Below are 72,089 nucleotides of genomic sequence, written 5' to 3'. Positions count from 1 at the left end.
GGTCACTGACCCCTGGGAGTGGCACCACACAAGATGGACTCCAGGGAACAAAAGAATTTGGGGAACCTCTATACTGTTTGGGGAGTCCATGGGCAGGGAAAGATGACTGACATCACTATAGCTACAAGGAAAATGGGAGTGTTCACACTACACTGACAGGACACAGTCAAGCTTGGGAAAGGAACCATAGCTAGAGGTGAGGGTGTAAGAGAAGGGGCTGCTTACAACAGATACTAAAGGATGGTTCCTGCCCAGGTGTGGATCTTCTTGGGAAAGGGTCTGATACAATAGGGGAGACAACCTAAAACAATGAGGGTCCTTATCATCTGCTCATCTCATGCAGCTAGGATTGTCATTCCCCTGAGGGTCCTTCACTCAGTCCAAACTGCCAGCCTGAGATTCCCTTCAGGGTAGATTCTCATGGGAACAGGGAACAAGGACAAGCTTTGGGGTCTCCAACCTATAAACTAGTCCTGAATCTTGGGGTTCATTAGATCCCACTAGGCCACAAGTTTGGGATTCCTAGATTCCATGTTGACAATACTAAAAGAAGTGGGAAAAGAAACAAAAGGGGGTACATTTATATGTCACAAAGAAGCTCATGGCAGGAGGGGAGGGGAGAACATCAATACACTGGAAGGGTAAAGAGGTTGGAGATAGGAAATACTCAACTCTTACATGCATTGAAATTGACCCAAAGAGGGAAGAACAACCAAATACATTGGGGCAGAGAATTGATTTGCAACATATAGGGAAGTAGAAGGGTAACAAATGGACTGGTGGGGAGGGAAGCAGTAAAAGGGAGAGAGAAGGTGGGGGGTAGTTTAAAAAGACTGTAAAAAAAACAAGAGGGGAATAGGAAGGGAGGGGGTAGAAAGGGAAGTAAAATAAGGGTAGGGATTAGGGGAACTGATTAAAAAAACATTGGTGTAGAAGGAAATAGTGAAAGAAGAAAAGGCAGGACTAGGAGTAGAAACCAAAATGCTGGGAAATACACAGCTAGTAATCATAACTCTGAATGTGAATGGAATGAACACACCCATAAAACGCAAGCAAATAGCAGAGTGGATTAGAAACCCAAACCCTACCATATGCTGTCTATAAGAAACACACATGAGAAAGGTAGACACACATAGGGTAAAAGTAAGAGGATGGAGCCAAATCTATTGGGCATCAACTGATAAACAGAAGGCAGGAGTCGCAATCATGATATCTGACAAAGCTAAAGTAAAAATAGATCTAGTCAAAAGAGATTGGGAAGGTAATTACATCCTGATAAAAGGCAGTATAGACAATGAAGAAATATCAGTACTCAACATGTATGCATAAAATGGCATAGCATCCAAATTTCTAAAGGAGAAACTAGTGGAGCTTAAGGATGAAATAGATAGAAAAACTATACTAGTGGGAGACCTGAACCTTCCTCTATCAGAACTAGATAAATCAAACCAAAAAATAAATAAGAGGTAAGAGAAGTGAATGTAATCTTAGAAAAAGTAGAGTTAGATATGTGGAGAAAAATAAATAGGGACAAACAGGAATACACCTTTTCAGTAGCACATTGTACATTCACAAAGATTGACCATTTATTAGGGCATAAAAACATTGCAAACAAGTGCAAAAGAGCAGAAATAGTAAATGCAACCTTCTCAGATCACAGTGTAATGAAAATGATAATTAGTGAGGGTACATGGAGAGGCAAATCAAAACTTAATTGGAAATTAAATAATATGATTTTCCAAAATTGGTTAGTTAAAGAACAAATCATAGAAAGAATTAATCACTTCATTGAAGAAAATGACAATGATGAGTCAAATTTTCAAAATCTATGGGATGCAGCCAAAGCAGTACTTAGGGGGAAATTCAGTTAGAGAGGGCAGAGGTCAATGAATTGGGCATGCAAATTAAAAAACTTGAAAGTCAACAAATTAAAAATCCTCAGATGAAAACTAAATTAGAGACCCTAAAAATCAAAGGAGAAATTAATAAAATTGAAAGTCAAAGAACTATTGATTTAATAAATAAGACTAGAAGCTGGTACTTTGAAAAAACAAATAAAATAGACAACTGGTCAATCTAATTAAAAAAAGGAAAGAAGAAAACCAAATTGACAGTATCCAAGATGAAAAGGGAGACCTCACCTCCAATGAAGAGGAAATTAAGGCAATCATTTAAAATTATTATGCCCAATTATATGGCAATAAATATGGCAATCTAGGTGATATGGATGAATATTTACAAAAATATAAATTGCCTAGACTAACAGAGGAGAGATTAGTTTCTGGAGGAGGCTGTGTGGTTATTCACCCCCTTCCCTGAGGGCTATAGCCCAGCCTGAATTGAACCAAGAGTCAGAGCAAACATTTAGGGTGATAAGCTAGACTGCTTATTCTGCCTTGTTTTACACTTCTCTACTTTACTCTTTCCCTCTATTTTGTAAATAAACTGATCAAAAGTCATTTTGGTGATCACATCCCCTTATATTTAGTCAAACCCCATAAATTGTAACCCCTGCGTTGCCTAGTAAGATTTGATGGACCCCATCTTTTAGGGTTAGCTTTGTTAACTGGGGAAAAACACAGAACTATTAAATAGCTAGAAAATAGTCCACTCTTTAATCAGGGAAAGGGCTTCAGTGCTCCTCTAGGCCTCCCCACACATAGCTGTGCTACACTCTGGTTGCTCTGGTCACTGACCCCTGGCAGAGCCAACCTTGCTAGATTGACAGCTCTGGGGAACAGAAGAATTTGGGGGACCTATATGCCATTTGGGGGATCCAGGGGCAGGGAAAGATGATTGACATTCCCATGGGTACAAGGAAATGGGATTACTGAAACTATCCTGACAGGATACACTCAAGCCTAGGAAAGGAATGGTAGCCATAGGCTGGGGTGCAAGGGAAGGGGCTGCTTACAATGGATACCAAAAGGGTTGTCCCAGCCCAGGTGTGGGTTGATTGTCTACTAGTCTGAGAAGGGGAGGGAAAGAACATGAATCTTGTAACTAAGGAAAATTTTCTAAATTAATTAAATAAACTTAAATAATTATGATCCTTGAAGATAAGACTCTCTTGTATTTATATCCCCAATACTCTTATTAAGGGTTTAATAAATGTATTTTTTGTTCCCTTATTTAGTCATTTAGTTACTCAACGCATGTGAAGGAGATTAATGGAAAATAAAACTGGCCCAACTTGGACTTTGGGAAGATACATTTTGGAATTTTAAGGGCAATGGCTTGGGGGAGGGGAGAGACTTGAAGCCATATATCTAAATGAGATGTTGTTGCAATAGTCCAGGTAAGAGGTGATAAGGGCCTGAAAGAGAGTGATGAGCATGTGATTAGAGATGACTATAAAGTCAAAATGAAGGACACCAAAAACTATTGGTTACAGGGGTTGAGAGATGAAGGAAGAGTCATGGATGTGTCTCTGAGTTTATACATAATAAATAATCCTACTGGTAGTTTGAATCTTGGTCATTTGAGATCCTTATGAGAAACAGAGGAGGAAATGTCCAAAAGATTGGTGAAAGGGTCCTGGAGTTTAGCAGAGAGGGATGAGATCTGTATAGTCAACCAAGGGACCCACTCCATCTCCCTGCTCTGAACATTTTGATCCTTGTGTCTGGAATATTCTCTCCTCATCTCTACCTACCTTCCTCAATTTCTCAATCCTTCTTCATTCTAATGACTTTCCTCTTAATTTTTTTCCCTGTGGAAAGCTTATTTTTACATCTTTCTTTGCACCCCCATGCGATTGTGAGCTCCTTGAGGGCAGGAACTGTCGTTTGTCTCTTTTTGTATCCTAGGTGATTAACACAGTTCCTGGCACATAGTAGGCTTTTAATAAATGTTTATTGACTGACCATGGGAACTGATAAAATTACCCAAGGGATAAGGAGAGAGAGAGTGCAGGACATTCAGTTGAGGTCTTTCTCATGCCCAAGATAGTCAGAGATTGAGAAGAGGTGAGGTTAGAGAGGTAGAAGGAGAAACAGGAGAGAGTAAGATGAGAACCTGGGACAAGGAAAGGCAAATAGAATTGAGGGAGGGTTGGTTGGTTAACTGCTCTATGGGTAGAAGACAGAGACATCCCAACGTACAAGGCATACAGTGAGGACATAGAAGAGTTGGGAGGATTGCCCAGGGGGATCATTTAGTGCAAGGATTGTCATCATTGTACAAGTAAGGGAACAGGAGGCTAGGAGAAATCACATTGCTTGCCCATGATCCCTCAGGTAGTGGAGCTGGATCTTGGACCCTTTTGACTCCATGCCCACTCTGCATGATTTCTTCTGCCTCACTCTGTTCTCTAAGTCCAGAGACAGCAACGCAATCTTGAACCAGTTCATCCTCTGCATTTTGACAAATTGTTTACTACAGAGAGATCAAGATACAACTGTAATGTTGAGCCTAGCTCCCAGAATCTCACCAGACTAACAACTTCTACCGAGTTTTGTGACCTAACATTCTGTAATCCAGGGTCCAGGTTCTCAGTCACCCCTGGAGTCCAGTAGAGCAGTTTCATGTCTCTCATGGATCTCTTGGGCTACGTGCCTTTTCTTTGAATTCCTATACTGTAGTAATCTCTGCAGACTTAAGCAAATAATTGCAGATTTTCTGATTCACTGATTCTGACTGGAATTTAAGCCTTATTCCAGGAAAAGGCTGGAGACTGCATTCAAGGAATGGGAAGATGATCCTGAGAGATAAGCCTAATCCCCTTAGTGTCTGCTACAGTGTTGCCTTGAAACATTCTTCTCCCCACCTTTTAGCCTTGTAAAGAAAGAGGAACACATATAACCCATAAAACCTATTATGTGCATTTGAAAATCCAGAGGATGTGGAAATACAGAAGACTGGAGAGATTCTGGATTATGTGGGCACCCACACCTGGGAATGAGACATACAAACCATTCTCACAGACTAGATAAAACCTTTTCATTTTTTGGAATTATAATGATTGTGACCATGTCCAAAATGGTGGAAAGATAGAGTATGAGAGAGGCAATGGTAGGAGAGAATGGTCATTATTATGGACAATTTGGGGGAAGACCTGATTCCCCTCCCTACTGAAGGACCCCAGAGACGTTTTTCCCCATCCTCGGCAAAAGCTAGAAGAAAAAGTAGCGATACAAGGGCTCTAGAACTCATATGGACTTGGAACTCTTTCCCTCCATGTCTTTTCCCTCAGCTATTCTTACCTTTCAAATTTTGGGCTGGGGCTAAAACCAGTGTGCAAGGAAATGTTGGCCCCTTCTCCAAAGTGTCATCAAACATCATTATCATCATTAATGTCATCATCAACATTATGCAAAATATTATAATGATACTAATTTTCTTCTAATCATTTTTGATGGGTGTCAGACAGAAGTAGGTCTGGGGTGAGTTGCTACCCTGCTTTTATTCTTTAATATTTAATGTACTGTAGACTATTCTAACAATGGTTTAAATAATTGCTTTTGTAGAGCTCATCACTTCACTGCAAGCATCACTGGTGTAATTTTAGTCACATAAAGGACAACTGAAATGATGTTTAAGTCTTATTCTTCGTCCTTCCTTTCTATTTCTTCTCTTTTCTCCTTTTGTTTCCTTCTTATCTTCTTCCTCATCCCTCCCTATCTCTTTTCCCTCCTCTTTCTTTTCCTCCTATTCTCCATCCTTCTCTTTTTTTCTCTCATCTTCCCCTTCCTGCTTTCCTCCCTCTTATTCTTTCTTTTCCTCTTTTTCCTGTTTTATTTTATCATTTGTTTCCCCAGATATAATAATATTTCTTAAATTATACGAAAGACCTCTCCTCCTACCTCCAGTGGAGCCCTTCCTGACCGCTTCTGGACATTAGGAGATCTTCTCAATTATCATAAGCTTGCCATCTATAGCATTCTTCTGATATTACAGAGAGGCTATCTCGTCCAACATCCTTATTTTCACAGATAAGGAGAATGAAGGTCAGAGCTTTTATATCTTGCCCAAGGTCATACAAGTATTCTCATCAGCAATAAAAAGTAGTAAGCAATTATATAATATTTCAAGATTTGTAAATTATTTCATCTATATCTCATGTCATCCAGGTTGCTATATGTCCTTTGTTTTGGAGAGGATCAAGCACACCATAGAGAACAATATCTTGATTTATTCATAATTTGTATTTAAGTGAAGCAGTTACACAAAGTCATCAGCCTCACTCTCTCTTCCAGAGTCATCAAAGCCCAGTGGGAAGGCAAAAGTGAAGATGAATTGTGATAGCCCAGGATACAAGAGATGACCGTAGCATTTTCTATGTCTGACCAAATTCTAAGTGCTCTGCTTCAGCCACCTTCATGGCCACTGAACAAATTGTTCTCATCTAACCATTCTGCCAGGGAAAGTCTTAGTGTGCTTGAAGTAGACATTCCCCTGACTCACTCAAAGGTTTGATGCTGGTTGGTTACCCTCAACCTGGTGTAGCCTGTCTGCTGAAATGGTTTTGCCAGGATGTGGCTGGTGTACATGTCACAACTTCTTGGAGAAGAAATGGAATGATGTTTATGGGAATAAGCAAGTTGACCAGTTTGGTTTTTTAATTTTGTTTTTATAGTGTAGGGTCTGTGAGAAGAAATAGCCCAGAAAAGAAGGCTGGAACAAGATTGTAAAGGGTTCAAAATGCTAAATAGATATGTTTGTATTTTTTTCCTAAAAATGATGGGAATCAACTTGAAGAAAGGAAATAATTTGGTCAAACATGCTCTTGAAGAGTAGTATTAGTTGTGTAGAGACTTGGTTGGAGAGGGGAAAGATTCAAGGTAGGGAGGCCATATTGGGAATTATTGTAATAATTTTGATGAGAGGCAATGGGAGGCTGAACAGAAGGAGTCATGGTGTGAGCTCAGAGAAGGGTACGTATATGAGATACTGAACAAGTAGCTTTAGTAATCTTTGGCAACTAGAAGGTGAGTGAGAGAGAAGAGTCAAGAATGACATCATGGGTGTGAACTTGGAGGCCTGAAAGTGTAAGAACTGAAGTACTATTTCTACCCAGATGCATACTTTATAAAGTTTATTGGAGAGGGTAGACAATCATCTCCATAGGTAACCGGACCACGTGGTCCCCAGCCTGCACGTCTCTTCCTCCTTCCCTTCACCTGCCTGCTCTGTTCCCGACCTCTTCCTTCTTCCTTCTCTTCTTGACGCAAACCTGGCGCAACAGTGTTCTGTCCAGAATGTTTGATGGGTGGGTCAAGCTACTCAGGATGGGGAGGGGATGAGCTTCCTTGACACAAAAGGATAGAGGTTATAAGTGTACATAGAATGTGGATCAGGTCTACCAGCACACCTTATGGGGCATTCCCATTGGACCCCCCCGTAAGAAAGGGTTAGAGATATATGCTCTCACATGTGTCTCTCCCCTTTGGAGAAGGTCTGCAATCCATGAATATCTGTCATGGCGATGTTCTGGGCAGAAGTAGGGTAATTAGAAGGGTGGGTGCATGGTGAGGGTGAAAATATTGGAGATACTAGTTCTGTTTGGGAATGCAACGTTTGAGATGTCTGTAGGATGTCTGCATATAGACACCCAGCAAGAAATTGAAAAAGTGAAACTGGGGCTCAGGAGAGAAATTAGAGCTGGATATATTGACTTGGGGTTCATCTGCATAGAGATGGTTATTAAAACGAATGGAGCTGATGAGATCTCCAGTGAGAGAGCCCAGGGAGGAGAGAAGAGGATCTATGGAAGAGGTTTAGGGTGGGACAGGAAAAGTAACTTTCGACAAGTCATCTGTCTGAATCCCAAAGTCTCCGAATCAAAAGGGAACTCAAAAGAACATCTAATCCAACCTATGCAGGAACAAGAATTTGCTCCATAGTATCCCCACCAGGAAGTAACCTTAGTCTCTGCTTGAAAACCCTTGAAAGGAAACTCTTGCCTCCCAAGGCAGCTTTGCTATACTTCTGGAGAGCTCTTGTGGTGGTGGTTTTTCCAGACATCTGACCTAAATTTCCCTTTTTCCAAATTCCACCCACTTTTCCTGGTTCTTCCCTCTGGGCTCAAGCAGAACAGTTCAATACCTCCTCCACAAGTATTGATTCCAAGGAAGAAGAGCAGGAAGGGCTAGACAATTGAGGTGAAGTGACTCGTCCACAGTCACACAGGTAGGTTTGAACCATCTCCAGGCCTGGTTCTCCATCCACTGAGCCATCTTGCTTCCCTTCTCGGTTGTGCTAAGTAAATCCATCTTGCCATCTCTACGTACGGGTGAGGAAATAAGACCCAAAGGTTCTGTGAACTTGGGGTCGCCTAGCTGAGAGGCCTTTGAGTGAGGAGCGACCTGGATCCGGCCCCGCTCGGCCCTAAGCCTGGAGTCCGGTCTGTGATTCTCGGCTCCCTCTCGAGGCCCTGGTCCCCGAAGGACGAGGCCCTGAACAGGAAGAGCCGCTCTCTCTCCCAGCCTCAGCCCCAGAGACCAGGCCAGGAAGGGCCTCAGTGGCCCGTCCTTGGCTTTCTCACAACGGTGCATGGATGCAGCAGCGCCCATTTCAGTTTCCAGGCCTTGACTTGGCGCTAATGACAGCCAGTTAAGCCCCTCCATTCGGGGGCTTTCACGGGGCAGCTCTCTGCCCCAAAGGCCCCGATGTGCCCTCCGATGCCGTGGCTTGAGGTCAGAGGCTCTTCTGGCAGAGCAGCCCCTGCGCACAGGCTGCTTCCTTGCGTTCTGGGGCCCAAGCCGGGCCTGCTGCCGCCACCAGGGCTCACTCACACCTGCACAGAGGCCATAGTCCACCGACTGTCTCCCAGCTCCATGTCCCCATCTCCCCATTCAGGGCTCCCCGATACTTCACCCACCTCTCCAGGCTTCTGCCTTTCTCCCCGGCTGGGACACGGCCCGGCTCTTCCACGACCGAGAGCCGCCGTCTCTCAACTCCGGACTTTTCGCCGGCTGCTCCCGTGCCTGGAATTCTCTGCATCCTCATGTCTGCCGCTCAGGCCCAGCTCAGTTGCCGTCCTGTGCACACAAGGAGCCTTTCCTCGTCCTCTCTGAGCTTATCGCCAACGAACCGCACGCTTTTCTGCACACAACATGTTATACTATAAATGTATTCTCTAGACATGTTCTACTTACATAGATATTATATGTACACGTGTGTATGTTTACACACACGTGAGAAAGACTCCTCTGTCTGTATTCAGAACTAGCTGGGTGACCAAGTCACCTATCTTTATTTGCCTCAGTTTCCTCTTCTGTAAAATGATCTGTAGAAGGAAATGGCCAACCACTCTCATGTCTTTGCCAAGAAAACCCCCACCGGGGTCCCACGAACGGAACGACAACAAACGCACGCACGTGTGCGATACATCTTGTGCACAGAAGGTCACGCGTTTCCTGCTGGCTAGAAGCTTCTGCCCCTTCTTGGCATCCTCAGTTCCTGGCTCCTCGCAGGCAGCCAATAAATGCCGACTCTTCTGTCGGGCCACTGTATAGAGGCCAAGAGAGACCCAGAATGCCTGGAGGGGCTCCCGGCACGCAGAGTGTTGGGCATGGAAGGGATTGGCTTTCCCCCAGAAACAGCCAATCCGGCCTGTGCCTCGCAAGCATTCAGGCTGACGATATACTCGATCGGGGACCACGTTTATTTTCCATGAAAACAGGCTCGTGTTTGAGCCTCTCCACAGCCAGGAAAATCCCTTCCTGTCTGGAGCCATCGAGCTCCTCCCTGCTTTCCGTCCTGTCTTCCCTCTAACCTCACAGGACCAACAGAGGCCTGGAGGGAGGCTGTTTCCCGGCTCTCCCAGTGGTGGCGTTTTCAGCACGCGTGGAGGCTGCATCGTCCTTCGTGATGAGAACCGGCTTGTGTACAGCTTGCCCCCCTCCAAACTGAAATGGAGTCGGCACGACGCTGCTTGTTTGGGCCACGTGCCAAACTTTCTCTGGACTTCTTCGTTTTCCTGTTTCCTGGGAAGATACGCTTCCTAATTGTATGCCATCGCTTTCCATAAGACGTGTAGTTTGTGACAAATACAGGCTAATTTTAGAAATGGGCTGATGTTCTAAACCTCTCTGATACACGATTTCTATATCTTTAAAAACTCTCCCCGTCTGTCTTACAATTAAAACTAAGTATCAGTTCCAAGGCAGAAGCGTGGTAGGGTTAAGTGACTTGCCCAAGGTCACACAGCGAGGAAATGTCTGAGGCCAGATTTGAACTTGGGTCCTTCCAACTCCAGGCACGGCTCTCTATTCACTGTGCCTCCAGGCTGCCTCTTTCCATGTCTTTTTTTAAACCCTCACCTTCTGTCTTGGAGTCAATCCTGTGTGTTGGCTCCAAGGCAGAAGAGTGGTCAGGGCTGGGCAATGGGGGTCAAGTGACTTGCCCAGGGTCACACAGCTAGGACGTGTCTGAGGCCAGATTTGAACCCAGGACCTCCCACCTCTGGGCCTGGCTCTCAATCCACTGAGCTCCCCAGCTTCCCCCACTTTCCATGTCTTTTTGATTGTCATAGAGACTGAGTCCTGGCGAAAGGGGGTTTCTAGGTTTTTTTTTGTCTTTTCATTATAATAGTTGACAATAGCTAATATTTTGGAAAGATGGTCGTTTGTGTCAGTTCTTTTATTCTTTTTCCATTTTTTCAACATGAACATTTTTGGTTTCAAAAAGGTGCATTTATAGAAAGAACTATAAAATGTTCTTTGCCAAAGCAAAGATTCTTGAGTTCCTCATTCCTGGTTGGGTCATTCTGCTGTCACAAAAGGGTCCACAGCTGCCCATGTCACAGCTTTCGTGGCTTCCCAATCCAATGGCCACTGGGAGAAGGTCGATTGGAAGGAAGCGAAGGTTTAGCCTCTCCTGGGAAGTGCAGGGGTGGAGCTGACATCGGAACAGGAGCCGACAGAGGAAGTTTCCATCAAATATCGGCTCGCGTGTCCAAGAGAAGCCCGAGAGCCATTTCCGAACAGCCGACAGTGGCAATGCCGAGGACCGTGGTCTGTGCAGTGGCGCCCGTCCGTCCTCCCTTTGCTCCAGAGTGCAGAGCGAGCACCGAAGGGGGAACATCCAGAATGCAGACTGGACGAGCCCGTTGCAAACGCCCAGACAGCGCAGACTTGAGAAAGGGTTCTCGGCCTCCAGGGAGCCGTTCTTGACTAGGTAGACGTTAACAATACAGATACAAATGCCAGACAAGACAGGAATCATCTGAAGGGAACTTTGCCTTTATGGAGAGGCATTCGTGGCGCCCCACGGGACGGCGGGAGGAGAAGCATCACTGCCTGGGAGCGGAGCCCCCTTTCTTCGTATCGGAGGGCGGCTGCCCTTCCGGAGTTCTTTCTCTCCTTCTGGTCACACATCACCACCGAACCCTGCCTGAGCTTCGCCAGAAACCAATCTGGGGGTGTTTGGTTTTGTCTGGGTTTCAAGATCCCTCGAAAGCGGGACACGGGCTGCTCATTGAACACGTTTGCCATTCTGCCTGTGGACTTCCTCAGGGTGACGTCTTTGAACAGTGTCTGAACTTCCTCCCATTTTCTGGGTTAATGGGGGGGCCTCCTCCTCATCTGAAGATGCCCCCCCTTGCTGCTCCCTCAGAAGTTCCTGAAGCGTCTCTGCTGAGCTCTTCTTCATGCTCCTGAACCAACATGAGACCTTTGTTTCAGCTGAAGCCGCCGCGAGCTTCTCAAGATCTCCACAAGGAGTTCCACCAAGCAAGCTTCGGATACTGGGAGAACTTTTTCTTGTCCAAATGCTTTGGATACCACATTGGACGAGCTGTGTATTTTTCAAAGAAGGGAGGACAGTGGCCGCAGTTCTGACCTCCAGAGGAATAAGTGGGTCCAGCCATGGAGATTAGACGGGAGCCGTCAGCGACGGGAGGATCTCCTGAGGGAGATCATGTCCGTCCAAGTCACTCAGGAGGGAAGCATTCAGTGTGTTTGAGCTTTCTTTGTCTTCAATTAGACGTAGACATCTTTTTGGATCATTGTGTTCTGACATTTGGCAATTCAGCCTCTCTCCCTCCTTCTCCCCCTTCTCCAAGACGGCAAATAGTCAGATATCGGCTAGATCAGTGCCTTGGTACGTGTTGCCATTTACGGGTTAAGTACTAAGAACTTGAGGGTAACTAGGTAGCACAGTGGGTAGAGTAAAAAGCCCGAAGTCGAGAGGACATGGGTTCAGATCTGGTCTGTGTGACCCTGGGCAAGTCATAACCCCATTTGCCTGGCCCTTACCATTCTTCTGCCTCAGAATCAATGCTTGGTATTGATTCTGAGACAGAAAAAAAAGAACTTGGCAAATGCCAGGAACTGGAGCTAAGTGTTAGGGATGCAAAGAAAGACATTTTTCTCTTCAGCTTTTCATCTTAGCAAGCCAAGTGCTCAATAAGAACATTTTTATTTGATTATTCGGCTAAACAAGCATTTCTTAACCACTTAACCATTTCCTAGGCATGAACTTAAGACAGTTTCTGCCATCTGTTAGTTTACAATTTCCAGGAAATAAACAACAAGGAAGTCAGTGGCAGAAAAAAGGTAATGAAATATTTGTAGCAGCATTTTTTATGGTAGAAAACAAATAAAAACCCTGAAGAGAAAATGGGTGCCCATTCATTGGGAAATGGGTGGACAGATTTTGCTATCAATGTGATGGAATCTTAGCAGGCCTTCAGAAGTCAGTGGCACGTAGAATCCAAAGAAATAGGAGAAGAACTTCTTGAAATGATGCAGAGAGAAGGAATGGAACTAAAAAGATAGCACGCTCCATGGTTACAGTCATGCGCGGGAAGGCAGCTGAGCACTGGTGCCAGACAACACACGGTGAAATCCGCCTACTCTGGCTGCAGAGGATCGTATTTGCTGTCCCACACGGCGGTTCGGTCAGTTTCCTGCCCTTATTCATTTTTCTCCATTCCCGAGAAGGGCTCACTAGGAAGGAAAAATGACTGTGATTGGAGAAACAAGATTGACTTTAAAGAGGGGAAGTGGAGAAAAGGTTGTACCCGCACCAGTCGCCTGCCACATACTCCCCATCATATTATCCTACTATGGCACTGTTTGTTGTTTTCCTTCACTAAATCGATGGTCTAGCGCCATAGACAGCTCATTTAGAGGCTCCCCTATCCATAAATAGTTTTTTCTTCTTTTGAATGCTAAAATTGAACAGAGTCCTTCTTTTTGAGGGTTATTTAGTTGTCATCATGGTTACTCCTTCTCCCCAGCCCTTTTTCTGTGCAATACAGATTGTTCCTTAGAAAGCAACGAACGAAGCATCTCATCACCCACAGACTGACCCAGGAAACAAAGAAAAATGCAGAAACTCACTCAATTTCATGTGATCTCTTTCCAGTTTTGCATTGGTGTTAGCAGCAATAGTAGTAGTCTCTCAGTAACCGAGGATGACGATTGTCTTGGTGCTCTTTCACCTGTGATGTAGATGAGTGTGCACAAAGACACTTGTGTGTGAAGGAGATTTAGGTGGAAAAGTCGATGCACAGAGACAGTCCCCCTCTCTCGGCGTTGGAAGCCTGAGTCCATTGGCACGAAAAGTCGTTACACCTAGAGACTTCCTCAGCTGTATTGGGTGGCCGTGTTGTCCTTTGTGCTCCAACACGCCCTGAGCACTCCACAGTGCCTTGCTGCATCGCCCTCTCAGCTGTTGAACCTTCTTGTTGGTTTCTTCCACCTGTTCAGCCAAAACAGTCTTCACATGCTGGGTGAGCAAAGCCCTGGTTCACCAGGGGTCAATGACCCGATGGCTACCCTCACAAGGTTTAGCCGGCCTGTTGAAGCTGTTGCCCAGGGTGTGGCCGCTGCCGCATGCTAGCAGCTACTGGGAGCCCCAAGTGAGAGCTGGGTGTCAGGTGGGGGTCAGAGGCTGGAGAGCTGCCCTAGGAGGGCACGACAAGCCCTCCATGCCAGAGATGCTACCCCTCCCTGTGCACCCCATACACCCCTTGGTATTAGCAAAGTCCTGGAAAATAGGGCAGAGGATGCTGAGAGTCTCCCTGTTTTTAGACATTCACTTGGCTCTTGGAGCTCTAAAAGCAAGATCCTGCCCAGTGGCCAGAGAACAGACAGACTACCAGAGCTGCTGTATCAAGTCAATCTTGATGTTGGCATCAGGAAGGAAACCAGAAGAAGAAAGGATGTTGCAGCCAGAAGGAACGCTGACTTGGATTCTCCTTGGAGGGGAAAGTTAGAGTTGGCAGAATTAGCTTCCAAAGGCAAGAAGAAACACCAAGTCTTTGGACATTGGCTGATGCTAAGCATGTGAAGGAGATTACCATGAAGCAGAATGCAGCCGATCCATTAACATCTGTGGCCGAAGATGGGAAGAAAGAGAAATTCTATGAAGAACTCAAGGAAGACTTTAGTGTAAAGGTATCATGAGGAAGAACAGAGGAAGAGATGTGTTGGGGAAGAGGGTTCAGGAACAAGAAATAAGAGCACTTGAGCGTCCTCCGTGTTGTCTTGTCTGTGTGTGTGTGTGTGTGTGTGAGCCTGTCTCTCCTCTCTACACAATGGATATACACATTTGTATGTATCCATACATATATTCACATGCGTGCTCCATGTGTATCTAGATGAATATGTGGGTTTATTCTGCCTATATCTATTTGGAATACGTGGATATTCTTCCATTAGCAATCTGGGACGCCGGCATCCATGTCCCAACATGCTTGCTTCACAGTCCAGGAGAATAAAACAAATTTATTATAGAGTTGCAGGTCTTTTCCCTTTTTCTTCTACTTGCAGTGCTTTGATTTCCACGATGTGACTGGAGTCAGGGAGACCCGAGCCAAGTTCCTTATCGTTTTCTGTAGCCCTTTCCCTGTCATCTGGAAGAGGGAGGATACACTCTGCATGTGCTGGACAAGAAACGTCTGACTCGAACAGTTTGAAAAAATGATTGGATTGGACCAAGTCCGTGCAAGGCGACCCATGCTGGAACGGAGCCACTTAGGACATGCAGCATATATTTCTGCAATACATATATGTTAAATGAGTTGACCAAATATGAGTAGAATATAGACTAGCCATCTGTGCCAAATCAAGAATCTCCCCTCGAAATCTAGGATCCTCTGGTGGTATTCGTGACAGGGATTCAAAGGGATGGATCTAAATCTGAGAAGCTCCCTAAAGAGCTCTAATTCAAAGAGGTGTCTACGTTTTGGTCCGGAGGCACCGGGGAAGACAAGAGAGCCTCTTGAGCAAGGGAGGCATGGGAAGAACGAGGCTTTTGGAACGCCAGTTTTTGGAGCTGGATAGAGTGTAGTCAGGATTGTAGAGCTGGCCAGCATTCTGGATTTCATAGTTCAAAGGAGTAAGTCATAGAGAAGACATCTTATCTCTCAAATCTAAGAGTGATTTGATTTGTATGTTCCTGAACTCGTCTTTACTTTTTTTTATTAGAGAAATTTTTGAAAAAAATTTTAAATCTAATTTTTTGGAAAGGGAGTTTGAAATCTTTCCTTATGGATGATACTTGACAAGTCACTAAACCTCTTTATGCCTCAGTTTCCTCACTTCTAGGATAAAGGTTTAGACTTGATGTCCTCTAAGAAACACTAGAGCTCTAAATCTATGATCTTGTAATCTATAATCATTTTTGTCTTTGTTGCCCCAGTGCCTAGCACAGTGCCTGATACATAGTAGGTCTTAATATAAATTTGTTTTGAACAGATTCCCATATAGGCGTTTTACCATTCAAAGAGAATCTATTTCCCTGGATGGTGTGTGGGAGGATTGGAAAAATAACCCCATGAGCAGCCTCAACACCTTTGCAACAGACTCTATGCCATGTTTTTTTAATGCCTTCATCTTTCTTCTGTGTTCAAGGGAGTGCTATTTGCACACTGTCCCACCATGCCGGGGGAGGCCAGGCTAAACAAGGCTCTCCATCATTGTCTTCTGTTGGATTTCCCATGTTTATTGTAAATGTTAAAGAGGTCTCTAGAGGACAGTCAACGGGCCCTGGGCCACCTCACCTCAGCTTTTGAAGCCACTAAGCTGTCATCTTCCAATCAGCCTTCCCAGAGTACATTTTGGCCAAACTCTCTGCCTCATCCCAGTGGTCAATAACCAGGCACAATTCTACACGTTACCATCCAACTTCTCAGCTCATCCTTCAGCACTGGGGCCTTCGCCACTCACCATACCTGCTTCTAAGACAGGAATGCATGTTCCCACAAGGGGTTACTCCAAGAATATTGATGATCACCTCACGACTCCCTCAATTATTTCTCACTAGGGACATTTATGAGGTAACTGCTGACATCTGGAGATCTCCTACTAGCCAACAACTTGTTGAAGGGAAACATCATGAACCCTAAAAAAGACAAGAAAACAAACCCCAGGGAATGGAAGCTTAGGTTCTTTTCTTCCATAGAGAACTAACTGTTCAAGGTTAGGCAGGACAATACAAGGGAAAAGATAAAGATGGTGGGCCAAGTAGACTCTGTTTTTAGCTTGAGTTGGGACTTTAAGACATAGCCTTCTCCTCTCCTGGCCTCACTTTGTTCCTTTATAATTAACATGGCCAACCCAGACTGGCCTACTTGCAGTTCCTCAAACATGGTGCTCCATCTCCCATCTCCATGCCACTGCTCTAGTTGTACATTGTGATTGGAAAGATCTCCCTTTTCACTTCTTCCTTTTAATTTTCTTGGTTTTCTTCAATGCTCACCTCAATACCTTTTGTGGTCTGCCCAGTGGTTTACGGCTTTCTTCCCTCTTCAGATTTGTTAGGGGTAAAACTTACCGTTGGACTGAATATATTTTTAGTTGGTTGCCAGGGATTTAAATTCTAAATCTCAATGAAATACTCAAGTCAGAATGGAATTTTGTGGTGGTTAATTTTCAATAGAGTGAAGATATTAAGGAATAAAGAAAGAGAGGAAAATGAGGGAGATACCAGGCAGGAGTTCAGAGGCCCCAGCCAAGGGGGGTGGGGCAGAGGATTAAATTTAGCAGGACTTCCAGTCACAAAGCCTCCTCCAAGATGAGGGGCCTCCCCAGAGGCTTATACCTCCAGAAAAGCCAAGGAAAGGGAAGTATGCCTTGCACTCACCAGGTGCCACTCTAAGGAAAACAACCTGAAGTCTCACACTCAAGTTCTTTCACAGTCAACCTCTACTGCCCAGTCCCTCTCACAGGAAGTGATGAGAAATATAAAGGCAGTTGTTTATGTCACTTCCTGTGTCTCACATGTACCAATGGTGGCTTAAACTTGGCTTTGGATAGCCCAGGGGTCAGTCAGTTGTTTCTGATTTGTCACTTGCTGGCACACATGGGTCACAGACCATCCTCCCCCACTTAATCCTTAAATGGGAGTGTATACATTCCTGCTTGCTAGAATTCTAAAGACTAAGCAGGGTGGAGTAAATCTAAAATTCACACTCAGAGCCAGGGTCGTGCCTGGGATTCTGCTGCCTTTCATGGTGCTGGGAGCTCTGAAAGAAGTGGGGGTGGGGAAGCAGGAGCCCAGGGCTCTGGGTCCTAGGAGCAGGGAGACAGGACTCCTGGGTCCTTCCAGGGCATGTGAAAATTGCATCTCTGGCTCTCCTCAGTTAGACATTAACTGGCTCAGGTTACCCCTGCAACAAAGACGTGGGAAAGCCCCTTCCTAGTATCTGGACTCTGGCAGATGGTCCCAGCCTAGGTGTTGCTTAGTAGCCTGATCAAGGAGGGGAATTCCCCCAGCGGAGCCTGTCTGGAGCCCTCGAGGACATGCCAAGATTTCAGACTTCTGTCTGGGAAGGGATATGTGCCAGCTTCACGGGGCCAATGTGGGTCACACTGCCTCCTGGAGGGGGGATGAGTAATCACTCTAGATCTGCCCTACCTGCTTTGGGCAGGCTAAGTGGAGGAAGTAAATGAAGAAGATTTGAGGAAAGGGGAAGCCCACCCTGTCCTGCCCTGTCTCACCCTGTCCCACCCCAGAGCCCAGCTGGCCCTGACAGTCCTGGAAAGCCAGTTAGGGAAGGGGGAAAGACACAGACAGAGAGAGACAGAGACAGAGACAGAGACACACACAGAGAGACAGAGACACAGAGAGAGAGAGACAGCGACACAGAGAGATACAGAGAGACAAAGAGACAGACAGAGAGACAAAGAGAGACACAGAGGAAAGGAGAGGGGGAGGGAGAGAGAGAGAGAAAGAGACTCAGAGAGACACAGAGAGAGAGAGAGAGAAAGAGACTCAGAGAGACAGAGAGAGAGAGAGAGGGAGGAAGGGAGAGAGAGATGAAAATTTCCTGCTTAACCCTTTATATAATCTCCTGGCTCCCTCATCCCTGTCCTAGCCTTCACATTCACATTCAGGCCAACACCAGGTATGCAGTTAGTTCACAAGGGATGAAGTCACCCATGGGACCCCAGAAGGGAAAGGGAAATGGAATTATTTCCACTTCTGAGTTTTGAAGTACAGGTTCAGATAACTTACTCAGACTGTCATGTATCCAAAGGAGATTCAAGGGAACTCCATCTTGGGGTCCCTCCCATTGTAGCTTAGAGAGAAAAGCAAGATGGGATATGTAGTATTGATGTGGGATCTAGAAACTCCCAAACTTGTAGCTGTGAAGATAGGATGAACTCTCCCTTTGCCGACTTTGAAATTTAATCAACAGAAGCAAGTATACCCCTACTGAAGGCTAAAGTAGGGGAAGTCCACAAACTACTTACTACAGAGGTTTATACCTCTAGAAATGATTAACCACCCCCTGGGAAGTCCTAAGCAAATTTAGAGGCTTCAATTGATCCCCTAAAGTGGAGGAAGGAACAGGAAGTGATGTAAAGAAGGGTCTTTAAAAGTGGCTGAAACTTCCTGTCATGAGGTCTTCAAGCTTTTTCAAGGCTCTAGATGCTGGTGGAGGACCTTCTTCTGAGTGGACCTGGGACTCTAGCATTTTGTAAGACTGCTCTTGGAGCTTCCCCTTTGGACTACCATGTGGGTGAGTGAAAAGACTGACTCCTTTCCTGGCTTCTGGAGAGATTAGTTTCTGGAGGAGGCTGTATGGTTATTCACCCCACCCCTCTCTGGATGAGGGATAATTAGCCCAGCCTGGGTTAATAGTCGACAGTAGTTTGGAATTAAATGGTTTCCAATGGATGCAAATGGATGATTTGGAGATGCAACTTGCAGAATTTCAAGATAGCATCTGGGCTCAGGTGTTTGTGGACTTGAGGTTAAAGCTTGAGAATCTGGAAAGGTGCTACTTGGAGAAGAAAGAAGAGTGTCACTATGAACAGGAAATTTGGAGTGCTTGGAACCAATTACCAGACACTTAGCACCCTGAAAAATATAGCAATGGCTTTACTCACAATTTTTACCCCTATGTACTTTTGTGAGATCTTATTCTCAGAGTTAAATAATATCAAAACAAACAAAAGAAACAGATTGACAGATGAAGTTAGTAGTACTTGCTTGGTCTTGAAGTGTACAAAATACCAACCTTCAATTGAAGAATTAGCCAATGAAATTCAGCAAAAAAGTCACTAATAGGCAGTTTAGTTAAAGAATTCCCCCTCTCCCTAGCTTATCTTAGTTCATAGCACCCCACAGAAGTTAAATAATATCAAGAGCAACAAAAGAAACTGACAGATGAACAAAGAAGTCACTAAGGTAATTTAAATAATTAGTTTTTGGTTTATCACAATTATACATTTTTGTTATTTAAACTATAAATATCCCAAAATTATGGTTTTTCCCCTCAAAGTGACACACCACCTAAGCTATGCTCAGTTTTTTGGTGAAATTTGACGCACCAAGTTCAAAAGGTTGCCCATCACTGCTCTGGAGGCTAGTGGAGGACCTTCTTCAACATGAACCTGGGATTATAGTATTTGGTAAGGCTGCTCTTAGAGCTTCCCCTTTGGATTACAACATGGGTGAGTGAAAAGGCTGACTCCTTTCCTGGATTCTGGAGAGATTAGTTTCTGGAGGAGGCTGTGTGGTTATTGTTAACCAAGATGGAGAGCTCTGTCTGAATATCTTTCGACATTGCTTGCTTTCATAAGGTTTTTCATTTGTGTGGATTCTATGATGTATAGTGTTAGATTTGAATTAATATAAAAAACTCCAAGTATTATATTTTATAAAGTTTATTAATAACCAGTTAAAGTAGAAGAAATTAAAGAACAAAAGTAAAAGCCTGTGTAAAAGCCACATGAGTGAAATTCTCCTGCTTTGTACTCACCCCACCTCCACAAACTATGTTCCTGGGAAAAGAGCAAGAGGGCAGAGCACACAAAAATATATCCTCCCTACATTAGCACATAACTTAAGAACAAATATTGTGAAAAGTTGGGAAAGAGTTCTGGGGAGCAAATTTGAATTATATAATAGCAAGATTAGAGCTCCGACTGAATGTCTTTCTACATTGACTGTTTTTTACCATAAAATTTCTTACCAGTGTGAATCTGAAATTCCCTAACCCCCTTTTATGATTACAATAGTAATAGCTTTTATGATTATAACAAAGATAATATAGTTTGCTTCATATGAATTATAAACATTAGCCAAGAAAATAAAAAAGCTTTTTGACCTTAAGCCTGAAAACCCAAAGTTCCAAAGAAGCCCACAAAACCCTGTTGTAAGATCATCCCATCATTAATGGGAGTTTGGCCTCCTCTCAATAAACCTAATTATCTTGGAGGTTTTGTATTGGTGTGACAAATTTTTGCCACACCAGTGTGGATTCTTTGATGTGCAGTGAGTTAAAATCTCAGTCTGAATGTCTTTTCACCATGATTGCATTCATAATGTTTCTCCCCAGTGTGGATTCTTTGATGACAAGCAAGATGGGAGCTCTGACTGAATGTCTTTCCACACTGATTGCATTCATAAGGTTTCTCCCCACTGTGAATTCTCTGATGTGCAGAAAGACTGGAGCTATGACTGAATGTCTTTCTACACTGATTGCATTTATAAGGTTTCTCCCCAGTGTGGATTCTCTGATGTACAGCAAGACTGGAGCTATGACTGAATGTCTTTCCACACTGATTGCATTCATAAGGTTTCTCCCCAGTGTGGATTCTCTGATGTACAGCAAGATACGAGCCATCCCTGAATGTCTTTCCACACTGACTGCATTCATAAGGTTTCTCCCCAGTGTGGATTCGTTGATGTACAGCAAGATATGAGCTGTCCCTGAATGTCTTTTGACACTGATTGCATTCATAAGGTTTCTCCCCACTGTGGATTCTCTGATGTGCAGCAAGATGGGAGCTCCGACTGAATGCCTTTCCACACTGATTGCATTCATAAGGTTTCTCCCCACTGTGGATTCTCTGATGTTCAGCAAGATGGGAGCTCCGATTGAATGTCTTTCCACATTCCTTGCATTCATAAGGTTTATCCCCAGTGTGGATTCTCTGATGACAAGCAAGACTGTAACTTTCCCTGAATGTCTTTTCACACTGCTTGCATTCATAAGGTTTCTCCCCAGTGTGGATTCTCTGGTGTACAGCAAGATACGAGCTGTCCCTGAATGTCTTTCCACACTGATTGCATTCATAAGGTTTCTCTCCACTGTGGATTCTCTGATGATAAACAAGATGGGAGCTCTGATTGAATGTCTTTCCACACTGCTTGCATTCATAAGGTTTCTCTCCAGTGTGGATTCTCTGATGTACAGCAAGATACGAGCTGTCCCTGAAAGTCTTTCCACACTGCTTGCATTCATAAGGTTTCTCCCCAGTGTGGATTCGCTGATGTTTAATAAGACTGGAACTCCAACTGAATGTCTTTCCACACTGCTTGCATTCATAAGGTTTCTCCCCACTATGAATTCTCTGATGTACAGTAAGACAGGAGCTGTCCATGAATGTCTTTCCACACTGCTTGCATTCATAAAGTTTCTCCCCAGTGTGGATTCTTTGATGATAAACAAGACGGAAGCTCTGACTGAATGTCTTTCCACACTGCTTGCATTCATAAGGTTTCTCCCCACTGTGGATTCTCTGATGTAAAGAAAGATGGGAGCTCTGATTGAATGTCTTTCCACACTGCTTGCATTCATAAGGTTTCTCCCCACTGTGGATTCTCTGATGTTTAGTAAGACTGGAGTTCCACTTGAATGTCTTTCCACACTGCTTGCATTCATAAGGTTTCTCCCCAGTGTGGATTCTCTGATGTACAGCAAGACTGGAGCTCTGACTGAATGTCTTTCCACACTGCTTGCATTCATAAGGTTTCTCCCCACTGTGGATTCTCTGATGTTTAGTAAGACTGGAGTTCCAATTGAATGTCTTTCCACACTGCTTGCATTCATAAGGTTTCTCCCCATTGTAGATTCTCTGATATACAGTAAGACTGGCACTGTGCATAGTGTTTCCACACTGATTATGCTCACTAGATTTTTCCTCAGTGTGCATTCTTTGATGTTCAATAAGGGGTGAATTTTGAGATTGAACACCAAATTCTCTATAAGCTAAGCTATCTGGTCCACCACTCACGAATCTTTGTTGGCCCGTTTCTTCCACAGGGAGGTTCACTTCTGTTGGAGTTGCCTTCATTTTGGGTCTGATCTTCCCTTCTAAAAGAAACAAACAGTAAAACATATGCACAGAACCACATATACATCTCCTTTATTCCACTGTCAGAACAAAATTGCTTTATATCCCATTTCCTCAAGTAAGAAGAAAAGCCTTCCAACTTAAATTGGTACAATCCATCATTTGAACATGCATTTAATTCAAATCTAAAGAACAATTTAATTATCAAAGAGCCTCACATAGCATCACATTGGCTCTTTGTGATTTTGGTAAGGTTGTCATTATTCCTATCTCAGATCATGACATCAGAATGCATGGTTGAGTGACTTGATCCAAATCCTAGCAGCTAAGACCAAAGTTGAAACAGACAATTCTAACAACCCAGGCATTAGGGATACCAAATTATAACAAAGAGTTCTGTCTATATGTTCATGAAGCTCAGGGCATAGTTTCTGGTATTGTAGCACAATACCTAGGACTGAATTGGAGACCTGTAGCGTTTTACAGTACAATTCTAAATAAATAAGATAGCACAGGGAATGGTACATTGCTTGAGGAGTATAGCTGCAGCCTCCCTCATGGTGAAAAAAGCAAATGACATAGTACTGGGATGTGAGCTACATGTATATTCTGCTCACCAAATTGAAAAACTTAAGGTCACAGAGTAGGCATGCATTCACATCTGCTAGGCTATCTCAGTATGAAATCATTTTGCTAGGAAATTATAATCTGACCATTCACAGATGTGCACCTCTAAACCCAGCAACTCTGATTCCTGATTTGCCTTTAGGAGAAGAACCACTACATGACTGCTCTCAAGTAATAGAAATGATACACAAACCGAGGGATGACCTAAAAGATACACCTCTTAGTGATCCAGAAATTGAGTTATACGCAGATGCATTAAAAGCTCTCTTGGTGGCACTTTAATTAGCAAAAGGCAAAAGAACAAATGTGCATAAAGTTTCAAATTATGCTTTTACAACCGTGTGTGCTAATGCTTATACATGGAAAAACAGAGGTTTTGTAATATCAGCTGGGAAGTAAATTGCATATAAAGATCTCATATCCCACCTAATAGCATCACTAGACTTTCTAAGTGAAGTAGCTGTGATACATTGCAAAGCACACACTTCTGGCAAGGACAACATATCCCAGGAAGAGCTGACATAACAGTGAGATATGCAGCCAGAATTTGGACCTTACTGTGTTCTGAATCTTTCTCTGGTGAAAAAGCATGATATTACTAAAGTGTACTACAGAGATGAGATTCAGTCATGCAAAAAACATCTAGGAGCCAAATTAGTGAAAGAATTATGACTAGCAGAAGGAGGAAAGCCCATACTGCCCAGAAAACTTTATCAACATCTATGTAATGTGATTCACTCCAAAGGTCATTACAGAGTTCAATTCATTTTAGATGACATCAGGAGATTTTGGACAGCCCGGAGGATATCTACAAATACTATTAGAGTTTGTCAGGCATGTGATATATGTAGGAAATTCAATCAAAGTCATTTCAAGAACAAGGCATTGGGAGGCAGACCTTTTAAGTTATACACACCTTTCCAATGTTTGAGGATTGACTACATTAATATGCCCAGTGACAAGGGATACAAATATGCACTTGTAATCGTGGATCGTCTGACTAGGTGGATAGAGGCATATCCAGCTACAAATAACAATACAGCCATAGTAGTGAAAACACTACTGAAAGAACTGGGATCTTTGGGTTTATCATAGACTGTCTTGCTGAGGTCACTTACCCCCAGTCTATTCCACTGATCCTCCTTTCTGTCTCTTAGCCAATACCAAATTGTTTTGATGACCACTGCTTTATAGTACAGTTTGAGATCTGGGACTACAAGGCCACCTTCCTTTGCATTTTTTTTTCATTATTTCCCTGGATATCCTTGATCTTTTGTTCTTCCAAATGAACTTTGTTATGTTTTTTTCTAAATCAGTAAAGAAATTTTTTGGGAGTTCAATGGGTATGGCACTAAATAGATAAATAAGTTTGGGTAGGATGGCTGTTGCTTCTTTTTAAACCACCTCCACGTTGGGATCCTGGATGGTGAGCTGGTTTTGTCCTTCCTTCGTCTTCTCAAGAGTTATCCCTAGAACATATTTTATATTGAATCCATGTTTACTGACTGGGCCCAGGGCTTCTGAGAGGCCCAGGCTCTGTCAGCATCCTTGCATTCCGGTCTCTCTCCTGGAAGGCAAGTGCATGCTCTGGCCCCAGCCCTGCTTCTGGCTCTTTCTTCCTCTTATTTCTCGTGGGCAACTGAGTCATTCTGTTGGAACTAAGGCAGACCAATGCTGATCACAGATATTTCTTTCTAGGCTGCCGTCTCCCTAAACGGAGGGGACCTGGTCCCCCAGTTCTCCAGAACAAGACAAAGCCTGAGCCCAGAGATCAGGAAAGAGCCTGGGGCTGGTGATTTATGCAGTCTTCATTCCTACTCATGTGCTGTGGAAGGGAGAGAATGAACACCAGGAAACAGCTCCCGGGGTCCCCTCTAACTCTCAGCTGGGTCCCCACTTTGGCATCTCTCACTGATTCCCTTTGCCATTCACCCCACAGCATCTTTTCTAAATCTTTTCCTTGGTCTCCAACTCTCCTTTATGGCTTACTCCCACCCAGTGCTGACACCTGAGCTGAGAACTTGCTCACGTTTTCCACTGTTAAGAAGTTGGACATGGGTGAAGAGCTCCCTCATTCTCCAGATCTTACACAACTCAGATGCCTCCGTCTCCTCTTTGGCCTCGTATCAGAGAAAAAGGTCACTCTCCTCCTAGCTAAAGGAAATGCCTTTACATGGGCGCCCCCCATCCCACTCCCCCATCTAAACCCGGGCTATCCCTTCTTCCAGGACCTCTATTTCTCTTTCCTTTTCAGCATTTCCCACACGAATGAGACGACTCCTTTTCTATCAGAACCAATAAAGCCGCGTCTCTCGCCTTGGGAGACTGTCCAGTGTGTGTCCACGGTTTCAGGGCTAGAGTGCCAGAGATGGCCATTTGCAGTTCGCTTTGCCAAGGCATTTTCCTTGTTGAGCCCAATATCCTCACACTAGAGCTCTCCAAGCTGCAGGCCACCTTCCCAAGGAAGACTTCTCTGGCACGCCTTCCCTTGCGAGCCTTCCCTCTCTTCACCCGCTGCGATGGAGTGCGTATCTGGAGGGCGTGCCGCGGGCCCAGCAGAGGGTGAGCAGGGGTGCCCACGGCACGGCTTTCTGTCTGGTATAGCCGAGGCCAGGACCGGGCACGTAGCAAGCTCTCGCACACGGTTCTTGCTAACCCCCCGCTGCAGTGTCAGGCTCTTCGACCCTAAACGAGGACTTCTCATGAGGCCACAGACGGGTCCCAGCGCCTTCCCCTTACTGACAGGAAACTCAGGCTCAGGGATGCCGTGACGCGCCCAGGAAGCCACTGCTAACAGATCCGGAAAAGAGCCCCAAGGCAGGCCTTCGCGCCCTCAAGCCTCGCCCGTGCCTCCCTGCGGCATGCAGAGATCTGCTCAGCTCAGCTCTCACATAGCTCTGTTTCCCTCACTCACCTGGACAGCCGATTCCCAGGTCTTCTTGCTCCAGCATCCACGGGGCTTCCCTTTGCTCAAAATAAGAGATCACGTCTCCTCTGGAAACTGCAAGCCCTGGGCAGGGGAGGAGGGAGAGAAGCCTTCTTTAGGGAAAGGCGCGCGGATCCGGTTACTCCATTTAGAGCCTCCCTCCATGGGGCTGGCACATGAGTCTGCGGGGGGATCTGTAAGGAGCAACAGCCACTGCTCTGCCCACCCCCCACCCTGTGCGGTTCTATTCTGGCAGAAACTCCTGAGCACAAGCTGGGTAAAAGGGTCATTGTTCTGGATGGGAGCTCGAGGGATCAGCTCTTGTCCCATCGCCCCACGCTCTCCACTCCCTGAAACTCTTCTAAACCTTGTGAACTTCCCATTTGGGGAGTTTCTGCTTCTTCTGCTGGGCGACTCCACAAACCCTCATTGGTCCCAACTCTGTTTCTCAGCTCGTCTCTTACTGTAGACAATGACCGAGGACTATAAGCAGGATGCTTGCAAGGACTCCCGAGCCCGTTTCCACAGCATTTCTTTTGAAGCAGAGGAGGGGGCGAGAGGATCATGAAAACAACGTGGAATTAGACAACTTGCTTCTGGGGGCAGCTGGGTGGTTCAGTGGATTGAGAGTCCAGTCTAGAGACCAGAGGTTCTAGGTTCAAATACGGCTTCAGACACTTCCTAGCTCTGTGACCCTGGGCAAGTCCCTTAACCCCCATTGCCTAGCTCTTACCACTCTTGTGCCTTAGAACCAATACACAGTAATGATTCTAAGGCAGAAGGTAAGGGTTGTACAGTATTACAGAAAAATTTAAAAATTTGAAAAAAAAAGACAATTTGGTTCTGGTTCATTTCTTTTGTAGGACGATGGACTCATTCCAGTTTCCCATTATTACAAAATAGAAGTGCAGTGGGTAGAGACCTGAGGTTTGAGTCAAGAATTCAGTTTATAACTGACCACACACAGTGACTATGTGTGTGCCTCGGAACAACTCTTCATCTAATCTCTATTTCCTCAACTGTAAAATGGGAATAATTGTATGGAAGAAGTGAAATAATATAAAGAAAACCCCTGGCAGAGCACCTGGCCAAGACCAGGTCATTATAAATGCTTCCTTCCTTCCTTCTATTTCTCATCAGCTGTGCTGGAGGTTTAGGGCAAAAGGAAGGAAGATTAAGGCCAAATCTGCTCTACTAGGGACACTTAGAATCTATGAGCTAAAAGTTTATGCTTATTAAAGAGAAAAAATATTCCAAACACAACATCCATCCTAAAGATGAAGAAGTTATAAGGAAAACCTGCCTGTACAATTTTCAGAGATTTGTTTGGGAGGCAAAATGCAGATTCAGGTAAAGGTGAGACCAAATAATATATGATATTAGTTTCATGAAATTTTTGAACATGGATTTAATTTTTGATCTGAAGCTCCTTAGAGTTGATGACAGAAAATTTCAGGAGCATCAAAGGAAACCTCCAAGTTCCCATTACACAAATATACAAAAAGAACACAAAGTTTTTTCTTTCTAGGAAAACTAGGCACCAGAAGGTCCCTCTTTCTTAGACTCAGGAAATTAGCATTTTCCCCTTCCTCATAACTGATAAATGGTCCAAATGTTGCCTACTACTTAGGAAAATATTTTATTGAATTCCACACTCATTTTCAAAGGAGAATTGTCCTTACCCACAGAGAGCAGGTTCTGAGCATTCTCCAGCATCACCTCCTTGTACAGCTCCTTTTGGGGAGGGGTCAAGAGGCACCACTCCTCCTTCGTGAAGTCCACAGCCACATCCTTAAATGCCACCACCTCCTATCATCAAAATTCATAGCACAGAGACTTAAAGTACATGTCAGGATTAATAATCTGACTCTCATCAATTACAGGAGGAAACCAAAGCACAGAGAAGGTCTGGCCCCCAACCCTTTAAGAGTGTCCACACTTGAAACCATAGTCTTGAAGAGCCCAGTGGAATTTTGAGAAAACAGCTCTCATTGGAATGGCTGGTTGAATAGTGAATTGATCCAGCCATTCTGGATGGCAATTTGTAACTATGCCCAAAAGGTGTTAAAAGACTGCCTGCCCTTTTATCCTGCCATAGCACTGCTGGGTTTGTAAACCAAAGAGATAACAAAAAAGACTTGTACAAGAATATTCATAGCTGCAATCTTTGTGGTGGCAAAAAATTGGAAAATGTGAATCTTAAAACTACTCAGACTCTACTTTAGAAGATTTGATTAAGCTATTCCCCATTTTTAACAATGGAGGTACTTGATCAGGAATGTATTGAGAACTTTTAAAATTACTCCACCCTACTCAAACAGTGCCTTAGGGGAAGATAAAGTTGCAAACTCCTGATTGAGCAATGAAAAGTCCCCAACTCATACTTATAGTGAAGCTAGAACCTTAAGCTAGGTTTATTTTTAGATCTAATACAAAAGGGTGCTAAGGGGGCAGCTGGGTAGCTCAGTGGATTGAGAACCAAGCCTAGAGACGGGAGGTCTTAGGTTCAAATCTGACCTCAGCCACTTCCTAACTGTGTGACCCTGGGCAAGTCACTTGACCCCCATTGCCTATCCCTTCCCACTCTTCTGCCTTGGAGCCAATATACAGTATTGACTCCAAGATAGAAGGTAAGGGTTTTTAAAAAAAAGGGTGCTAAGTACCTATAAAGGTTAAATTAGTACCTAAAAGGTCAAGCAACTTAGAAAAGGCAAGCTTAACAAAAGAGATGTGAAGTACTCAGAGGATTTAATCTAACCAGAGAAGGTGAGAACCAAAGAAGATGAGAACTAAGAATGGGCAGTCCTGGGAAAAAGCATCTACTGTGATTGGTAGCCGTGAAAATTTAGGGGAGGTGACATAAGAGGAAATTTCTTTAAAAGGAAGGGGTAAGAGGAATTCAAGGGATTATTGAATTTGAGTTGTAAAAGTTAGTTGGAGTGAGTTGGAGTTCAGAGTTGAAGTAAGGGACATTTGAATGGAGTACACAATTGAATTGAGTTCACAATTGCCTTGAGATAGAGGCTGAACTCGGTTCAGGAGTTTTGAGTTCAGTGGAGAACTGGAATTCATCCTGGAGGATTCCCCCTCAGACAGCTTCTTGGAGATGATCTTGTGGTGAGTGATAAAGACTGACTCACTCTCCCTTAGGCTCAGGCCTAGACCATTTTGACCTAGGCCCTTTTCTACTGCTTGGCTATTCTCTCTCTCTCTCTCTCTCTCTCTCTCTCTCTCTCTCTCTCTCTCTCTCTCTCTCTCTCTCTCTCTCTCTCTCTCCCTCCTTCCCTTAATTCCTTCATTTATATTAATTAAAATCTCCATAAATCCCCAGCTGACTTGGGTATTTTTCATATTTGGGAATTTCCCATGGCAACCATTTATTTAGATTTTAAGTCAAAACACTAAAAATTATCTTTACCAGTTTGGCCAAAACCTTTACAGTTTTGGCATTACAGTTTTTACATTTACAGTTTTGGCTGACCACGTTGGTTGTAACGAAAACCCTCAAATTTCTGTGAAATCTCCTTCCTTTCTCTCTTAATTACTTGCTCAAATTAGTCAGTCTTTTTAAATGTGCTAACTTGACTTCAAAACACAGCTGCAAGAGTGTGTGAGTAAAAAACATTTTAATTTCTCCTTAAGTTAAAAAGAACACAGCTGTTTTAAATCTTAGCAACAGGGCCCTAAGGTCCTGGCTAAGAGAGCTGTTTCTAAATCTCCTTTCCTTTAGGGAACAACTGCCTAGATTAGGATTAAGGGAAATCTGGAGAAAGCTTTGGCCTTGTCCTGATTCCCACATGTTTACTTTAGAAATATGGGGTTATAGCCAGTTCACAACTTAGTTAACAACTGGTTTTTTGGGCTTTTTGGTGAATACATTGTTCTTTTTACAGTACAAACATTGTTCTTCAACTTACTTAACAACTGGTTCATCAGCTCCATGACCAAACTTGTAAATACAGAATTCCTTGTCTCTCTGAAATGGCTCATCCCATGGAACTTATGGCAAAGTCTAATCGACATACTACTTTCCCTTGAGATTTTGATTGTTGTAGCTGTAATATTGTATTTCCTTAAAAAACTGATTTCTCAGTCAAACCAGCCGATTGCTCCTTCTAATATTAAACAAAATGCAGAACCAAATACTCAGCTTTAGTTTTTAGAGAAAAGTATGGGGGAGCTCATAGCTTTTATGAAAAACACTAACCCTCCTAACCAACCCACTACTCCCCCTGCCCCCTCGGCCCCAGAACCCCCTACTCCTAACCAACCCACCCCTTCCCCTGTCCCTGCCCCCTGTCCAACCTGCTCAGCCCCAGTCCCCCCCCCATGCTTCCTACCCTACCACCTCCACCCTAAGTTCACACTTAAGTTCACACCCTACTCATTCCTCCAACCCTAACCCCTCTGCATCCTTTCCCCCAGCTACTAACCCTTCTTCCTTTGCCCCTCTTTCCCTCCCTGCCCAATTCAATTCCCATACCCTTCCTACCTCTGATCTTTCTGGCACTATGGGACAACAACAAACTCTCCCCCTCAGTGTGCCCAACCCATCTCTTTCTCATACCTACCCCATTGAGAATGAAGCAAGAAGCCTAGAAACAGAAAGAGGAGTACCAAATAATTCAGATCGGTTATTTCCTTTATGGAAAGTACCCACTTTTAATAAAAATGTAAACTTGATATCTGTAAGACACCATACACCTTTTAACCCTGAAGATTTAAATAAATTTAAGGAAGATCTTCCATTGTTTGAGGAAGAACCAATATTAATTATAAAAAAATTAGAGAACATATTCAGAACTTTTGACCCCACTTGGATGGATGTTGAAAATTTATTAGAAAAATTTCTGACAAAGAGGGAGAAAAATAATGTCATCTCTCTGGCTAATCAGAAGTGAGTTAGGAGAGGACATTATTGGCCAACTGAAGATCGACTTTGGAACCCCAATGTTGAACTAGATCACACAAAACTAAACCAGGCCAGAGAAACATTATTCACAGCATAAGAGCATGTTCTGATAGACCTGAAAAATGGTCAAAATTTGAAAGAACCCGACAAGAAAGTGATAAGACCCCCTCCCAGTGTATGGACAGACTTATTGACGTAGGAAATACATATATGGACCTTGATTTATCCATAGAAAGGGACATTAGGCAAATATGTAGGCAATTCATTGAGAATTGTTGTTCAGTGGTAAAAGACTACTTTAAAACTAGCTGTCCTAGTTGGGACTCTATGGACCTTGAAAAATTGAGTAGAGTAGCAACCTATGTTTATAAGGGTCATGTAAAAAGACCTGAGGAACACAGTACATTAGTGGAAGATTTAAAGAAAGAAATTGAAATGTTGAAGAGACAATTGAAAAATAAGGGAGAGACTATAGCCCCTTTGCAGGAATCCACAAATAAATCAGTAACCTGCCACTTCTGTGAGAAAAAGGGCCACAAAATGATGGAATGTAGAACTTTTCTCAAGATTATCGGAAGAAATACACAGTTTAATAACAACTACAGAAGTGATAATTATAGAAATAACTATAATAATGACAATAGAAACTACAGATTCAGAAATAATAACTATAGAAATGACTGTGATAATGATCATAGAAACCACGATTTTAGAAATTATAGGAATAACTATAATAACTATAGAAATAGGAATTTTAGAAATCAAAATTATAGAAATAGTAATTGGGAAAATAATGACTGTGCTCCAAATGAAGAAGATGATAATACCCAACACAATGCCCAACAACAATATATAAAAAATGGTGCTCGTCCAAAAAATACTCAAGGTGCTAATGCCCCTCAGTGGGGTACCCTTGGGGGGGGGTGCCCATGGTACAACCCAAATATAATGAAGGTGGTTCTTCTTAGACTCTATTAATTTTATTGATATTAATTAACCTTTTTCAGTTTTGTTTCCCTTCCAAATAGTAGGAAAGAATGAATAAAGAAGTTAAAACTATGATTGGCAAATTATGCACTGAGATCCATTTAAAATGGCCTGAAATTCTCCCTCTGCCTCTATTTTATCTTGGAAGCAGACCTAGAGGAGACCTGCACATCTCGCCATTTGAGATGCTTTCTGGACATCCACCTATACAGGCTAAACCTTTTTCCCCTGCATATACCTCACTATTAGGGGGAGATACTACTATTGCTTCCTATATACAGGAATTACAGCACAAACTGTGTGAACTTCATGAATCTGGAGCTGCAATACAAGCCGGACCCCTAGACTTTTCTCTTCATGACCTGAACCCAGGAGACAAAGTGTATATTAAGAATTTCAATCATACTGGAGCAACTCAGCCTTCCTGGGAAGGACCATTCCAAATATTGTTAACTACTCCAACATCTATAAAGATTGGAGAAAGAGACTCTTGGATTCACTGCTCACATGTAAAGAGAGCATCTTCTACTGAGACTGATTGACTGTATCCTATTCACATGCATTGGAGATAATAATTCATTGACAAGTGGATGCTGTTTTTTGAGGACACATTGAAATACTGATTTTTCCTTATTTTTATTATTGCTTTTCTTTTCATTTTAATTAGAATATTTTGAGTTTTTTCCTTTTTTATTTCTTCTTCTAAAGGTACATATAATATTTTTTTCTACAGTAATATAAGTTTATATATATATATATATATATATATACTTGCTATAATATCAATGCATACACAAAGGCTTTAAACTATGGGAACCTGCCATTTATTGATAAAATGTTATGGGACTGTGATTAATGTTTGTGTCTGATTCTAGGAAATGGGATAAAAACAAGGAGCATGGACTTAACCTGAATAGTGCAAAAAGAGAACACATGAAAAACTAGTGTGAGGCTCGAGGTTGCGATGCTTGACAAATGCTAGGTCATAGGAATTCCTTGTATCTACACTCTTTGTGAAGTACTCAGACAAGTACCAAAATTTAACTATCATCCTGGCTCCCTATATCCCTGAGAATGGGGAAAAAAATCAGACCAGGGAATGATGCTTCCTTATCAAAACAAAATTCTAGTTCTTTTCCTTCTTATAGTATGGCAACTTCCTGTAGTCTTGGCTGCAAATGGGTAAGTGAAATATTACTGCATTCTGTCCTACAGACTTGTGGGATAGAAATTACTTTAAATTGGACCTATACAAGGGCCTATTTTGAATTTTTTCCTTATGTTTTTGGTTGTTTTTCTCTTCTTTTAATTAACTCATACAACCCCATAACTCAACATTTCATCCTGAGCTGAACTGGATGTTTTATAACACCCACTTCAGGGGGAGGGGGATGGATTGTATTTTAATAAAATCCATGATCTTGAATTTTTTGTTGGAGAAAAGATTTTCAAGGAAGAAGCTTGCTAACTCCTAAATCCAGAGGAGGAAGTGTTACAGAAAGATACCAGAAAACCCACACTACATCAAGAAGATCAAGAATGAACTTTGGGTGTGGTTGATTGAACTGAAGTTTGATTGAACATTTATTTGTAAATGTACACTTTTATGCCAAGGGGACTACCCCTAATTTGGCTTTCTGTCAATGCACCTAGAAAAACATTGGTTTTGCTTTCTTTATTTTCTATTCCTCCCTAACTACTGTAATTTCTTCTTAGAAAATTGAATATTGTATACATCTGTAGTTAGAAATGTTTAGGACTATAAGATGATTATGTTAAATGATCAATGGGGAGACTAGTCTCCCAATGATCATCATGGGGGATTGTGAATCTTAAAACTATTCAGACCCTACTTTAGAAGATTTGATTAAGCTATTCCCCATTTTTAACAATGGAGGTACTGATCAGGAATGTATTGAGAACTTTTAAAATTAATCCACCCTACTCAGACAGTGCCTTAGGGGAAGATAAAGTTGCAAACTCCTGATTGAGCAATGAAAAGTCCCCAAGTCATACCTTATAGTAAAGCTAGAACCTTAAGCTAGGTTTATTTTTAGATCTAATACAAAAGGGTGCTAAGTACCTATAAAGGTTAAATTAGTACCTAAAAGGTCAAGCAACTTAGAAAAGGCAAGCTTAACAAAAGAGATGTGAAGTACTCAGAGGATTTAATCTAACCAGAGAAGGTGAGAACCAAAGAAGATGAGAACTAAGAATGGGCAGTCCTGGGAAAAAGCATCTACTGTGATTGGTAGCCGTGAAAATTTAGGGGAGGTGACATAAGAGGAAATTTCTTTAAAAGGAAGGGGTAAGAGGAATTCAAGGGATTATTGAATTTGAGTTGTAAAAGTTAGTTGGAGTGAGTTGGAGTTCAGAGTTGAAGTAAGGGACATTTGAATGGAGTACACAATTGAATTGAGTTCACAATTGCCTTGAGATAGAGGCTGAACTCGGTTCAGGAGTTTTGAGTTCAGTGGAGAACTGGAATTCATCCTGGAGGATTCCCCCTCAGACAGCTTCTTGGAGATGATCTTGTGGTGAGTGATAAAGACTGACTCACTCTCCCTTAGGCTCAGGCCTAGACCATTTTGACCTAGGCCCTTTTCTACTGCTTGGCTATTCTCTCTCTCTCTCTCTCTCTCTCTCTCTCTCTCTCTCTCTCTCTCTCTCTCTCTCTCTCTCTCTCTCTCTCTCTCTCTCTCCCTCCTTCCCTTAATTCCTTCATTTATATTAATTAAAATCTCCATAAATCCCCAGCTGACTTGGGTATTTTTCATATTTGGGAATTTCCCATGGCAACCATTTATTTAGATTTTAAGTCAAAACACTAAAAATTATCTTTACCAGTTTGGCCAAAACCTTTACAGTTTTGACATTACCGTTTTTACATTTACAGAAACGAAGGGATGCCTTTCAGTTCTAGTACTTTTACACCATCAAACAATCCCTCAAAGAGGTCTAGTTTGCTGTCCAACGACAGGGATTTGGATTCAAATGCTAGCTGGCCCCTCTTTACCCAACTTCCGGTCAATCCTAGTGTTTCTATATCCCAACACTACCACTCCCAACAACTGTAAATGTAAGTTGAACCATACTGGCCCCAAAAGTAAATGTTAACTAATAAAGAGTAGTCTAAAATATTTTTAGAAAGAAAATCTGAAATTTGCTTTTCAAAAAACCCAAACAACACGATGCAGCAGTGAATTACTCTAGACAACAATTGCAGCAGAGAAACAATAGAAGATAAGGAAGAAGCTTCTTTCTAAAGTTGCACAAGGGGAAGGTACTGGGGCGGAGTCAAGATGGTGGATTAGAGGCAGCAAAACCTCAAACCTCCATAGAACCCTTTCTTAACAATCAAAAACACAATTTTTTGAGGGGACTGAAAACCAAGTCTAACAACAGGACAGAGCTAGGGAACCCTCCTACTGGAACCAAATTAAAAAGTATGCCCCTCCTCAAATCCTGAATTCCAGAACACTCAGGTTTAAGGGGAAGGAAGAAGGAAGGTCCCAAGACCCTTCCCTCACCTACAGTGCTGAGCCTCCATCAGTGGCTAGAATCTCTGAGTGGACAAGGGCTCTAGTCTGGAGGGAGTATCTTGATGGCACAGCTGTGCCAGGCTCAGAGCGTTGAACACAGGCGGTGGGAAGGCAGTCTAGTCACAACCCAAAACTTCCATCTTACCCCGCCATCCCCCTTCTCGAGGCTTTGGTCTCAGGGCAAATCCAGTTTTGCAGATCAACTGCTTCCTGGCTCAATCTTATCAATAGGGTAGATAAGAAGCCTTCAGAGGGCAAGGAAGCTCAAGCTCCAACACCCCTCCCCCACACACTGCTCTGAGAGCCTTGCTGACTAAGCTCCAAGGGTAAAGGCTACAAACACTACAGGCTACCACCTAACAGGGTGGGAAGCCCAGCTTCTTTTCAGCTTCTGCTTCCAGCTGGGGAAGATCTGACCTCAGGGTTCATCAAAACTATCAACTAAACCTGATCAATCAGCAGAGCAGAGAAGAAGACCCTTCAGGACAGAATAGCCCAAATCCACAGATCCAGCACATAATCAAAGGAACAAGATGAGACAGGCAATTACAAGGGGGAAAGAAGGGGAAAAGATGAGTAAACAACAGAAAAAGAAAAAATAAATTACAACAGATAACTTCTATCCAGGCAATGAACAAAGAGCAAATGGAACAAAGGAGGACCAAAGAACATCAAGAAAAAACACAGAACCTTCAGAGAATTGGACACAGGCTTTGGAAGAACTCAAAATACAATAAAAACAATTAAGAGACTGAAGACAACTGGGAAAAGAACTTGAAAAACAAAATAAAGTCATCTGGAAACAGAAAATAGTGTCTTGAAAGCCAAAATTAACCAGCTTAAAAATGATGCAAAGAAGATGAAAGATCAGATGGAGAAAGATGACCAAAAATCAAGGGATGAAATTCAGTCTTTAAAAATGAGAAACCAACAACTAGAAGCAAATGATGTCACAAGGCAGCAAGAATCTATAAAACAAAATCAAAAGAATGAAAAAATTGAGGAAAATATGAAAGGCCTCATTCACAAAACAATAGACCTGGAAAACAGAGCCAGGAGAGATACTTTAAGAATTATTGGACTACTGGAAGAGCATGAGAAAAGGAAAAGCCTGGACATCATTCTATAGGAAATTATCTAAGAAAACTGCCCCAACATTCTTAAGCAAGAGGGAAAAGTGGAGATTGAAAGAATCCACAGATTATCTCCTGTATTTAATTCTGAATTGACAATGTCCAGGGATGTTATAGCCAAATTCAAGAACTACCAGACCAAGGAAAAATATTACAAGCTGTCAAGAAGAAGTCATTCAGATACCATGGAACCACATTTAGGATAACACAGGATCTGGCTGCATCTACACTGAAGGACTGGAAGGCATAGATTATGATATTCTGGAAAGCAAGGGAACTGGGTCTACAACCAAGAATCAACTACCCAGCAAAAATGACTATATTGTTGCAGGGAAAAGTATGGTCATTTAATAAAATAGAAGGCTTCCAAGCATTCATAAAGAAAAGACCAAACTTGAACAGAAAATCTGATATCCAAATGCAGAACTCAAGAGAATCACCAAAAAGTAATTAAGAAAGGGAGAAAAAACCAAAAAACTTTTTTAAAGGCATCCAATAAGTTCAAATTATTTGTACTCCTATAAGAAAAGATGATACTAGCAACTCAAAAATTATTATCACCTGGATAAATACAAGAATTATACTTACAGGGGGAACAGTGGCAAACTGTACAGGAAAAAAATGTCAAGATATATATATATATATATATATATATATATATATATATATATAACTAGAGGTAAAAAGGTTAATACTAAGAGAAATGGGAAAAGAGTCAAAATGGGTAAATTTATATTTCATAAAGAAGCACATGGTGGGAGTGGGGTAAACTGCAATACACTGGAAGGGTAAAGAGGTTGGAGACAGGAAATACTTAATTGTTATGTGCATTGAAATTGACTCTAAGAAGGAAGAACAATAAGATCCATTGGGGCAGAGAATTGATTCTTGCCATATAGAGAAGTAGAAGGGTAACAAATGGACTGGTGGGGAGGGAAGGAATACGAGGGAGGTAAAGGGTGGGGGGGTAGTTTCAAAAGACCCTAAAGAAAATAAGAGGGTAATAAGAAGGGAGGGGATAGAGAAAAGGAAGTAAAATAAGAGTGAGAATTAGGGGGACTCATTAAAAACAGTAACACTGGTATAGAAGGAAATAGTTAAAGAAAAAAGGGCAGGACTAGGAGATAAAATCAAAATGTAGGGGAATCCACAGGGGGGCAATTACAACTCTGGACATAAATGGGATGAACTCACCCATAAAACGCAAGCAAATAGCAGAGTGGATTAGAAACCAAAATCCCATCATATATTGTCTACAAGAAACACACATGAGGCAGGTAGACACACACAGGGTAAAGGTTAAAGGTTGGAGTCAAATCTATTGGGCATCAACTGAGAAAAAGAAGGCAGGAGTCGCAATCATGATATATGACAATGCTAAAGTAAACATAGATCTAGTTAAAAGAGATAGGGAAGGTAATTACATCCTGATAAAAGGCAGTATAGATAATGAAGAAATATCAGTACTCAACATGTATGCATAAAATGGCATAGCATCCAAATTTCTAAAGGAGAAACTAGTGGAGCTTAAGGATGAAATAGATAGAAAAACTATACTAGTGGGAGACCTGAACCTTCCTCTATCAGAACTAGATAAATCAAACCAAAAAATAAATAAGAGGTAAGAGATGTGAATGAAATCTTAAAAATCTAGAGTTAATAGATACAGGGAGAAAAAGAAATAGGGATAAAAAGGAATACACCTTCTCAGCAGCACATAGTATATTCACAAAGATTGATCATGTACTAGGGCATAAAAACATTGCAAAGAAGTACAAAAGAGAAGAAATAATAAATGTGACCTTTTCAGTTCATAATGCAATAAAAATAATAATTAGTAAGGATACATGGAGAGGCAAATAAAAAATGATTGGAAATTAAATAATATGATTCTCCAAAATCAGTTAAAGAACAAATCACAGAAATAATAATTTCATTGAAGAAAATGACAATGATGAGACATCCTTTCAAAATCTATGGGATGCAGGCAAAGCAGTACTCAGGAGGAAATTTATATCCTTGAGTTCATATATTAACAAATTAGGGAGGGCAGAGATCAATGAATTGTGCATGCAAATTAAAAAACTAGAAAGTGAACAAATTAAAAAAACCTCAGATGAAAACTAAATTAGAGATCCTAAAAATTAAAGGAGAAATTAATAAAACTGAATGTAAAAAAAAACTATTGAATTAATAAATAAGACTAGAAGCTGGTACTTTGAAAAAAAACCCAAATAAAATAAAGTATTGGTCAATCTAATAAAAAAGGAAAGAAGAAAATAAAATTAACAGTATCAAAGATGAAAAAGGGAGACCTCACCTTTAATGAAGAGGAAATTAAGGCAATCATTAAAAATGATTTTGCCCAATTATATGGCAATAAATATGGCAATCTAGGTGATATGGGCAAATATTTACAAAAATATAAATTGTCTAGATTAACAAAAGAAGAAATGGAATATGTAAATAACCCCATATCAGAAAAAGAAATTGAATAAGCTATCAAAGAATTCCCTATGAAAAAATCCCCAGGACCAGATGGATTCACAAACGAATTCTATTAAACATTCAAAGAACAACTAATCCCAATATTATACAAACTTATTTGACAGACTAAGCAAAGAAGGAGTTCTACCAAATTTCTTTCATGACACAAATATGGTACTGATTCCAAAGCCAGGCAGGTCAAAAACAGAGAAAGAAAACTATAGATCAATCTCTGTAATGAACATAGATGCAAAAATCTTAAATGGAACACTAGCAAGAAGACTCTAGCAAGTGATCATGAGGGGTATTCATTATGATCAGGTGGAATTTATACCAGGAATGCAAGGATGGTTCAATATAAGGAAAACCATCCATATAATTGACCAACAAGCAAACCAACAAAAATCACATGATTATCTCAATAGATGCAGAAAAGGCCTTTGACAAAATAAAACATATTCCTATGGAAAACACTAGAAAGTATAGGAATAGAAAGGCCTTTCCTAAAAATAATAAATAGTATATATCTAAAACCACAAGCAAACCTCATCTGCATTGAGGATAAACTAGAAGCCTTCCCAATGAGATCAGGAATGAAACAAGGATGCCCATTATTACCTTTATTATTTAACATTGTACTAGAAACATTAGCAGTAGCAATCAGAGAAGAAAAAGAAATTGAAGATATTAAAATACACAATGAGGAGACCAAGCTATCACTCTTTGCAGATGATATGATGGTCTACTTAAAGAATCCTAGAGAATCAACTAAAAAGCTAGTGGAAATAATTAACAAGTTTAGCAAAGTTGCAGGATACAAAATCAACCCATATAAGTCATCAGCATTTCTATATATTTCTAATACATCTCAGCAGCAAGAATTAGAAAGAGAAATTCCATTTAACGTCACCCGAGACAATATAAAAAACTTAGAAATCTATCTGCTGAGACAAACACAAGAACTATATGAACACAACTATAAAATACTTTCCACACAATTAAAACTAGATCTAAATAATTGGAAAAACATTAATTGCTCATGGGTAGGATGAGCTAATATAATAAAAATGACAATCCTACCCAACCTAATTTATTTATTTAGTGCCATACCCATCAAATTACCAAGAAACTTTTTTACTGAATTAGAAAAAAAACCATAACAGATTTCATTTGGAAGAACAAAAGATTAAGGATATCTAGGGAAATAATGAAAAAAAAACTGCAAGGGAAGGTGGTCTTGCAGTACTGTACTTGAGGGGGAATCAGAAACCAAAGCTTGACAGGTCTCTGAGAGGGAGGGAACAGATAAATAGAAGCACTACTTCCTGTCCCAGACAAAGCTGTCTCAGAAAAGGTGAAGTTGGATCTATGTCCAGAGCTGAAGATTAAAAGGAAATCCCCTTCTCTCTCTGGTTTCTGTTCTCTTCTCTGGATGATTATTATCTTTGATTCCCTCAGTACATTTGAAGAATGAGATGTTTAGTTCTTCTGTAATTTATAAGATCTATTTATTGGTTGGATATTCAGGATTGGTAGGTTAGGGAAGAGGGAAAGTTAGTCCTTATTCTATTTTCAACCTAAATTCCCTTCTGGTGCTGAGTGCTCAGGTCTGGCGACCTAAGTCCCTGAAGACCACTGTGGAGTCAGGCTGCTGTAATTTTCTGATATAGAGATACAGCTTTGTAGGTATCAATGGAAAATTTTCTGGATGGATAGTCTCTTGCCTTCCCCAAAGGGAAAAAAGTTTCTGTCCACCTCTTTTGAGGAAAGATGGCTAATCTGAGTCTATTCAGATCAATGAAGGATCATATCAGGCTAAGCTGAGCAAGGTTCCTCTTTCCCCTTTCAGTTCAGAAGGTACAAGAACATCCTTTGCAACCGTCTCCCTGCTTTTCTTGGCTGGAGATTCCAATCACACCCCCCATTGTCAGCCAAAGTTCCATTTCCTTCCTGCATAAGGTTTCCTTGAAATTCAAGTCCTTGCAATGTATACTGTATCTCATTTGTCCACAGCTCTCCCCTTATCTGTAGTACAGGTTCAACCTGACATCTGTACCAAAGTCCAGTACTTAACTTCATAGTTATGTTTATCCTATTCTGTAAAATACACTATCCTCAATATTCTTCCTCCCCCTAAAATAACAAACCTTAACTTGTCTTAAATATCCTAATCTACCTAAATTCTATGTCTAAGATTAGGATTATAGAAAAATGGGAGGTAGAAAAGTATTTTAAATACTTGGGTATTTTCCACATAATAATAATATTTTGACAATGTAACATTCTCTATAATCTAAATGTAATCTCAATGAACAATTACACATTTATAACTATGAACTCTTCTAACTTCTATAGAATTACTTTCCTTTTGAAAAATTATATCACAAAATATATTAATCTGTCCCTAGTCTATTTCTAGTTCCACACTTCCCTGATCTAATCTTTTTGTATTTGTTAATAATTAACATATTAGTTCTCCTTATACTATATGTTAGTATGTTAGGCCATTAGTATCTTACAAATGTACATTTTTACATATGTACAAATACATGTTATATTCACATGAGTGCTGTCCAGAAGTCATCCAGACAAGAATTTTTGTATTTTTCTTGCCTGTATGAGTCCTGAAGGTCAATTGTAAATAATAAAGTTCATATACACAACATAGACACAAACCAAAATATATATCAATAAGTATCTGTGTTCATGTACTAATTATGTAGTGTTGGATGCCTACTTACTCTTCTTCAGGAAATCCTCTTCACATGTTGCCTGAAGAGCTAGCATTCATTCTTTCTATTTTGATTCTAATGTGCATGTGGATGCAATTCCCTATATGTGAAATTAATATGTATGATGATTAATCTTATTTGAACCATTATCATCATTTCTTGTTATTAAAGTTCTTTTGTTATCTTCAGTGTTGATTTAAGTAATTCTATTGGCCTGGTGAACTTCCTCTGTACAGCATACATGCTTGCTTGTTGTCTCACCTTGAATGAAGTCCTGTGTTCTGTGATGATTGTAACATACAGGATCATGCATGTAAGATTTTCATGTGCATGTGTGTAGTATAGATTTTTCATGTGCATGTAATATTGAATTCTTCATGTATGTATATAAGTATCCTACTATGTACATCTTCATGTATGAGTGTATATAAATATCTTCTCTAATTTATTATAATCATATTTCTATTATATGGTTTGGAGATATGGAGATGGAAGTTTTTCTTCAGTTGTTGATTTAACATCTTGGTGTTGATCTAGCAGAGATTTGTGATGTTACATGGAGCTATTTCTTGAGATTCAGATTACTATATATATGTGTATATATATATATTTGTGCAGTACTTTATTCTATTTATTCTTCACTCTCATTGTTCTCATTTGTAGGGACAATTTCAGTTATTTTTAGGGCATTTGATAATTCTTCAGATTCTAGTTTTTCTCTTGTAGTCTCTTCTAAAATTTCTTCTGGGTTTTCTTTTGTTCTATTGTTATGGGCATAATATTGTTTCACATGAGAGGCATGGAACCACTGATATTTGCCTATTACTTTGATGGATGTAGGTGTAGTTACTTCTAGTGGGCCATTCCATCTAGGTTCCGTAGATGTATCTCTGACAAAATTCTTCACATACACTTTATCACCTGGTTTAATATTGTGCAGTGAGAAGTTCAGTGGTACCCAGTTTTGAACTAATAATCCTAGATCCCTGAGTTCTTCTAACCTATTTTGTATTTCTACTAGATAAGTGGGAAACTGGCATTCTCCTCTTAGCATGCATATATATACGATGGTTTAGCTGTCCATCCATGCTGTAACGGTTGTCCATACAGAATTCCGAATGGGGAAATATGCAAGACTCCTCTGGGTCTGTTCTAAGGTGGAATAGAGCTAAAGGAAGAGCATATGTCCACTTTAGATGTGTTTGTGCACAGTTTTCCTATGGTTGTTTTTAACTCTTTATTTATTCTCTCCATCTGACCTAAACTCTGTGGTCTGTTAACATCATGTAGACCACTTTTAATCCCTAAGTTCTTATATACTTCTTGCAATATCTGTGATATAAAATGAGACCCCCTGTTCGAGTCAATAACACTGGGAATGCCATATGTAGGAATTAGTTCTTTCAGTAGTGTTTTCACTACTATGGCTGTATTGTTATTTGTAGCTGGATATGCCTCTATCCACCTAGTCAGACAATCCACGATTACAAGTGCATATTTGTATCCCTTGTCACTGGGCATATTAATGTAGTCAATCCTCAAACATTGGAAAGGTGTGTATAACTTAAAAGGTCTGCCTCCCAATGCCTTGTTCTTGAAATGACTTTGATTGAATTTCCTACATATATCACATGCCTGACAAACTCTAATAGTATTTGTAGATATCCTCCGGGCTGTCCAAAATCTCCTGATGTCATCTAAAATGAATTGAACTCTGTAATGACCTTTGGAGTGAATCACATTACATAGATGTTGATAAAGTTTTCTGGGCAGTATGGGCTTTCCTCCTTCTGCTAGTCATAATTCTTTCACTAATTTGGCTCCTAGATGTTTTTTGCATGACTGAATCTCATCTCTGTAGTACACTTTAGTAATATCATGCTTTTTCACCAGAGAAAGATTCAGAACACAGTAAGGTCCAAATTCTGGCTGCATATCTCACTGTTATGTCAGCTCTTCCTGGGATATGTTGTCCTTGCCAGAAGTGTGTGCTTTGCAATGTATCACAGCTACTTCACTTAGAAAGTCTAGTGATGCTATTAGGTGGGATATGAGATCTTTATATGCAATTTACTTCCCAGCTGATATTACAAAACCTCTGTTTTTCCATGTATAAGCATTAGCACACACGGTTGTAAAAGCATAATTTGAAACTTTATGCACATTTGTTCTTTTGCCTTTTGCTAATTAAAGTGCCACCAAGAGAGCTTTTAATGCATCTGCGTATAACTCAATTTCTGGATCACTAAGAGGTGTATCTTTTAGGTCATCCCTCGGTTTGTGTATCATTTCTATTACTTGAGAGCAGTCATGTAGTGGTTCTTCTCCTAAAGGCAAATCAGGAATCAGAGTTGCTGGGTTTAGAGGTGCACATCTGTGAATGGTCAGATTATAATTTCCTAGCAAAATGATTTCATACTGAGATAGCCTAGCAGATGTGAATGCATGCCTACTCTGTGACCTTAAGTTTTTCAATTTGGTGAGCAGAATATACATGTAGCTCACATCCCAGTACTATGTCATTTGCTTTTTTCACCATGAGGGAGGCTGCAGCTATACTCCTCAAGCAATGTACCATTCCCTGTGCTATCTTATTTATTTAGAATTGTACTGTAAAACGCTACAGGTCTCCAATTCAGTCCTAGGTATTGTGCTACAATACCAGAAACTATGCCCTGAGCTTCATGAACATATAGACAGAACTCTTTGTTATAATTTGGTATCCCTAATGCTTGGGTTGTTAGAATTGCCTGTTTCAACTTTGACAAAGTGTGGAGATGTTCTTTTGTTAATTGCAATGGTTCTTCTATCTCATTCTTTGTCAAGTCTGTTAAGCATTTAGATAAGTTGGAATACCCTATGACATATTGCTGAGAGAAGCCTGCTATTGCTCTTAGTTGTATCTTTGTTCTTGGGATTCCTAGTTTGTGAATATTAGCTATTCTTTTACTAGATATTTTTCTGGTGCTCTTTTCCAGGATAAATCCCAAGTATTCAACTTTTGGGAGAACCCACTGTAGCTTCTTCCTAGAGACCTTCTGTCCTTTCTTATACAGTTCTATTAGCAGCCTTTTAGAATCTTCCAAGGATGTTTTTGGATCGGGTGATGCAAGGAATAGATCGTCAACATAGTGTACCAGTTTGCTGCACTTGAATTTAATTGTCTTTAGGTATCTCTTAAGCAATTGATAAAAAATGGACACACTTTAACAGCAGCCCTGAACTAAATGAGTCCAGCAGAGCTTATTTTGTCCCCATTAGAATGCAAAAATGTTTTGGGAATCAGGATGTGATGGGATCATAAAATAGGCGTTGCTCAGGTCTATCATGGTGTACCACTGAGCATTGGGTGGTATCTCTGTGATGATATCATTCGATGACAGTGCTATGGTGTGTGTTTTCTTAATAAAGTTGTTGACTGCTCTAAGATTCTCCACAAATCTCTATAAAAATGATCTATCAGCATTTTGTTTGTTCTTCTTGATGGCTAGGACTGAGATGTTAAATTCTGATACTGTTGTTTTTAATATGCCCTGTTCTAATAAAGTATTGATTAGAGGAGTTATTCCTAGAATTGCTTCTTTACTGAGCTTATATTGAGGTATCTTAGTAGGTAAGCCATCCCTGACTTCTATTTTTACTGGTGTTGCTGATTTAATTCTACCCACATCATTCTGGTGTTTAGCAAATACTCCTTGTGGTATAACATTGGGAATTTCATACATTGATGTTAATTCTTGTTGCTGTTCAGTTTTTTTCATCTACTTGATCTAGAAATAATAAAAAATAGTGTTTGAGAGACTGCTTGGGTAGATGTAAATATATGTTCCCAGATTATTCGCACTGCAAATTCACCCTGATTTTACATAAAAAATCGTGTCCCAAAAGGTTATCCAGACATCCAGGAATTAGGAGGAATGTGTGGTCAATGGAGAGAGGACCTAGTTTTATCATTGTGCTTTTGTTCTCTGGGACATGTTGTATTTCCCCAGTAGCTTCTGCCATTGAAACCATACCCTTAATGGTAGTATCTCCTGGGAATGACTTTAATATGGATTTGGAAGCACCAGTATCAATGAGAGCTTTGTATTACTTCTTTCCCACTTTAATCCATACATATAGTTCAGGTGTGTCAGTTGTTGAACCACTTGTTGTGTTGTTAATTTGCACTGCCCCTACATTAGCTATTGTCTATATGGTTGGAATAATTGAAACTTCGTGGCTTAAGTTATTTCCCGAGTATTTCCTGTCAACTCTATCTGCTCCATGCATTTCTATGTTAAGAAATCTTGGATCAGGACCATGAACAGCTGCCTGTTCATTCTACATCCTGAGGAGACCTAGAATGTTGGAGAAAGTGAAGCTGCTTGAAGACTGAGTATCATTGAAAGTTGTTTCCTGCTTTATTCTACCCATGCTTTTGGTTGTAGTTGTTGTACACTCTGGTATTAGGGCTAACATTTCTTGGTTTTGTAATTCTGTGTCCATGTCAACCCCTTCTCCAAGTTTACAATTAGAATGTTTAGAATCTTCTCCTTTTAATTGCAATGGGTAAAATATTGCTGCTTCTGCATTCAAACTAGTCTTCGTTTCCTCTGGAGTTGTCCCTAAATGTTCTTGGGTTGTTTCAATTAGCACCTGTGTGGACTGGTTTGGTTCTGTAAGGCTATCAGCTCTGTATTTTGTTTCTTTAGTTGCAGTTTTCTTTGTATCTATTTTCTTTGCTGTTATTGTATTAGGATGGTTTCGAGAATTTTGATGTTGCTTTTTCTCTACTGATGTAACCATATACTGTTGTTGATGTGTTTGTGACTTTTCTTTCTCTGTCCAATCCCTAAACCAAACCTACATGCAAAGAAATTTTCTAGATATGCTCTAATCTGTTCTTTGGTTTTCTCTTTTTCCTGTTTGTAAGCTCCCTTCATTTGAATTACATATATCTTGTTGTATCTCCGCTATAACATTCTGATTCTTTCTCCATCTCCATAACTTCTCTCTGCTTTTTACTAATGTTTTGTTCCAACCTTTATTGTAAAATGCTTACAGAACCCCAAATCACATTTGTAGATATCTCCCTTTTGTCACCATCACCCTTTTTTGTAATTTATGTCTAATTCCTCATGTTTCTTCCTCTTAACTATTTTCCATTCATTTTCCCCATATACATTCTATTGTTCTAATGAAGCGGTATCCTGGCTGTGTATCTCTGTCCTTTTGCTACTACGTCTGAGTAATGAGGTTTCTCCCCCTTTTTGATAGCTTCCTGCATTGTTTTTAGATCTGGTGTTTCAGATTCTTTTAGTCTTCAATGATCACAATAGCTCTTATTGTTTCTTTCAGAGTTCCTATAATAACCTTTGTTCTAGGTATTGTTCTGATATCTCCCATTTCTATTATGTCTATGTTTATATTTTTGATTTAGAGAACAATGTCTTACTAAGTGACCAATTTTGTTGTGAAGGAAACATCGTCTAGCATCTCTCTGATCCCTCTGTTGTGATTGATAGTTTGGTCTGTTATAGGTTCTGATAGTATTTAGATTTTTAACTTCTTCAATTTCCTTCTTCAATTCATCTTTCTCTCTCTCTTGTTCTTTCTGATTCTCATAGAGATATGTTACAATGTCTCTTGAGTCAGCAATGGTTATTGAGTCAAATTTGGGGAAGAAGTTTCTGAAAAAAAATTTTCATTTGGTGGTTGTAGCCTTTTAAGAACTGCCTATGGACATGAGCTACTGACTCTTGGGAATCCTGACTAATTCCCAAGACTGACTCCACATTTTCCATTAATTGGTCAAAAAAGCTAGAAGGATGTTCATTTTGGTTTTGAATCATCCTGTCAAGTTTATTCCAAGCATTAGGTCTGTCACAAAATTATTTGATGTCTTGTAGGAGGTCTTCTCTGCATCTTTTTAAATAGGAGAAATTTGCTTGTCTTGCAAAATCAAAATCTTCCCTCTCATGTGCCCTAGGCCAGTCTATCAGATTGTCTTCTTACCTAGTCTTTTCTACAAATTGTCTCTGTTCATGAGAACTGCATACTTCCCCCATAATTAACTCAACATCTTCAAAATCAGGCTCATAAACTTTGAATCTTCTCTTTAGTTCCTTAACATATATGTGCAGTTCAGAAATAAAATTTGGAAATCTCTTCTTCAGAGATTCCAGGTCTTGTGTAGTGAAAGATTTGTGTATTTTTGTATGCAGGACCCCAGAACCATCAGTCAGCCTACCTATGTCATGAAGAGGCATAATTTTGTGTGCCCCTGTGACTTCAGATGTTATAGTGTTCTCTGGCTTGTTAACAGATTTGTTATTATTGTCAACTACAGTAGCTTCAGTTGTTAAATCTTTAGCCTGGTCTGTATCACTGCCCATCTTGTCTTTGTGACATCTTCCTTTTTTGTCTCTCCAGTCCCCACATTACTACCCTTATCTTTGTTCTTCTTAGATAGTCATTGCCAATCTCAGTTTAGGATAGGAATTTATCTAACTAAATCTTATAGCCTATTATCAATTAAGAAGACTTGAGCTGGTTTCTTTAGCAAGATAATTCTCACAACATTTTTTGCATAAGTCAGGGTCTGGATAGCTGCCATCAGGATAATGTAAAATTGGGTTATTGTCTGCCACATAAATGAATTAATGAATGGCATAATATTCATAAATGAGGTGGTATTAGAGATAAGTTCTATAGCATCCATAACCATAGATGTCACTGTATTGTATATTAGGCAATATGTCCAATATACACCCAAAATCATGATTACTTATGCTCAAAACAGCAACTGCCACATGTCTTTTCTCTTGATCTTTCACTTGAACCCCAAGATGGCTACCCTTGCTTAGGGGTTCCAACTGTCACCCCCTTGCAGTTAAATAAAATGGATTCTTTTGAAACTGGGGTGCCAAAGCTGTACTAGAGGGGGAATCAGGAACCAAAGCTTGACAGGTCTCTGAGAGGGAGGGAACAGATAAATAGAAGCACTACTTCCTGTCCCAGACAAAGCTGTCTCAGAAAAGGTGAAGTTGGATCTATGTCCAGAGCTGAAGATTAAAAGGAAATCCCCTTCTCTCTCTGGTTTCTGTTCTCTTCTCTGGATGATTATTATCTTTGATTCCCTCAGTACATTTGAAGAATGAGATGTTTAGTTCTTCTGTAATTTATAAGATCTAGTTATTGGTTGAATATTCAGGATTGGTAGGTTAGGGAAGAGGGAAACAGTCCCTATTTTATTTTCAACCTAAATTCCCTTCAGGAGTTGAGGGCTCAGGTCTGGCAGGACCTGAGTCCCTGAAAACCACTGTGGAGTCAGGCTGCTGTAATTTTCTGATATAGAGATACAGCTTTGTAGGTATCAATGGAAAATCTTCTGGATGGATAGTATCTTGCCTTCCCCAAAGGGAAAAAAGTTTCTGTCCACCTCTTTTGAGGAAAGATGGCTAATCTGAGTCTATTCAGATCAATGAAGGATCATATCAGGCTAAGCTGAGCAAGGTTGCTCTTTCCCATCTTGGTTCAGAAGGGACAAGAACATCCTTTGCAATTGTCTCCCTGCTTTTCTTGGCTGGAGATTCTAATCACATCCCCCATTGCCAGCCAAAGTTCCATTTCCTTCCTGCATAAGGTTTCCTTGAAATTCAAGTCCTTGCAGTGTATACTGTATCTAACTCATCCACAGTACCAGATTTCAAAGTATGCTATAAAGCAGTGGCCATCAAAACAATATGGTACTGGCTAAGAGACAGAAGGGAGGATCAGTGGAATAGACTTGGGGTAAGTGACCTCAGCAAGACAGTCTATGATAAGCCCAAAGATCCCAGCTTTTGGGACAAAAATCCACTATTTGACAAAAACTACTGGGAAAATTGGAAGATCATATGGAAGAGATTGGGACTGGATCAACATCTCACACCCTACACCAAGATAAACTCAGAATGGGTGAATGATTTGAATATAAAAGAAAAGTATAGGTAAATTAGGTGAACACAGAATAGTATACTTGTAAGACCAAGCAAGAGTTAAAAAAAACAACAACAAAATGTAAAATAAATAATTTTATGACATTAAATTAAAAAGGTTTTGTACAAACAAAACCAATATAACCAAAATTAGAAGGGAAGCAACAAATTGGGGAAAAATCTTCATAATAAAAAGGGTCTGACAAGGGTCTAATTACTCAAATTTATGAAGAGCTAAATCAATTGTACAAAAAAATCAAGCCATTCTCCAATTGATAAATGGGCAAGGGACATAAATAGGCAATTTTCAAATAAAGAAATCAAAACTATTAATAAGCATATGAAAAGGTGTTCTAAATTTCTTATGAACAGAGAAATGCAAATCAAAACAACTCTGAGGTAACACCTCACACCCAGAAGACTAGCTATCATGACAGCAAAAGAAAGTAATGAATGCTGGAGGGGATGTGGCAAAATTGCCACATTAATACATTGGTGGTGGAGCTGTGAATTGATCCAGCCAATTCTAGAGGGCAATTTGGAACTATGACCAAAGGGAACTAAAAGTCTGTCTTCCCTTTGATCCAGCCATAGCACTGTTGGGTTTATACCCTAAAGAGATAAAAAAGAAAAAGACTTGTACAAGAATTAGCTGCGCTCTTTGTGGTGACAAAAATATTGGCAAGTGAGGGGTGCCCTCTGATTGGGGAATGGCTGAACAAATTGTGGTACCTGTTAGTGATGGAATACTATTGTGCTGAAAGGAATAATGACCTGGAGGAATTCGATGTGGCCTGGAACAACGTGTAGGAACTGATGCAGAGTGAAAGAAGCAGAACCAGGAGAACATTGTACACACAAACGGATACACTATGGCACAATAGAATATAATGGACTTCTCTACTAGCAGCAATGCAATGACCTTGGACAATTCTGAAGGACTTATGAGAAGGAATGCTATCCACATTCAGAGAAAGGACTGTGGGAGCAGAAACAGAGAAGAACAACTGCCTGATCACATGAGTCGATGGGGATATCGACTCTAAATGATCACCCTAGTGCAAACATCAACAATATAGAAATAGGTTTTGATCAAGGACACATGCAAAACCCAGCATAGTGTGGGGGAAGGGGAGGGAAAGTACATGATTCTTATAACCAAGGAATAATGTTCTAAATTAAGTAATTAAACAAAAATTTTAAAATAAAATAAAAAAAATAAAGCTGGACAAAGAATGGGATGAATGAGGAAACCTGGTGGGGTAACAATGGAGACAAAGAGGGAGGGCATTACAGGAAGATTCTTGGGACTTTCCATCTACAGGCGAAGGCTTCTTTTGTGGGAACGCAGGACAGAATAGGAGAGGAGGAGGAGACGAATGACAGAGGGCCATACCTAGATCATATCAAGGACTAGAAATGTTCAATTGCACTCCATCTACATTCAGTGCCTCTCATGCCCCAGGCCCTGTGCTGAGCCCTGGGGATCCCCCAAAGGCCAAAGACATCCCTTGTCCTCAAGGAGCTGTGACACCCCGAGGGGGGAGGGAGATCTGATGCCAAAAATAGATGCACATACACAAGGTCTGCCCAGGAGAAACAGGGAATGATGGAAAGAATGAGGGCTCTCTAATCCACTGGGGCTGCAGGTAGGGTTCCTGTAGAAGGTGTTCAGTTAGGACTTAAGGGAAGTGGGGTCACTGTTTGGACTGGGAAGGAAGAAATGCTCCAGGTATGGGGTACAGCCACTGAACATGCTTGGAGCCAGAGGCAGCTCAGCCACACAGGTTTAAATCTGACCTCAGACACCTCCTAGCTGTGTGACCCTGGACAAGTCACTTAACCCCCACACTGCCTCGCCTTTCCCACTCTTCTGCCTTTGATCTGGTACTCAGTATCAATTCTAAGAAAGTAGGGAAGGGTTTAAAAACCCCGAGAAACCTGCAGCTGACAGAATCCACGAGCCAGAGATCATATTGGGGTGTAAGGTATAAGAAGCCTGGCTAGCCAAACATGATGCATTTGATCCCTGAGGCAAAAGGGAGCCACTGCAGCCTATGGGTGGGGGAGTGACACAACCACAACTGCACTGTAGGAAAATTACTGCAGTGGCTGAATCGAGAATGATCTGGAGTGGAGACTCTTGAGTGGGGCAGACCCACCACCCACTGTCTGAACAGTCTAGGCATAGTGTGATGGGGGCCCTGCCAGGATGATGGCAGTGACACAGGGCAGAAGGGAGCGTATTGGAGAGACGTTGCAAAGGTGAAACTGGCAGGTGTGGGCGCCATATTGGATATGTGGCATGAGAGCCAGCGAGGGGTCAGAGGACTCCGATGGTTTTGAGGGACGAGGAGGGCAGTAGAGAAGGTGGGGGTCGTGTCTGACTGAGAGAGAACAGTTTGCTCTGGACACACTGAGTTTCAGATGCCCACAGGTCATGCAGTGGAAATACCAGTATGGAAATTGGAGGTGCAAGCCTGGAGGGCAGCAGAGACATTAGGGCAGACGATGCCCATCGGAGACTCCTCAGCAGGGATGGTGAGTACATCCCTGCTCCTGGAGGAGATCACCAACGAAAGAAGTCTAGAGGCAGAGCAGAAGAGGACTAAAATGAGGACCCTGAGGGACACATGCATCTAAGCTTACTGTTTCAAGGTGTGACATGGAGGAGGACCCAGCAAAGACAGAGGAGCAGAGACCAGAGAGGAAGGAGGTAACCAGGAGAGGCTGGTGTCCTAACAACCTGAAGAGATGAGAGTATCAGGGAAGAGAGACCGGCCTGCAGAGACGATGGAGAAATGAGGACTGTGAACTACAAGCCAACATCCCTGGTGAACCTCGTCTCCAAAATCTCAAAATGCTGCCCCAAAATCACAGCGAATTGTCCAAGAAATCATTCCTGATGATCAAATGGGATTTGGACCAGGAAGAAAAAGGACGGTTCAAAAATAGGAAACATACATGATAATCAAAAGAAAACCCCAAATATCCCAAGCACAGTGAAGGTCACCTCAGGAAATGCAGAAAAAGCCTTGGACAAAGCACCAAGTTCTTTTACATTAAAACACAACAGGAAGGACAGGTACAGCGAGGCCTTCTTGAGGATCATAAAACATCCATTTTAAACCAAAAGCAAATATCACGAGATGACCATACATTTGAACTGTTTCCAGTAAATGCAGGTGTGAAGGAAGGATGTCTACGTTCTCCACTCTCCTGGGAATGCTTGAAATAACAATAAAATAAGGAAAAGTACTAAAAGGCATCAAGACAATGAAGAGCTCAAACTATCTGTGTCTGCTGATGGTCTGATGGTTGACTTGGACAATCCCAGGGAATCAGCAAAGATATCAGATGAGACCGTGAAGAGATTAAGCAAACTTAAATGTTATCAAATGATTCCTCAAAAATCAGGATCATTTCTCGATACAAGAAGGAATGAGATGTGTTAAAAAATAAGGAGGCCAATACACAATAAATAGATGGAACTATGAAGTGACCCAACCCCTATAAAGAGTAATTTGGAATCAGGCCTAGAGAATGATAAAATTGTGCATTTCCTTAGACCCAGTAATGCCATTGTTGGGTATTTTTCCCCAAGAAACTCATGGCAAAAAGAAAAAGAACCTCTATGAACTGTTATAAGGAAAGAGGATTTAATTATGTTGGGACAGAGGGCAGAGGCATGAGACTAAGAGGGAGAGAATTCTAGAAGGAAAGGAGTGGGTTCAGACAGTTACCTGGGGGGTTGAGGGTTTCCTCTGACTTTGACCTGGAGAAACCTGGTTTCTTTTCCTAGTATCCGTGCTGCCTTAATCTCCCATCCTACCTGCCCACCTGCTACATGCTGTGATCTACTGAGTTCCTGGTGTGATCCTGAGTCTTTTGGAACAGCTGTCTGTAAGATCAGGTCTGGGGTCCTTTACATAGTGTTCAAAGCAATGTTTTGGTAGTTCCAAGATATTTATAGTAATTCTCTTTGTGGTATTAAAGAAATGAAAAGCAAGTGGATTGTCACCAATTGGGGAATGAATAGGGTATATTTTTGTGATAAAATACTACCACACCATAAGAAATGATAAGCAGTTAAAAATAAAAGAAACCTTGGAAAGACTTCCATGAAACAATGAAGAGGGATATGAGTAGTTCCTAGAGAATACTATATATATATACAGGATTAATCATTGAGTAAGAGCTTTTGAATATCACTTCCAGAGAAAGAACTAATTGATGGAGATAAAAACATATAATCTCTCTCTATATATTTTTGTTAGGAGATGCCTTCTATTGCTTGGGGAAGGGACGTAGGGAATGCATAATAAAAACTGACTGCCCCTCACAAAAGGAATAATAGAGAGGGAAATCCTATTTCAAATAACTAAAATGTGAATGTAAGGGGTAAATTTTATGGTTGGACCAAATATATATTTTTTAGTTGGTTGCTAGGGATTTAAATTCTAAATCTCAATGAAAATACTCAAGTCAGAATGGAATTATCTGGTGGTTTATTTACAATAGAAAGAAATTAAGAATGAGAAAGAGAGAAAGGAAAAGGGAAGAAGATCTGCTCTGGCCTGGTGGGAGCCAGGCAGGAGTTCAGAGACCTCAGCCAAGGATCTCTCCAGAAAAGCCAAGGAAAAGGGAGTCAGCCTTTTCACTCACCACATAATTGTCTAAGGGAAGCAGTCTGAGGTCTCGAGCTCCACCATGGTCGAGTTTCATGGTGAAGGAAGTGATGCGAAATATAAAGGCTGTTCTTTACATCACTTCCTGGGTCGTACATGTACCAATGGTGGCTTAAACTTGGCTTTGGGTGGTCCAGGGTGTCAGTAAGTTGTTTCTATTTGTCACTTGCTGGCATGTGCAGGTCACAGACCTTCTTCCCCCACAACTTAATCCTTAAGTGGGGGTATATACATTCCTGGTTGCTAGAATTCTAAAGACTAAGCAGGGTGGAGTAAATTTAAAATTCACAATCCCCCCTGATGATGATTGGGGGACTAGTCTCCCCAGTTGATCAGTTAACATAATTATCTTGTATCTCTAAAATATGCTAACTACAGGTACACACAAAATTTCACCTTCTAAGAGGAAACTACAATAGTTAGAGATAAGAAGGGAATAGAGAGAGAAAGCAAAACCAATGTTTTGCTGGGCGCATTGACAAAACTCAATTAGAGGACAGTCCCCTTTTGATAGAGTGTACATTCAAAATAAATGTTCAACCACTTTCAGTTCCATCAACTACACCCCAAAGTTCATTCTGGATCTTCTTGATATAGTGTAGGTTTTGCAGGCATCTTTCTGCAAACAGTTCATTCTGTGGAATTTAAGAGTTAGCAAGCTTCTTATCCTGAAGAATTTTTTTTTTAACAAAATTTTAAATATTGGATTTTATGAAAATACAATCCCCCCTGAAGTGTGTGAACCAATCATAAAAAAAAACCCCAAAAGCATAAAGGAAAAACAATTGGAAGAAAAATTAAACTTTTCGGAGAAAGAAAAATTCAAAATCAGGATCAAAATATCAAAATCTATGTATATAAAGTGTTGAGTAAACAAGAATAAATTCATAATAGGCTCTTATGGTAGGGTCCAGTTAAAGTAATTTTTATCCCACAAGTGTGTAGGACAAAAAAAAGTAATATTTCACTTACCCATTTGCAGCCAAGACTACAGGAAGCTGCCATACTATATAAAAGAAAAAAGACTAGATTTTTGTGTGATAGGGAAGTGTCATTCTCTAGTCTGATTTTACCTTCATTCTCAGGGATAGGGCGAGCCAGGATGAGAGCCAAACTTCAGTACTTGTCTGTGAGAATTTCACAAAGAGTGTGGATACAAGGAGTCCTATGTCTTAACATATGTCAAACGTTGCAACCTTGAGTCTCACACTAGGTTCAAGTCCTTTTGTATTGGCTTAGAAGTTCATCAATCCCACATGGACTGCTTTGGTCCTTGTTGATCTTGTGCTCCTTGGCACTATATAGTGGCTCTTTTGTTCCCTTCTCCTGGAATAAGACACAATAATTAATCACAGTCCCATAACATTTATCAATAAATGGCAGGTTCCCACATTAAATTCTATAGGGTATGCATTATAGTATATATATGTGTGTGTGTGTGTGTGTGTGTGTGTGTGTGTGTGTATGTATATATATATATATTTAAACTTATATTACTGCAGACTAAAAAAATAATATTGATTGTATATACCTTAAGTATAAGAAATGAGAAAAGGGTAAAAATCAAATATTCCAATCAAAACAAAAGAAAAGCAATAATAAAATGAAATAAATTCAGGAATTCAATGTGTTCCCCAAAACAGTATCCACTTGTCTATGGATTATTATCTCCAATGCATGTGATAGGATACAGTCAATCAGTCTCAGTAGAAGATGCTCTCTTTACATGTGAGCAATGAATCCAAGAGTCCTCTCCAATTTTTATAGATGTTGGCGTGGTTAGCAATATTTGGAATGGCCCTTCCCAGGAAGGCTGAGTTGCTCCAGTATGCTGGAAATTCTTTATATACATCTTGTCTCCTGGGTTCAAGTCATGAAGTGAAAAGTCTAGTGGTCCTGCTTGTACTGCAGCTCCAGATTCATGGAGTTCACACAGTTTGTGCTGTAATTACTGTACATAAAGCAATAGAAGTATCTCCCCCTAATAGTGATGTATATGCAGGGGGGAAAGGCTTAGTCTGTGGTGGATGTCCAAAAAGCATTTCAAATGGTGAGATGTGTAGGTCTCCCCTGGGCCTGCTTCTAAGATAAAATAGGGATAGCAAGAGAATTTCAGGCCATTTTAAATGTGTCTCAGTGCATAATTTGCCAATCATAGTTTTAAGTTCTCTATTCATCCCTTCAACTTGGCCTGAGTCCTGGGGATGATATGATACATGGAATTTGGGAGTTACCCCCAAACAAGAATATATCTGAGTTAGGACAGAATTGGTAAAATGACTTCCCTTATTTGAATCAATACATGCTTGCAGGCCAAAGCGAGGAATAATCTCTTTTAAAAGCACTTTAGCAACAAAAGACACCTTGGCTCAGGCAGTAGGAAATGCTTCCGGCTACCTGGTCAGTTGATCTACTATGACTAGACAAAATTTATAATGTCCATCCTTTGGCATTGTTATGAAATCTATCTGCAGGTGCTCAAAAGGTGTGTTAAGCCAGAGGACATCCACCAAAAGCTTTCGCACAAAAGGCATGCAGGTTATATGCTTAGCAGGTAGAGCACACTGTACACACACTAGAGGCTATAGTAGTTTTACCAGTGATTATCCATACTCTTTTAATAGAGTCCACAATGCCCTGGGTACCAAAGTAACCATTCTTATGAACAGCTCAGCAAATTTCGTGCTAGAAACTTCTAGGGAGCAGGGATTTTCCTACAGATGACACCCATACTCCATTAATCTGTTTTGCTTTAAATTTTTTCTTCCATTTTCCCACTTCCTTTTCATTTTAGGAAAGTGATAAATTTAAGTGGTTGTTAATGTAAATGTTAAAATTAATTCAGGCCCTTCTATGGTCCCGAGCTTTGCAGCGGTATCTGCTCGGTCATTTCCCCTAGAGACAAGGTCAGTGCCACCTGTATGGGCAGAGCAATGAACCACAGATAGGGCTTTGGGCAGCTGGAGAGCAGAGAACTTCATTAATAATTCCTGCATTAGCTATAGATTTTCTGGCTGAGGTTAAAAAGCATCCCAACTGAGTGACAAATGCCAAAAGCATATCTAGAATCTGTATAAATTGTTGACTTTTTATCCTTGGCAATTATACAAGCGTACCTCAGAGCAATGAGTTCTGCACCTTGAACACTAATATTTGAGGGCAGTGAAGCTGACCACTCAGTGGCAAATTCTGTGACTACAGCAGCTCCAATGTAGCGTATGCCATCCCTAATAAAAGAAACATCTGTAAATAAGACTAGATCTGGGTTGTCTAAGGGAGTGTCCAAAAGATTATCTCGATCCTTTTCTGCTATGGACACTAGTGTTTCACAAGTGCGTAATGGTTCTCCTGAGGTTGGTTAATCTGGTGGAAGCAAGCATTTTAAAGTGACATTTTTGTTGTTTAACAGGGTTATTTCATACTTTGTAATGCACTGATTAGAAAATGCCTGTGTTCTCTGTCTTAGGAATAATGCTTCTACCTCATGTGGGCACATAAGTGTTAATGAGCATCCCAATACTAGGTCAACAGTTTTTGTCACTTGTAAAGCTGTGGCAGCTATGCCTCTAAGACATGGTGGTACTTCTGAAGCTATTGGGTCCAGCTGGGCAGAATAATAAGCAACTGGGCACCATGAAGGTCCCAAAGTTTGAGTTGAAACACCTGAAGCTACTCCTCTCCACTCATGTACATACAAAGTAAATGACTTGTTGTAATCTGAGATGACTAGAGTAGGGGCAGACAGGATAGCCTGTTTTAGGTCTGACAGAGATGACAGGCATTCTGGCTCTAATTTAAGTGATTCAGGGACTAAATCCCTTGTTAGTACTAAAAGGGGTTTAGTAATTTCCCCATAGCAATGTATCCATTGTCTACAAAACCCTGTTGTTCCTAAAATTGCTCTTAACTGTTTCTTAGTGTTAAGAGAGCTCAAGTTTTGAATATTTTCATTTCACTTGGGAGAACTAGAACGGGCACCAGCAGTCAGAATGAACCCCAAATATTCTATTTTGGGGAGACACCACTGAACCTTATCCTTTGAGATCTTATTGCCTCTTTTATGCAGTTCCAAAAGAAGATGTTTACTATCTTCTTGACATGATTCTGCATTTGTTGAAGCCAAGAGTAGATTATCTACATATTTGATTAATTTATTGTTTTTAAATTTTATGTTGTCCACGCCTTGGCTCAGAATCTGTGTAAATAAATTTGGGCTTTTCATGAACCCCTGGGGAGCCGAATCCATTTATCCTGAGAGCCCTTCCAGGTGAACACAAAGATATGCCTGGAATCCTCATGTATGGGTATGGAAAAGAAGGCTGAGCACAGGTCCACTACTATGAAGTATGTAGCTGAGCTAGGAACAGAAGAAATAATAGTATTTATGTTGGAAACTACAAAGTGCCTCTTTATAACATGACTGTTCACAGCTCTCAAATCCCGTATGAATCTATAGACGTACTTGCCATTGGGGCCCCAATTTTGGTTTTTTAACAGGCAGGATGGGAGTATTGTATTCAGATTTACAGGGAATTATGATGCCTTGGTTGATCAATGAGTTTATTACTGGGGTAATGCCCTCGATTGCCTCCTTTGAGAGAGGGTACTGAGAAATGGAAGGAGGTGGGCTAGATTTAGTTTTAATCTGCACAGGAACAGTTGATTTAAGTAAGGCTAAATCAGAAGAAGATGTGGCCTAAGGAGACTCCGGTATATCTGTAAGGATTTCAAAGGTGGGAGGCTCTTTCACCTCCTGGCTCTCTGAGAGAAGTACAGGGAGTAAATTTAAAGATTTCTCAGGCACTTCCAATGACATAGAGCCGTCTGGGGCGCCAATTATTGTGGCCTGTAGTTTGCATAGTAAATCCCTCCCTAGCAAGTGTGTGGGGGATCCAGGCATTAAAAGAAAAGAATGTTCAATGGTTAGGGGTCTGAAGCATACCATGAGATGAGAAAGTTTTGGGTGTTCATGATACACCTACTACATTTAGAGAGCCAATAGTCACATTTTGCATCTAATTTGCTTTCCAAAACTGACCTAGATGTCCCAGTGTCCAAAAGACAATCATATTATGAATTTCCCAACTTAAAAGTGACATGAGGTTCCTTATTATGTGTGTGTGGGGGTATATAGGGATAATTGGAATTAAAATATCAGGGTCTGGAAAATCAAAGGTTTCACTCTTTGATTCCAAGGCTCTTAACACCCCTCCCCCCCAATCACAGCTTCATAAAGATGCTTGGGCAGTTTTTTGGGAACCCTCATGCTGATGGGGATTTTCACCCTGAGTATAGTGTGGATGAGGTCCATTTTTTATATATTGTTTATATAAAGCTAAAGCATTCTTTTACCACTGAACGACAACATTATTTATATGTTTATATATATGTTTTATATATTGTTTTTGGGCATTTTGTTGTGTATTATCATTTGCCTCATTTTGAGCACTGTCATCATTTTGATTGTCATTATGATTTCTATAGTTATTATTTCTAAAGTTGTTCTTATTTCTTTTTTCCCATAGCCAGCTCCTCCAGACCATCATTACATGGCCTCACTTTCCACAGTAAAGGCATGTTAATGATTTATTTGTGGATTTCTGCAAAGGGGCTATTATCTCTCCATGATTTTTCAGTTGTCCGTTTAACATTTCAATTTCTTTCTTTAAGTCTTCCACTGATTTACTGTTTTCTTCATGTTGTTTTGTATGATCCTTATAAACATAGATTGCTAGTCTATTCAATTCTTCCAGATCCATAGAGTTCCAGTTTGGGCAGCTAGTTTTAAAGCAGTCTTTTAGCACTGAACAATAATTCTTAACGAATTGTCTACGTATTTATCTAATGTCTCTTTCTCTGGATAGATCAAAGTCCATATATGTGTTCCCCACATCAATAAGTATGCCCATAAACTGAGATGGAGTCTCATCTATTTCTTTTTTGGTGCTTTCGAATTTAGACCATGAATCTGGTCTATCAGATCGCTCTCATGGCTGTCAATAATGCTTCTCTGGCCTGGTTTAGTTTTGTATAATATGGTTCAACATTGGGGTTCCAATGTGGATTTTCGGTTGGCCAATAATTTGCTCCCCTACCTCACTTCCGATTAGCCAGAGAGATGACTATTTTTCTGTTTGTCAGGAATTTTTCTAATAAAATTTCAACATCTATCCAAGTGGGGTCAAAAGTTTTGAATATGTTTTCCAATTTTTTTTATAATATTGGTTCTTTCTCAAACAGGGGAAGGTCTTTCTTGAATTTATTTAAAATTTCAGGACTGAAAGGTGCACTGTGTCTTTTAGATACCAAGTTCCTATTTTTATTAAAAGTCAGTACTTCCCTTAAGGGAAATAAATTGCTATCTGAATTATCTGGTCTTCTTGTCTCTAGGGTTCTTGCTCTGTTTTCAATGGGGTAGGTAAGAGAAGGGGAAGGGGTGGGAACTGAGGGGGAGGGGCTATGGGCCCCAAGTGCCAGAAGGATGAGAGGTAGGAGCAGTCTGAGAAATAAATTGGGCAGGGTGGGAGGCAGCATGGTTGAAGGAAGGGGTGGGATGGTTAGGAGTGGAGGGGGTTAAGGTAGTATGGGCAGGGCAGGCAGCAGGGGTGGGGGGGTAGCTGGGGTGATGGGGGGGTTTGGGGGGGTGGGGGTAGGGATGGAGGCATCATGGGTAGGGGTGGGGGCTAGGGCCATGGGGGTGGGGCAGGAGGCATGGGCAGGGGGAGGGGCTAGGGCAGAGGGGGCAGGGGAGGAGATATGGGTAGGGGAAGTGGCTGGGGTATAGGGGTTGGGGCAGGAGGCATGGGTGAGGAGAGGGGTTAGGATAGAGGGGGCAGAGCAGGCAGCATAGGTGGGGGGAGTGGCTAGGGTGAGTGGGCAGGGAAGAAGTCATGGGCAGGGGGAGGAGTGGGTTGGTTAGGAGTGGGGGGGGGCTAGGGCTGAGGGGGAAGGGCAGGAAGAATGGGAAGAGGGAGGAGTGGGTTGGGTAGTAAGGGGAGGAGGAAGTTGGGTATAGGAGGGGACAGTTTGAGAAACAGGAGTCAAATTGTGTAGAGTAGGGTGGGACACAGATTGTGATAACACAATGAAGTGTGGAGAGATATATCACTCCTATTCTAGGATATTATTGAGTTCCTTTTAATTCTTTTCATAAAAGCCATGATTTCCCCCAAACTTTCCTTTATAAACTCTAGCTGAGTGTTTTGTTCTGCATATAATTGAATAGTAGAAGGAAAAATATCACTGAGCTAGCCCAACGTCTCTGATAGAGAGGCCGGAGAGAGGAAGTGATGCAAAATATATAGGCAGTTCTTTACATCACTTCCTGCATCTCACATGTACCGATGGTAGCTTAAGCTTGGCTTAGAACAGCCCAGGGAGCCTGCCAGTTGTTTCTGAATTGTCACTTGCTAGCACATGTTGGTCATAGGTCATCCTCCTCACAGTTAATCCTTAAGTGGGGGTGTATACATTACTGGTTGCTAGAATTCAAAAGCTGAGGCAAGGTGGAATAAAACTAAAATTCACACTTAAATTTGAAAAATTAGTGAGGCTGGAAAAAAGGAAAGTAGGCTTTAATACAACCACTCTCTCTCTTATGAAAAAACCCGCTGAGCTGACTCACTACCTTTACTTTGGAGGTCTAGCCATTTTTGTTGGGAGAGATCAAAGCAGGGCTCCTTTCTCCAGGTTTTTCTGACTACTAGTTAAGAGCAACCCAGCCAGCTAGTACTGCCATCAAGGGTCTGCTAATTGAGTTGTTTTCTCCCTTAGGCAAAGGAGTTTTGGAATAGCTTCCAGAGCTAAGACCTCAGGGCCCCACCACTAAGATTAAAAACAGCTGTGTTCTTTATTTTTGGGAGAAAGGGAAAAAAAAAAGTTTTTTACTCACCTGATCCAGTACCTGTGTCTTGAATAGCTGAGAAAGATGTTTAAAAGACTGACTTGAGGAGGTAATAGAGAAAGAGGAAAGAAAATTCAGGGAAATTTGAGGGTATTCGTCACAACCTTTGTGGATTTTCACCTCCTGAACTAATGATTCTTGGTCAGAGCCTTCCCTCTCATAATACCTCCCCAAAACATTTCCTAGAGCTTATTGGTATACACATGGCTACAGGCATATCTCCTCCATCAGACTGGGAAAGGATCTGGAGGACATGCCATGTTGTTTTTTTCCCTTGTTTTCCATAGTGACTGGCACAGAGGAGGGCTTTTCTATGTTCTCATTGACTAGACCAAATAAATGTTAAAGAGCGAGAATCCAGACAGACTTGGGAAGACTAGTATGTCTAGGAGTTCAGACACTTGTGAACAGGTTTTCCTGGACCTACAGTAGCTACATGGAAGAGCTTGGTAAAAAGAAACAAAGAGAAAGAAAGAAAAAGGGGGATTCTGTGTGGGGTGTGTGTGTGTGTGTCTGTGTTGATAGCTAATCTGAAAGAGAGCAAAGACATGATCCCCAGCAATAAAGACTGAGGGAAATGGTTGTGCTTGTCAGTCATTTTAATGAAGGAGAAATCAAACTTGGAAGGTCAGTCATTCTGGGGGAAGCGTTAGCGTCTGAGACACCAAAGTGCCAGTGAATCATTTGAAAACGCAGTAGGAGAGCAGGAAAGGGTTGTTCTTCCTGCATTCTGTTTCAAGTCTATCTCATGTAAGAAATGATCTCTAAGGAAGCTATTGCCATCTTCATAAGAAACCCTTTAAGATGAATGAAGTTCCCTCATTGGCTGATGTTGGTCGAATCTGTGGACGAAACACACTCACCTGGGCTGGACGTCTGTCTCTCTCCAAGGCCATTCTCCCTGACTCCGGGATCCCTGTAGAGGTAGCAAAGTAGCCCCAGTCACTCCGTTTTGCAAAATTCCCGTCTTTCCCACGATGCCACCTCGATGCTCAAAGCAACCCATTAACTAGACAAGAGACTGATTCTTTGATTTAGGGAAGGTTGGGGTGTATGTATGTGTGTGAGTGTGTGTTATTCTGGAAGAGAACTGCCAGGAATGAGGAGTGGAAATCTGAAGAGTGGGTAAAAAGACAGGTTTCAGCTTCCTGGCAGGGAATGGGGGTTGGATGGTTGTGACAGAAGTGGGAGCAGAAAAATCAGTGAAAGGGCTAAAATGGCAAAATAAGGGAGAAGTTTTTAATAACAAGTTTTCATGAGAATATAGTAGAGTTGTAAATTAATATTATCCCTTTAAGCCAGAGAAAAATAAAACCTCTATTAGCTTTTAACAATGAACAGTTTAGTTTAATTAAAATAGAGATAGTAAAAGAATAGAGTAAAATGGATATAGTAAAGGAGAGAAATATAGTAAAGAGGTAGAGAAAGAAAATTGTCTAATGTCAATAGTATTTATTCTATAACTCCAAATAAGTAACTATAATTACTACCTAAAACTGCCTATATCTCCCTATAAGAACAACCACCCCACAAAGGTCCACTAGAAAGACAGAAAAGAGGAAGGAGAGATTACTAATCTTATACCCTATAAATATACCTAAAATGCCTCTAAGTGTCTTCTGAGGCCAGTTTCTTCTGCCAGGTACAACCCAGGCCTAATCCAACCTACTCTCTTCACTATAAATGACTCACTAACTCCCAACCTCCCTAAAATAATGCATAGCCACCACTTACTCACCCCTTCAAGCAGTTTTCTATAGCAGCCCAACTGTCAGCCAACTGTCAGCAGCTGCTTGCCTCAGAGACAGACCTTCTGCTCTCTAGAGATCCCAGGCAAAAAGCCCTCTAAAAGCTAAAGGTAAAAACCCCTCTCAGTAAGCTCAGGCCCGCCTTTGTATTCCAGCAGCCAACTTCCCCCAACTGCCAGGTGTCACTGGCAGCAACTGACAGCCTGCAACTGATGCTGGCTCAGCAGGGGGCTCCCTGGTTCCTACTTCCTGTCACTGGGGGCTGGGTAATCCCTGCACGTGTCTATGGCAAGAGGACCTCCAGGTCCCATTCAATTAACTCCTTTTTCCATCGGGAAGGATGAGTGAGGGGAGGGCAGGTAGGGACTAGGAAGCAAGACGAGTTTCACACAGGTCATGGCAGGGAAGCCTCGAGCCTGGGATTGGGCTGCCTGACTCTGGGGAGTCGGAAGGGGGGCGGGGGGGGGGGGGGCAGGAGCCCGGGCCTCTGGCTCCTAGGAGCTGGGAGGCGGGACTCCTGGGTCCTCGGATCTCGTTCTGTCCCCAGTCAGGGTGTTTTAGCAGGAAACGAGATCCCAAAGGGGAAGCCGGCAGCCACAGCCGAACCCTCCCACAGAGCAGAGCAGCTCCACGGACACACCACAGCCTGCCAACGGCTGCTCATCCGGGCGCTGCTGCTCCAGGGTCTGTTCCTGCCCTGCCGCGCTCCTTTCCCGACCTCATCCAGCCCTGTCTAACTGCACAGCCGCGGCGGGAAATCTCGAGGGGCTCCCCATGAATGGGCGTCAGGGCGGCCCCCGCGGGAGCTGCTCTTTCCCCAAAAGACTCACAAGGGGGGGACCCCCCCCCCCGCCCCATCCCGGGCGATCCGCGCTGCCGGCGGCTGCCAGCTCGAACCCGGGGGGAAGGGAGAGACGCCCTCCGCGGTTCCCATCCCGTCTCCCGCCACGAGCTGCGCCCTCTACCTCGGGATCCTCCCCACTTTGGGCCTCTCGTCCCGCGGTGACAGTCGCTCCTTTCCCCGAAGTCCTAAACTAAGTAGCCATACTCAGCAGGAGGAAGAGAAGCATCCTAGGGTCACGGGAGGTAGGGCAGAGCAAGCTCCCGACTTCCTATTTCCCAGAGAGCTCTGCGCGGCCGGGGATTGGTGGGCTGGACTGCCCCGCCCTTCTCTGCCCCGCCTTCTCTCTTCCCTGAGCTCCTCCTCCCGCCCCACCCCCTCGTCCCCTCCCCACTCCCCCGGGGCCTGCCAAGCCCCCCCCCCCCCTTTCCTGGAAATGTTGGTCTCAGGGCTGCTCCTGCCTGTGCTCGCCCCGTTTAGGGCACTCCGGGTTTCTGGCTTTTGAGATGAAAGAAAAGGATCCCGGAGGCCTCAGGGGTCCCGAGTTCCAAGCTCTTTTTGGCTATAAAACAGTGTGGGGGAGGCAACAATATTCTCTTCTCCTCCCCCTAGCAGAAAAAGAAATAACCCGAGCGGGGCCAGGCTCGGGAGAGGCACCTAGCGGGGGAGGGCTGTGGGGTCTGCAGCTGGATGGGGAAAAAGAACCACAGGCAGAAGAGGAAAGCCCCGCCCCTTTTGTTCCCAGCCCTAGCCCCGCCTCTCCCGGTCAGCTGTCTCTAGCCCCGCCCCTCCTGGTCCACCTTCTCTCGTCACGCCCCCCTCCGGTTACCCCAGCAACAAAGACCCTGGAAAGCCCCTTCTTAAGTCTCTGGATTCAGGCAGACGTTCCCAGTCCGGGTGTTGCTCAGAAACTCGATCCAGGAAGGGAATCCCCGGAGCCGGAGCCTGTCTGGAGCCCTCGAGGACAAGCCGAGGTTTCAGCCTTCTGTCTGGGAAGGGAAATGCGCCGGCCTCAAGGGGTCACTGCCGGCCGCCCTATCCCCGCGGTGGGGTGAGGATGCACTCTAGCTCCGCCCTCCCCCCTTGGGGCAGGCTAAGTGGAGGGAGTAAATGGAGAAGATCTGAGGAGAGGGGAAACCCGGTTCCGCCCGGTTCCGCCCAGGGACCCAGCTGGCCCTGTCAGTCCTGCAAAGCCTGTTAGGGAAGGGGGAGAGACAGAGAGAGACTGAGAGAGAGACAGAGACAGAAACTAAGACACACAGAGAGAGACAGACAGAGAGAGACAGACACACAGAGACAGAGAGAGACAGAGAGACAGAGACAGAGACAGAGAGAGACAGACAGAGATAGACAGAGACAGACATAGACAGAGACAGACAGAGAGAGACAGACAGAGAGAGAAACTAAGACACAGAGAGAGAGAGACAGACAGAGACACAGACACAGACACACAGAGAGAGACAGAGACAGACAGAGACACACAGAGACAGAGAGAGACAGACAGAGACACACAGAGAGAGACAGACACAGAGACACAGAGACACACAGAGACAGAGACAGAGACACACAGAGAGTGACAGACAGAGACACACAGAGAGAGACAGAGACAGACAGAGACAGAGACAAACAGAGAAAAAACTAAGACACACAGAGAGAGACAGACAGAGACACAGACACAGACACAGAGAGACAGAGACACACAGAGAGAGACAGACAGAGACAGAGACAGACAGAGACAGAGACAGACAGAGACAGATACACAGAGAGCGACAGAGACAGAGACAGACAGACAGAGACAGAGACAGAGACACACAGAGAGAGACAGACAGAGACAGAGATAGGGACAGAGACACACAGACAGAGACAGACAGAGACAGAGACAGAGAACTTCCTGCTCAACCCCTTATTGTACCTCTTGGCTCCCCCACCCTGTCCCAACCTTCCCAGTCACATTCAGGCCAACAGCAGGCCTGCAGGGACCCCAGCAGGGTCTGAGCTTTGAAGTAGAGGTTCCCATCAGTTACTCAGACTGTCACGTGTCCAGAGGAAATTCTAGGAAACTCCATGTTGGGGTTCCTCCCCTTGTAGCCTAGAGAGAAGAGCGAGATGGGATGTATAGTATTGACGTGGGATCTAGAAGCCCCCAAACTTGTAGCTGGGAAGATGGGATGAACTCTCCCTGTGCTGACTTTTGATTGAATCAACAGAAGCAAGTACACCCCTACTGAAGGTTAAAGTAGGGGAAGTCCTCAAACTACTTACTCCAGAGGTTACACCTCTAGAAACGACTGACCACCCCCTGGGCAGTCCTAAGCAAATTTAGAGACTACAATTGGTCCCCTAAAGGGGAGGAAGGAGCAGGAAGTGATGTGAAGGAGGGTCTTGGCTGGAACTTCCTGTCATGAGGTCTTCGAGCCTTTTTGAGGCTCTGGAGGCTGGTGGAGGACCTTCTTCAGCGAGGACCTGGGACTCTAGCATTTGGTAAGACTGATCTTGGAGCTTCCCCTTCGGACTACCACGTGGGTGAGTGAAAAGGCTGACTCCTTTCCTGGCTTCTGGAGAGATTGGTTTCTGGAGGAGGATGTGTGGTTATTTGCCCCGCCACCCTCTGGCTGAGGGCTAATTAGCCCAGCCTGGGTTGAACCAGGGGCCAGAGCAAACCCTGAGGGTGAGAAGCTCGACTGCTCACTCTGCCTTGTTTTACATTTCTCCACTTTACTCTTTCCCTCTATTTTGTAAACGAACTGATCAAAAGTCATTTTGGCGACCACATCCCCTTATATTTAGTCAAACCCCATAAATGGTAACCCCTACGGTGCCTAGGAAGATTTGATGGGCCCCATCTTTTAGGGTTAGCTTTGTTAACTGGGGAAAAATGCAGAACTATTAAATAGCTAGAAAACAGTCCACTCTTTAATCAGGGAAAGGGCTTCAGCGCTCCTCTAGGCCTCCACACAGAGCTGCGCTACACTCTGGTTGTTCTGGCAGAGCCAACCTCGCTAGATTGACAGCTCTGGGGAACAGAAGAATTTGGGGGACCTATATGCCATTTGGGGGATCCAGGAGCAGGGAAAGATGATTGACATTCCCATGGGTACAAGGAAATGGGAGTGCTGAAACTATCCAGACAGGATACACTCAAGCCTGGGAAAGGAATGGTAGCCACAGGTAAGTCAGGGATTCTTAGTTCTGGAGCCCCAAGGCAGCTATTTGTGTGAATTTTGGATTTACTCTACCCTGCTTAATCTTTAGAATTCTAGCAACCAGGTATACATACACCCCCACTTAAGGATCAAGTGTGGGGGATGATGGCCTATAACCAGCATGTGCTAGGAAATGACATATCAGAAGTAATTGACTGACTCCCTGGGCTATCCAAAGCCAAGTTTAAGCCATATGTGAGACATAGGAAGTGATGTAAAGAATTGTCTTTATATTTTGAGTCACTTCCTTGGTGAGGGACTTTTGGGACTTTGGCGGACTTTGGCGGTGGAGCTTGAGTTGGAGGAGCTGGAAATGTGGATCCTGTTACTACTTCCCTTAGGCGACCACGTGGTGAATGTTAAGACTGACTTCCCTTTCCCTTGACCCTTCTGAAGGTTCTAGCCTCCAAAGAGGCCCCTCATCTTGGAGGAGGCCTTCTAGCTGGAAGCTGAGCTAGATTTAATCTTCTGGAAAGTTCCCTTGGCTGAAAGGCCTCTGAACTCCCCCTGGCTCAGACCAGGCAGAGTAAATCTTTATCCTTTTCCTCTTTTTCCTTCTTCTTAATTTCTTCCTTCTATTTTAAATAAACCACCATAACATTCCATTCTGACTTGAGCATTTCATTGGGATTTAGAATTAAATCCCTGGTTACTACCTCAAATATATTTAGTCTCAACCCCTAAATTTACTCTTAACAGTCTGACTAATCCATGAGGGTTGTGACAACTACCCTCAATCTCCCTGAAACTTTTCTTTCCTCTTTATCTCTTTACTACCTCCTCTTAAGCCTACAATGAAAAGAGCTTCTGGATCAGGTGAGTATAAAGCATTTTTTTTTTCTTTTCTTCTTAAATTGAATTGAACACAGCTGTTTTTTAACTTTAAGCTGCAGGGTCCTGATGTCTTAGCTGGGGAAGCTGTTTCCAAATCTCCCTTCCCTTAGGGAACAAACAACCCAATTAGCTGACCCTCACTGACAATACTAGCTGGCTAGATTACTCTTAACTAGCTGTGAGGAAAACCTGGGACTAGTTGTGTTCACATCATTCCTGTGTTTGTCTCGGCAGATAGATTCCTAAGTATTTTATATTGTCTTGGGTGACTTTAAATGGAATTTCTCGTTCTAATTCTTGCTGCTGAGCTGGGTTGGAGATATATAGAAAAGCTGATGACTTATGTGGGTTTTTTTGTATCCTGCAACTTTGCTAAAGTTGTTGATTATTTCCACTAGCTTTTTGGTTGCTTCTCTAGGACTCTTTAAATAGACCATCATATCATCTGCAAAGAGTGATAGCTTGGTCTCCTCATTGCCAATTTTAATACCTTCAATTTCTTTTTCTTCTCTAATTGCTACTGCTAGTGTTTCTAGTACAATGTCAAATAGTAGAGGTGATAATGGGCATCCTTGTTTCACTCCTGATCTTATTGGGAATGCATCTAGTTTATCCCCATTGCCGATGATATTAGCTGATGGTTTTAGATATATACTGTTTATTATTTTTAGGAAAGGCCCTCCTATTCCTATGCTTTCTAGTGTTTTAATAGGAATGGGTGTTGTATTTTATCAAAGGCTTTTTCTGCATCTATTGAGATATGGCTTAGTCCCCTTTCCCATTATTTCCTCTCACTCTCTCTTTCCCTTTCCTTACTTCCTCATTTGTATTAATTAAAATCTCAATAAAACCCAGCTGACTTGGGTATTTTATATTTTGGGAATTTTCCCATGGTGACCACTTTATTTTTAATATAAATCAAGAAACTAAAAATTTATCTTTGCAGTTTTGGCAATTCACATTCTTAAACCCATATTTTCATGGTCACAGTTTATGGCAACCACTCTTTTGTCTGTAACACGAGACAAACACAGGAACGATATGAACACAACTACAAAACACTCTCCACATAATTAAAACTAGATCTAAACAACTGGAAAAACATCGATTGCACATGGGTAGGTAGAGCTATGTGAATCTTAAAATTTCTCAGACTCTACCTTGGAACATTATCTTAAGGTTATGGTTAAGGTTATTCCCCATTTAAACAATGGAGGTACTTGATCTACAGTAATGTCTTGGGAACTTTACATTACTCCACCCATACTTAGGCATACTTTAGGGGAAGATAAAGTTGTAAAACTCCTGACTGAACAATGAAAGCGTATTTCACTTATACTTATAATGAGGCCAAAACCCTAAGCTGGGTCTATTTTTAGATCTAATACAAAAGGGTGCTAAGTACCTATGAAGGTCAAATTAATCACTAAAAGGTCAGGCAACTCACAAGGGGCAAGCAAAGAGGTGAGAAGTACTCAGAAGGTATAATCTACCCAGAGAAGGTGAGAACTAAAAACTAAGGATGGGCTGTCCTAGGAAAAGTGTCTACTGTGATTGGTAGATGTGAAAACTTAGGGGAGGTGACACAAGAGAAATTTCTCTTTCCAAGGAGCTGTCTGAACCAGTTCAAGGGAGTTCCAGTTAGTTCAGCTTTGGAAGCTGAATTGGAGGTCAGGAGTCAGAGGAGGCTGCTGGGTCTCCGAACACTAGAGTTTTGCTTGGAAAGATCTTGTGGTGAGTGATTAAAGACTTGTAGCATTCCAAGCATATTCACATCTATGAAATATAAATGAGTCCGACACAAGGTTATACCGCTGATATTTGTGGGTGGTCTCTTGACCCGGCCACATGGCCGTTGCCTAAGACAAACTCATTAACATTTGGCTCGGAGTCGCATTCCTCTGAGAAAGTGCGGGTTGAAATCTACACGCCCAAAAGGTGTCACCTTCACATTGTCATCCAATCTGAATTATCTATGCTTTGTTATGTAGTTGCTCCGTGCTTGAGAGTGCCTCCCAAAACACGCTGTAATAAAAACAGAAGGCAGCCCTGTGATTGTTCTCTTGGAATCTTCTCTTCTCTAGGAATGTTTCCTCTCTAGAAAACCTTCTCCTCTCTTGAACCTCTAGCCTCTCTCGGCTTTGCATTCTCTACCTTAATCTCTTTCACTCCACGTGTTCCATTGATTCTCATATTTTCCTTCCAAGGAGAATATCATAGGGGTTTGCCTGCCCTATTTAAACACTGATTTGTCTGTGTCTGTCATTCTTCACCCTGGTTCTCAGATTCCCTGCCTCTCCTTGGGTCTCTTCCACAAAGGAGAACCCCTTCTTGTGGGCCCTGCTGGACAGGGAACCCACAAGACTGACTTAGTTTCTCTCTTAAAGTTGGGCAATTCATAGTCTTGAAACCCACATTTTCTCGGTCACAGCTAACATAATAAAAATGACCATCCTACCCAAACTTTTCTATCTATTTAGTGCCATACTCATTGAACTACCAAAAAACTTTTTAACTGAATTAGAAAAAAACATAAAAAAGTTCATTTGGAAGAACAAAAGATCAAGGATATCCAGGGAAATCATGAAAAAAAAAGTGAAGGAAGGTGGCCTTGCAGTCCCAGATCTCAAATTATACTATAAAGCAGTGGTCATCAAAACTACATGGTACTGGCTAAGGGAAAGAAAGGAGGATCAGTGAAATAAACTTGGGGTCGGTGACCTCAGCAAGACAGTCTATGATAAACCCAAAGATCCAAGCTTTTGGGACAAAAACCCACTCTATGACAAAAACCACTGGGAAAATTAGAAAACAGTATCAGAGAGATTAGGTTTAGATCAACATCTCACACCTTACACCAAGATAAATTCAGAATGGGTGAATGACTTAAATATAAAGAAGTAAACCATAAGTAAATTAGGTGAACATAGAAGACTACACCTATTAGATCTATGGGAAAGGAAAGATTTTAAGACCAAGCAAGAGATAGAGAATATTACACAATGTAAAATTAATAATTTTTATTACATTAAATTAAAAAGATTTTGTACAAACAAAACCAATGCAACCCAAATCAGAAGG

The 72,089-nt window shown here is 41.8% G+C and overlaps 1 protein-coding gene across 3 annotated transcripts; it reads right to left on the bottom strand.

The window, feature by feature from the left end:
* Window positions 1–20,053: 20,053 nt before the first annotated feature.
* LOC100617613 (zinc finger protein 420-like) lies at window positions 20,054–65,336 on the bottom strand. Of its 3 annotated transcripts, XM_056814876.1 has the most exons (6): window positions 65,096–65,336; window positions 64,121–64,234; window positions 63,246–63,298; window positions 27,720–27,846; window positions 26,026–26,121; window positions 20,054–22,504 (listed from the first exon to the last, which is right to left on the bottom strand). In XM_056814876.1, the coding sequence occupies exons 3-6, from the start codon at window positions 63,276–63,278 to the stop codon at window positions 20,685–20,687; spliced, it is 2,076 nt and encodes a 691-aa protein (XP_056670854.1). In that variant the 5' UTR covers window positions 63,279–63,298; window positions 64,121–64,234; window positions 65,096–65,336; the 3' UTR covers window positions 20,054–20,684. The 3 variants fall into 3 exon arrangements, with proteins under 3 accessions (XP_056670854.1, XP_056670853.1, XP_056670856.1); XM_056814875.1 differs by lacking the exon at window positions 64,121–64,234 and having other exon boundaries at window positions 65,096–65,334; XM_056814878.1 differs by lacking the exons at window positions 20,054–22,504; window positions 64,121–64,234 and adding an exon at window positions 22,523–24,580 and having other exon boundaries at window positions 65,096–65,319.
* Window positions 65,337–72,089: the final 6,753 nt, after the last annotated feature.

This window comes from Monodelphis domestica, chromosome 2 (assembly GCF_027887165.1).
Source record: "Monodelphis domestica isolate mMonDom1 chromosome 2, mMonDom1.pri, whole genome shotgun sequence".
NCBI classification, from domain to species: Eukaryota; Metazoa; Chordata; class Mammalia; order Didelphimorphia; family Didelphidae; genus Monodelphis; species Monodelphis domestica.
The sequence above is the reverse complement of the archived record's forward strand: the minus strand, read 5'-3'. Positions and strand labels throughout refer to the sequence as shown.

Coding starts and splice junctions, on each gene's coding strand:
- LOC100617613 (XM_056814876.1), bottom strand. CDS start 63,278: ATGGCCTTGGAGAGAGACAGACGTCCAGCCCAG. Junction 27,847..63,245: donor GAGACAGACGTCCAGCCCAG/GTGAGTGTGTTT, acceptor TTTTGATGATAG/GAGGTGGTGGCATTTAAGGA. Junction 26,122..27,719: donor TCAGAACCTGCTCTCTGTGG/GTAAGGACAATT, acceptor TCCCCTGCCCAG/GGCTTGCAGTTTCCAGAGGA.